The sequence below is a fragment of the Rosa chinensis genome, chromosome 6 (assembly GCF_002994745.2).
Source record: "Rosa chinensis cultivar Old Blush chromosome 6, RchiOBHm-V2, whole genome shotgun sequence".
NCBI lineage: Eukaryota > Viridiplantae > Streptophyta > Magnoliopsida > Rosales > Rosaceae > Rosa > Rosa chinensis.
Window position 1 is genome coordinate 29,169,460 of NC_037093.1, and position 70,966 is coordinate 29,240,425.

Sequence of the window (70,966 nt, forward strand, 5' to 3'; positions counted from 1 at the left end):
TCAAAGTATGCATCCAAAGATCAATTAACACATAAAAAATGGGATTGAAGTTCGAAATTAACAGTCATGTAAGAACATGTAAGAAATCGCAATTTTCAATTTAAAAACTTAAAACCTTAAACATGCTTCATAGTATTTGAAACTTACATATCTAAAATCAACACTTCATCCACCATGGAAATCGCAAATCATAGAACAATAAAACTGTTGAGACTAATATTGATTACATTTTTAGTACAATGAGAAGAAATGGAGAAATGAAGTTTTTCCAGTTCTACCAGGAAAAGGAATCCTAGTCGAAGTAGGAATCCTAACTCAACCAGAAGAGAGCTCGGAAAAATGATGTTCGGAAATGAGAAATAACAGAGTCCCAGTTGGACTAGGAAACCTGATGACACTAGGAGTCCTGATGCTGCTAGGAGACCTGGTGAGACTAGGAGATGTTGTGTCTTGAAGATGACTCAAGATTGTTCAAGAATATTCTAGAAGAAGCAAAATGGTGTTACATTTGAAGTGGGCTTTCGAACTGGATCATTTTGACAAGTCTAGCCCGAAGATTGAAGCATGTGACTTGCACATCATGAGTCTCTAGAATCATCTATGACGTCTTGAGGAATTCATGGCCCATTAATATTGCTTTTTGCAGTGATATATAGAGGAGATATTCAAGGAATTTTCGCAAAATCCATTTTGGGATAGTTTTGGATTTCCATGGAATTTTGGAGAAGAAAATAGAGAAATACATATTGAATTTTGATTCCTGATTCCATTCTACATACTTGAGGCCGAAATATGGTCTAGGTTCGAGGAAGATTTCGGCAAAATAAAGGTGACTTGTTCCCTAATTCTTAAGGAATATTTTTATTGGGCGGATAATGTCACAAGTAGATTTCAACCTTGATACCCTAGCTCTTGCCGTTCACTATATAAAAGAGGTTTGTGAAGTCATTCTACACACCACAAAATTCAGAATCAAAAGCCACAAACGCTTCCCCTTCTCTTCCAAGTTTCGGCAATTCTTCCAAGTTCCAAAGTTCAAGGCCGTGAAGCATCCTCCTCTGCATTTAAGCATCCTTGCAGTGACTCTCATCCATTCCACCACCTTTTGAAGCTTCTTGCCTCCTTGAAGATAAAAAAGTGTAACCATGAACACCTTATTTTGTTTTCGGTTTTAGATTGTAAAACTATTTCGGGTTTTAATTAAATTATGATTTGGTTTTCTATTTTGGTTTTATGTTTTGCTATTTCTTGTGATAATGAAGTGTTGATTTTAGATATGTGATTTTCAAATACTATGAAGCATGTTTTAGTTTTAGGTTTTTGAATTGAAAATTGCTATTTCTTATATGTTGAGCATGATTGTTAATTTTGAGCTTCAATCCCATCTTTTATGTGTTAATTGATCTTTGGATACATAATTAAGATGAACATGTAATCGAATCCATATTAAGGTGCTTGCGTTCTAGGCTTTAATAATGTAAGTGGAAAACCTACAATATCTTAGGTAAATTAACAATGAGTCTTGCATGCTTGATTACCATTTTAACTTGTGTTCTTGGCTTGAATTGATCAAACTTCCAATGTCCTTTATGCGTTAAAAGTGTTTTTGTTAGTGATTAGCTACCACTAGTAATTGCATGCTTAATAGGCTTAACTATGATGCTTTCATCTTTATTCTTAATTGATTCTATGCTATGAGTCATAGGGTTATATTTGACAGATATAATAATAAAAAAAAAACTATCAGTTGGTGTCGATATTACTTCGAGTCTTGATATGGATAGGATCATAGGAATGGTTGAATGGTTTAACTTTACTTGATGGGCTTATTATTAAAGATTCTATTTGTTTACAAGAGCCTCCATTCCCAAGCATCTAATTGCTGGTAGATCAATAACAAGTCTGCCTACAAGCCCAAACTGAAATTGCCCGGTCCATAATTGTTGATTACATTGCATGTATTATAATTTATTCTTATTCATATATTATAAAATAAGTCTTTATATATCTTTTAAGTCTTTATATATTTTAATTTTTAATTTTTTATGCTATATAAATTAATTAAAAATTAAAAATATAAAAACCGCCTAAGTGTCTGGGCGCTAGTCCCCTGTCCACCGCTCGACTAGCGCCTAGCGATTTTTAGAACCTTGATATATATATATATATATATATATATATATATATATTCTTTGATTTGTTTTTCTAATGTTTTATTTTTCAGGAATTAATAAGTCCTTAATCCGCAGTTGAGAACGATACCCTACTTACTCTTACTACATTGATAGAGTTTTAAATTGAGCACTAACTTTGTGCAGGTCACGCCCTCTGCACTATGCGCCTACTCCCCTGTCATGTCTCGCTCTCAAACATTCTCGTCCTCCGACTCTACCTAGGCATCTGCCACACGAGCGTCTCCCTGCTCACCCGTGCGAGCACTCCCAACCTCGCGGTCGCCGACTTGGTTCGCTCTGCACTCCACGGCAGCTGATGGCTCTTATATAACAACCCATCCCCCGCGATCACCACTTGCAGCGCTGGCTTGCGATATCATCACCTTTTTCGCCTGCATATCACAGACCATCTTGTCCTGGTCAATCCACCCAGCAGCGATACCATCGCTAATCGAATGCAGCTCCCCGTCCGAGAAGGCTTTGTTCATCTTCTCCTTAAAATTGGAAGACAGAAGATAGTGGTCCACAACCCTTGCCATGCCATCTCGCTTGTCTTTGTAGAGCTTGTCAAGATGCGTCTCGGCTGCGGCACGCAAGGGAATACAATCATCGGCAAAGGTATTACCCCAAGATCGCTGCAACTCCGCATCCCTCTCGCCAGTTTGGCTTTCAATGACCCTCAGGCGATCAACCTCTCTTTGCAAGGCACTGAATTGCCCCTCCAATTCAACAACGCGATCGGCATGAGCAAAACTCTCTAAGGTCGCCCTATGGAGCTCTAACTCGGCATTACATTCCTGCACCTGCCTCGTCAGCTCTCGCAATCGCTCCTCAGCAGTGTGAACTTCCATCCTTACCTCCTACAGGGTCTTTAAACCCACCTCGGCCCGTTGCAACTTGCTAGTCAGGTCCAAATTGGACTCCCTTAGGGGAGCAACCGCCTCCTCTGCCTCCTCTATCGTCAGCGACCGCTCTAACTCCATCCTTCTCGCAATCCTATCGTCAACTACCTGCCTCATCTCCTCACGTGTCACGCCCCTGATTTTACACACATGAAAATCGATATATATAATCCCATAATTATACATGCGTGAATGTTTAGTCATCAATACAAATACCTGGAACGTCATTCCTTTATAACAAGTACATAATGATGCCTTGAAACCATCCGAGTTAATATGCACTCGCTCCATAGAGTCATATATTACACAAATTTACGAATTAAGTTGCCATCACAAAATAAAGCGTAAATGCTCCTCAGAGCTTACTACATACCGGAAGTCATAACAATGGCAAAGCCAACAAAATTTGCTTCCTAACCGTTCAGCTGCCTGTAGCTACCTCAGCTTCAGCCACGATTTTCCTGACCTGCAGGATTAACCCCTACACCAAAAGAATGGTGCACCGGGTTTCCACATAACAAAATCCGGTAAGCTTATGAAAGCTCGTATGAGTAACTCATGAACATCAATCAACAACTCACATCAATCTACTTAAGGAAACATGCAGCCATGATTCCTTCTAACATTCCATATCCTTTCCAAAGAAAGGACAACATGAGTCACCGCTATGACCATGCTCTATTTGCTAACTTAACCATCAAGTAGCAATTCAAGTCTCATCTAGACAATTAAAGAAGAATACCATCGGAACTCTCCTTTAAACTACGTACCTATGAGTCTCAAGAAACCTCGACCGTTACTCTCATAAGCTATCATGGCAGATAACTAGAACTCTATTGAAATCGTAATCACTCGTCCAACTACAGACGTGATTACCTATTTCCTGCCTTGATCACCATCTGTGACAAGTGGTTTCAGACCCCGTCTGGTCTCAAAATTAACATTTAGGTCACCATCTGTGCTCTGTCACCATCTGTGACACATGATCTTCAGACCCCGTCTGGTCATGAAATCAACGTCAAGGTCACCGTCTGCAACCTGTCACCATCTGTACTCTGCCACCATCTGTGATATGTAATCTTCTTTGACCCTATCTGGTCTTAAAGCTAAACGTTAAATAAGTCGCAATCGACCTAAAAACGTTATAACATCTAGCTTCGGCTTTCCTAACTCCTGCTCACCATCTGTGACCCTTGGTACAAGGACCAATACATTTAAAATGAGTCACGCTTGACTCAAAAATGTAACATCAAGCTCAATACTTTTCAAACAATAGAAAACATCTTTTTCCACAATATTGTTTCCTGAAAAGCCACATTCAACAATAATATGAACATCATCATGCATATTATTATTCATCACAATCATCCACAAGGATATATATATATATATATATATATATATATATATATTTCATCTAAATATATATGAAGTCACTCGGTCAGGAATGCCTACTAATACCAAATATAGTTTGCAGATAATTAATTAACGCCAAAACAATAATGGTACTTCTGTTTATAAAGATCCTTGTGAGATTTACTCACCTCGAACTCCTGCAGCGTCTTCAACAAAACGCAAAGCCGCCAATTCACAAATAATCGTCCACTGTACTTTGTCAAGTACCTATTCACATACGTTTCCAATTTAGTGACGATTTACATATGATTTAAGTTCGAAACCCCCTGTTTTGAACTAAAACCCCCAAAGTGGCGCCGATCGAGGCAAAACCACATCCGAGACCTCCCAAAGTCTCCAGAATACGCCCACGATCGATGTGACCAAACCACAAGTCAATCGGACGCTCGAATCCTCACGGATCGAATAAATCGATCGGTATGAAACTGTAAAAATCATAACAATTTCATACGAACTCCAAAATTTGCATATTATATATCGAAACGCTCGTGTCAACGACTAGAACATATATAATACCACAAACAGTCCCATACATGGCCGGAACACCGCCGGAACGCCGCCGGCCAAAACTCAATATTTCACAAAACTTCCAACATCAAAAAGCTTCATCTAAGCATGCTTGTGACTTTCATAACTGGATCGAAGTCAGAAAACAAGCTTAAGGGATCGAAAACTACCTCACAAGCTTTGAATTATTTCTCAAACTGAGTTGAACCGATTTCCACGTAAATCGATCAAAACAAACACCATAGATCGATCAGGAAGCCCATTCTGAACTCAACCAAGGAAGCATGAAGTCGTGAAGTCGCCGGAGTTGTGTTTTCCGGCCGGGTCCGAAAACACTAACTGTACAGCCTTGCAGCGCCGCACACGGTGGATCTCGTCGCTAGAGAACACCACAGGGATGACCGGATGGAGGAGGCGACCCTGTCTGGAAAGTTTCGTCGCCGGAGACAGCTGCTGTCCGCCGGAAAAGTCGGGTCGGGTAGACCGGTTTTGGGTCGGGTCAGACAGAAATCTTCGATACCGAAGGTATCGACCGAGAGAGAAGAGAGAGAGAGAGGAAGGTTTCCGGAAAAGGAAATGAGGAAAATGAAAATAATTTCTGATTTCCCCTATTTATACTAAAACGGAAACTTCTTCTGATAGCCATAACTTTCTCATACGAACTCCGATTGACGCGTTCTGCATGTCCACGAACTCTTATCGACGCGCTCTACAACTTTAGTGAAGGAAGTTTTCCGAGAATCTCAACATATAAAAAGTCAAACTTCACACGACTCCATAAACTGTGAAATTCGAATAATTATACGCACAAAAACTATTCCACTTCACATACAACCTACGAATAAAGCACAATAACAAATATTCGTACAACTGGTCCATTATTAATTACTAAAATTAAATAACAGAAAACCAGGTCATCACAGTCTACCCTCCTTAAAGGAATTTCGCCCCGAAATTCACGCTTGCTCATCAACAAACAACTGTGGGTACTTCGCTCGCATATCCGACTCCAATTCCCAAGAAGCATCACCCTCGTCATGGTGACTCCACAATACCTTGACCAAGTCAACTTCCTTCCTTCGAAGTTGCTTTGTTGACCTATCCAGAATACGAACAGGTTCAACAACAAAGGTCGTATCCGCATGCACCTCAATCGTACCATAATCAATCACATGTGACTCATCCTGAACATACTTCCTCAACATAGACACATGGAAAACATTATGCACACCAGACATAGTAGGAGGTAAGGCAAGCCTATAAGCCAAATCTCCTACCCTTTCCAGAATTTCAAAAGGTCCAACGAACCTTGGTGATAACTTCCCGTTCTTGCCAAATCTCACCACACCCTTCATGGGTGAGACCTTCAAGAACACATGATCACCCTCTTTAAACTCAACCTGCCTCCTTTTCAAATCTGCATAACTCTTCTGTCTACTCTGTGCTGTTCGAATCCTGTCCCTGATAATTGAAATCTTGTTAGTGGTCTCCTGCACAATCTCAGGACCCAATAACACCTTATCTCCCGCCTCTGCCCAGCAGATCGGAGATCTACATGGCCTACCATACAGGGCCTCATATGGTACCATGCCAATACTAGAGTGATAACTGTTGTTGTAGGAAAATTCAATCAACGGCATATGATCTTCCCAACTTCCCTTGAAGTCCAACACACAGGCTCTCAACATATCCTCCAACACCTGATTCACTCGCTCAGTCTGCCCATCAGTCTGAGGGTAAAATGCCGTACTCATATCTAAATCAGTCCCCATGGCCTTTTGGAAACCGCTCCAAAATTTAGAAGTGAACCGAGCATCACGATCAGAAACAATTGACACAGGCACACCATGAAGTCTCACGATTACCTCGATGTAAAGCTCGCATAACGTGTCAACCGAATACGTCATTGACACCGGAAGAAAGTGCGCCGATTTCGTCAAACGATCCACGATCACCACACTGCATCGTGACTTCGTTTGGACCTAGGCAGTCCAGTGACAAAATCCATTGAGATCTGCTCCCACTTCCATACGAGAATAGGTAACGGCTTTAACATACCTGCAGGTCTCTGATGCTCAGCCTTCACACGTTGGCAAGTAAGACACTTGGAAACATACTCTGCCACATCCCTTTTCATTCTATTCCACCACAATTGCCTTCGCAAATCCCGATACATCTTAGTGCTTCCAGGGTGCACAGAATACCGCGATCGATGCCCCTCACGAAGAATCTCTCCCTTGAGGTCAACACGATCCGGAACATACAACCTATGATTCAACCACAAACCACCATCTGTTCCCACCGACCACTCCGATGGAACGCCAATTGACGAATCCGCAGCCAACTCTGCCAATTTCGCACGTGAGAACTCATCCTCTGTCTGACCTTGAATGATCCTGGAAATCAAGGTAGGCTGTACCGTGATACTTCCAAGGAAACTTCCATTCTCAACTCTTTCTTGCACAAGGTCAAACTCAGATGCAGTCTCCAACATAAGCCACTCCTGAACCATAATAGAAGCAACAATACCTCTAGGCTTCCTACTCAAAGCGTCCGCCACAACATTGGCCTTTCCTGGATGATACTCCAAGGTGAAATCATAGTCCTTTATGAGCTCCATCCACCTTCTCTGTCTCATGTTCAACTCCTTCTGAGAGAACAGATACTTCAAACTCTTATGATCCGAAAAGAGTTCGAACTTCTCCCCATACAAGTAATGCCTCCAAATCTTCAATGCAAACACAACTGCAGCCAACTCCAAATCATGAGTAGGGTAGTTACACTCATGCACCTTCAACTGTCTAGAACCATAAGCGACAACACCGCCATGCTGCATCAACACACACCCCAAACCCTGATGAGACGCATCACTATAGATGACTAAACCACCACCGCTTGTGGGAATAGTCAGCACTGGGGCCGTGGTCAATCTAGCCTTCAACTCATTGAATGCTCGCTCACATTCCTCAGTCCACACAAACTGGACATCCTTCCTGGTCAACTTGGTCAAAGCCGAAGCAATGCTAGAAAATCCCTCAATGAATCTCCGGTAATAACCTGCCAAACCCAGAAAACTACGTACCTCAGTAACAGTAGTGGGTTGGCCCCTGTTCATCACTGACTCAACTTTAGAAGGATCCACGGAGACTCCATCCTTCGAAACTACATGACCAAGGAACTTGACCTCTCTTTGCCAAAATTCGCACTTCTCGAATTTTGCAAACAACTTCTTTTCTCTCAAAATCTGTAGCACAATCCGCAGATGCTTATCATGATCCTCCAGCGTCTTGGAATAAATCAAGATATCATCCACGAACACCACCACGAACTTATCCAAGTACGGACTGAACATACGGTTCATCAAGTCCATAAAGGCAGCAGGTGCATTGGTTAGACCAAAAGGCATGACAACAAACTCAAAGTGTCCTTACCTAGTCCTAAAAGCAGTTTTAGGAACATCATCATCTTTCACCCTCAACTGGTGATATCCAGATCTCAAATAAATCTTTGAGAATACAGTAGCTTCCTTAAGCTGGTCGAACAAGTCATCAATCCTAGGTAAAGGGTACCTATTCTTGATCGTCACCTTGTTCAATTGCCGATAATCCACACACAAGCTTAGTGAACCATCCTTCTTCTTCGCAAACACCACAGGTGCACCCCAAGGAGAAGTACTAGGTCTAATGAACCCTTGTTCAAGTAAACCATCAATCTGCTCCTTCAACTCTTTAAGTTCAGTTGGTGCCATCCGAAAAGGTGCCATGGATACAGGTGCAGTACCTAGTATCACATCGATAGCAAAATCCACTACCCTCCTTGGAGGTAACCCTGGTATTTCCTGAAATACATCACTGTACTCGGAAACCACGGCAATCTCTGCCATAACCGCAGTACAACTCACCGACTCCACATGAGCTAAGAATCCTGCCCTCAAAGCAGTATCTGACCTAAGACACCGATAACGAAACACTGGCTGTCCAGGTATATGAAATGATGATGCAGCTAAAAAGCAAGCGCATAATTTAACCCTGAAATTTCATCGTTAGTATATAGTAAATAGGGATCGTTCTATTCCGGGGATTGAGGGTACACCTGTCATTGTCAAACAATTAAACAATTAAAATTAAAACAAAGTATAATATTTACAAAGATATTCACAAGTATAAACATTATTTACGAAAAAGGGGGAGATTTTGTTTTTGGGTTTTGAAAATAAATTAAGTAAACAAAAGAATTAAAATGCAAAAACATAAATACAAAGATGGAATGAGAGAACAAAGATCAAAATCGAAACATATGATTAAAATTGACTCAAACCCTAATATTGTTCATCTAAGTCATGAGAAAGGAGTTGATCATGTGAAACATTCGAAAGCAAATGAATTCCCATTTTTTACTTTTCAATGCTAATTAACCTAAGCGAAAGCACCTAGATTAATCCTATCAAACATGCAATCAAACCCTAGAAAGCTAGTCAATCATGTCATGTTTAACGCATTACACATAGAGAAAGGCTATCAACTCAAGTGTACAACTTAGTATGGAAAAGTCCACCTAATTGCAATCCTCGTTAATTAAATTCGATCTTTGTACAAAACCCTTACTACTTTGATTCAAGTTTACACAAAACGAAAAGTCGATTTCATGTTCTTAAACCTAGCACCAATTATATCGAAACCCTAAGTGTTTGCAACCACATAAGATTAAAATACAAAAGTTATCTATAACGCAAATTTAATTAAACAAACCCACATAAGCAACTCTCGAAGAACAATAATATGAATCTGAAAATTCTCAATTAATCATAAAAATTCCAGAAATTAATATTTGTTCAAACACATATGTCAACTAGTTCATAACCAACGAAATTCAAAGCAAAGGTTACAAAGGAGAATCGGATTACACCGTGAGATGGAGATGGTGATGAACGATTGATGTGGTGGTCTCTTGAATCTCGAAAGCAAGCTTCAAGGTTGGAGATGGATGATGGATGCTCACGGCTATGCTTCTTCTCCCTTGGCCTTGCTTGAACTCGTGGAGATGACTAGAGGATGGAGAAACTCACGGCTATGCTAAGAACTTTTCTGAATTTTTCTAAAGTGTAAATTGTATGGGGGAGAGGACCCCTTGACGTTGAGAAAGGGGGAGTTTTATATAGGAGCATGGCTAGGGTTCACAAAGCAATCAGAATTTTCCACATAGCTTCAACCAATGATAATTCGCCAAGTAAGCTTGTGATGTGGTCCAACCAATCATAGAATGCCAAGTAAGCATTGTGATGTGTTCCAACCAATCATAATTCTCTAAAATACCTCCCTAATATTTAATTGCCGAATTTCCTTGAAATTATTCTGATTTTCTTCATGAATTTCGGCCAACATTCCTTTAGGGAATTTGGGGATGAATCTGGACGCCTTTTGAGCTTTTCCTTGGTGCACACATATTTTCCTTCCATAAATATCTCCCTTGAATCTCTCTTTCCGTCATCTCCTTGATTATTTCTGATTTTCACGTTGGCAATCACACCAATTTACTCCTCCAACAATATTTCTTTCCATAAAAGTCTCCCAAGAAAATCTCTCCTTGAAATCCTCAATCAATCATCTTCAATTCCCACGTTGTCACCTTGTTTTTCCTTAAGTATTACACGGCAAATTTAATCCCCAAGGAAAATATATTTTCCTTTTTTAAAAATAAACTCTTCCTTGATTCTCTCCTTGCCATGTCATCTTCATGAAACTTCTCGTTCCATTTATGAACTCAATTCTGCTTATTTATTCCAAAAACCTGAAAATAGAAGCTTTCTAAAATAAGAAATGGAAACTTTCTTAAACTAAAATGGAAACTTTCTAAAAATGGAAAATAGAAACTACAAAACGGAAACTTTCTACAATTAGGAACTTTCCCATTCGAAGAATGGAAACTTTCCTAAACAGAGTTTTATTAAGGAAATAATGCAGAAAATATAGGGAAATAACAGTTAAAATGTCGCATTAAAATGCTCCTATCAAATGACACTACCATTTCAAAGCAATCAATCATAGCATGATTTGGCCTCAGCCAATCAATCCCCAAAATAACATCATACGTATGATCTGCTAACACAATCAAAGTTGCAGAAAGATCCCTACCACCGATCACAATCGGACATGCATCACAAAACATATCAAGCTCAAGGGAAACACCAAGTGGGGAAATAACACACAAGGGTCTAGCAAGAGGTCTAGGAGTCAATCCTAACATATCAACCACAGAGCTAGATATGAAAGAGTGGGACGCTCTCGTATCAAATAACACTCTAGCAAAGAAATCAAATAAGGATAAGGTACCTTCCACTCCGGTATTCTGCTGACCAATAGCAAACACCCTAGCCTGCCCCTGAGGCTATTGCCTCTGCTGGTTCCCTTGTCCCCTACCCTGCTGGGTACAATCCCATGAGAAGTGCCCCGTCTGGCCACAGGTGAAGCATGCCAAGTTCTTCGATTTTGTGCAAGCTCGAGCAACATGGCCCATCTCATTGCAATTGAAACACTTCGGGTTCGCCACCGGCCTATTAGGTGCAACCCTAGCAGGTGCAGCTACAGCCCTAGCTGGTGCCTGCTGATTTGTCCTCTGTCTCTTCTAGAATCCACCTCGATTCCCAAATGTTTTACTGCTCCCCGCAGTTGCCTTTCCCTTTCTTTGGAAATCCCTCTCAGCTGATTCCTGTTCCTGGAAAGTCAAGTTCTCCTGCTCAATGGCCATAGCCTTCACGAAAATGAGCTCCACCGTCTTCAGTTCCAGAACAGCGACATCGTGCCGGATCGAAGCATTCAGTCCCCACTGAAACTTCATAGCTAAGCTCTTAGCATCCATCTGCCTCACAAAGCGATACAACCTTGAGAACTCAGCCTCATACTCCCTCACACTCTTAGTCCCTTGGACTAACGAGATGAACTCCCTTTCCAGTTGCTCCCTCACTGAAGGCGGAAAGTACGTCTTCCTGAACAGTTCCACAAAACCGTCCCAGGTCATGGCGAACACATCCATCACTCTCTGTGTGCCATTCCACCAGACCCGTGCATCGCCTTAGAGCATAAATGTGGCAATCTTCCTCTTCTCAGTGTCGTCGCAAACGAACATCTCGAAGTAGGTCTTCATGTTCTCGATCCACTGATCTGCCAACATGTGATCCATACCTCCCTGAAATGGGACTCCTCCCAATCTCGAAATCTCCTTTGCCAACTTCGACAAATGAGTGGGATCTACAACATTTGCAGCCTCCACAACAGGTGGAACAGGCAACTCAACATTTGATGCCTCCACATCATTCTCGAACATCTCCTCAACAGGAGGAGGAATCCTGCCCATACCTCGGGCTCTACCCCTGCCTCTGGGTCTAATACATGTATAACTCTCAAACACAAGTATAAGTCAACGCTATGACTCGATCAACCACAATACTACGTCAGAGGATACATTCCGTCCCCTACGTCAATCTTGAGTTAAAACTAAAGGTCATCATTCCTTAAAAGTCTTTAACTCATAGAAGCTACATCTAGCTCCTACACATCATCCCCTGAGCCGACACTACCCTGACGACTCGCATCCTATCACTCATTACATACCCAATGACTATATCAATACCGAAGAGCATCTGATGGGAATCAGCTGCAGATGGGCCATCACTCGAGGAGTATTGATTGTCACCAAATATGTACCTTACGCTCTGATACCAATCTGTCACGCCCCTGATTTTACACACATGAAAATAGATATATATATAATCCCATAATTATACATGCATGAATGTTCAGTCATCAATACAAATACCTAGAACATCTTTCCTTTATAACAAGTACATAATGACGCCCTGAAACCATCCGAGTTAATATGCACTCGCTTCATAGAGTCATATATTACACAAATTTACGAATTAAGTTGCCATCACAAAATAAAGCGTAAATGCTCCTCAGAGCTTACTACATAGCGGAAGTCATAACAATAGCAAAGCCAACAAAATTTGCTTCCTAACCGTTCAGCTGCCTGTAGCTACCTCAGCTTCAGCCACGATTTTCCTGACCTGCGGGATTAACCCCTACACCAAAAGAATGGTGCACCGGGTTTCCACACAACAAAACCCGGTAAGCTTATGAAAGCTCGTATGAGTAACTCATGAACATCAGTCAACAACTCACATCAATCTACTTAAGGAAACATGCAGCCATGATTCCTTCTAAGTTCTAACATTCCATATCCTTTCCAAAGAAAGGACAACATGAGTCACCGCTATGACCATGCTCTATTTGCTAACTTAACCATCAAGTAGCAATTCAAGTCTCATCTAGACAATTAAAGAAGAATACCATCGGAACTCTCCTTTAAACTACGTACCTATGAGTCTCAAGCAACCTCGACCGTTACTCTCATAAGCTATCGTGGCAGATAACTAGAACTCTATTGAAATCGTAATCACCCGTCCGGCTACAGACGTGATTACCTATTTCCTGCCTTGGTCACCATCTGCGACCTGTCACCATCTGTGACATGTGGTTTCAGACCCCGTCTGGTCTCAAAATCAACATTTAGGTCACCATCTGTGCTGTATCACCATCTGTGACACATGATCTTCAGACCCCGTCTGGTCATGAAATCAACGTCAAGGTCACCGTCTGAAACCTGTCACCATCAGTGATATGTAATCTTCTTTGACCCTATCTGATCTTAAAGCTAAACGTTAAATAAGTCGCAACCGACCTAAAAACGTTATAACATCTAGCTTCGGCTTTCCTAACTCCTGCTCACCATCTGTGACCCTTGGTACAAGGACCAATACATTTAAAATGAGTCACGCTTGACTCAAAAATGTAACATCAAGCTCAATACTTTTCAAACAATAGAAAACATCTTTTTCCACAATATTGTTTCCTGAAAAGCCACATTCAACAATAATATGAACATCATCATGCATATTATTATTTATCACAATCATCCACAAGGATATATATATATATATATATATATTTCATCTAAATATATATGTAGTCACTCGGTCAGGAATGCCTACTAATACCAAATATAGTTTGCAGTTAATTAATTAACGCCAAAACAATAATGGTACTTCTGTTCATAAAGATCCTTGTGAGATTTACTCACCTCGAACTCCTGCTGCGTCTTCAACAAAACGCAAAGCCGCCAATTCACAAATAATCGTCCACTGTACTTTGTCAAGTACCTATTCACATACGTTTCCAATTTAGTGACAATTTACATATGATTTAAGTTCGAAACCCCCTGTTTTGAACTAAAACCCCCAAAGTGGAGCCAATTGAGGAAAAACCACATCCGAGACCTCCCAAAGTCTCCGGAATACGCCCACGATCGATGTGACCAAACCACAAGTCAATCGGACGCTTGAATCCTCACGGATCGAATAAATCGATCGGTATGAAACTGTAAAAATCATAACAATTTCATACGAACTCCAAAATTTGCATATTATATATCAAAACGCTCGTGTCAACGACTGGAACATATATAATACCACAAACAATCCCATACATGGCCGGAACACCGCCGGAACGCCACCACAGGCGGTGGCGCACCGCCGCTGGCCAAAACTCAATATTTCACAAAACTTCCAACATCAAAAAGCTTCATCTAAGCATGCTTGTGAACTTTCATAACTGGATCGAAGTCAGAAAACAAGCTTAAGGGATCGAAAACTACCTCACAAGCTTTGAATTATTGCTCAAACTGAGTTGAACTGATTTCCACGTAAATCGATCAAAACAAACACCATAGATCGATCAAGAAGCCCATTCTGAACTCAACCAAGGAAGCATGAAGCCATGAAGTCGCCGGAGTTGTGTTTTCTGGCCGGGTCCGAAAACACTAACTGTACAGCCTTGCAGCGCCACACACGGTGGATCTCGTCGCTAGAGAACACCACAGGGATGACCGGACGGAGGAGGCGAACCTGTTTGGAAAGTTTCGTCGCCAGAGACAGCCGCAGTCCGCCTGAAAAGTCGGGTCGGGTCGACCGGTTTCGGGTCGGGTCAGATAGAAATCTTCGATACCAAAGGTATCGACCGAGAGAGAAGAGGGAGAGAGAGGAAGGTTTCCGGAAAAGGAAATGAGGAAAATGAAAATAATTTCTGATTTCCCCTATTTATACTAAAACGGAAACTTCTTCCGATAGCCATAACTTTCTCATACGAACTCCGATTGACGCGTTCCGCATGTCCACGAACTCGTATCGACGCGTTCTACAACATTCGTGAAGGAAGTTTTCCGAGAATCTCAACATATAAAAAGTCAAACTTCACACGACCCCCTAAACTGTGAAATTCGAATAATTATACGCACAAAAACTATTCCACTTCACAAACAACCTACAAATAAAGCACAATAACAAATATTCGTACAACTGGTCCATTATTAATTACTAAAATTAAATAACAGAAAACCAGGTCATCACATCACGATCAACCTAGCCGCGGTCTAACAAACCCTAGAGCTTGCGTGCTCGCTCCCTCTCGACAATCAACTCGGCCTGGAGTCAATCGATCTCCCAATCAAAATGGGCAAGCAACTCAGCAGACGCTTGATAGTTCATGTTCACAGCCTACATCCCATGCAAGATATCAACAAAAAGGAGCAAAACAATGAAATGGAATGTGTACAACAAAAGCGATACTCACCCTCATCAACCTCTCCTGCGCATCCTGATACCCTTGACGAGGGTCCTAACTCGTCACTTCCGCTTCCCTACTATCAACGTCGATAACCTCTGGCGACCCTTGGCCCTTGATATCGGCACCAAAAACACCCTCAATTTGCTCCAGCACAACATCTTCCACCAAACAACCCCTGGCACTGGTATCGCTCTGGTGACGTTCCACTTCTTCAAACAACTCCTCCATAGAGATATCCACTTCCAGAGGTGGTGTCGGCTGCCTCGCCGTATCCCCAACACTTTGCACAATGTTAGGGTCGCTCCCCTCTATGCGAGTATCAGGGGACTACCCCTAGACACCCAGACATCAGCAGGCACACCTTCTATCTAGACTCCCACCACAGACACAGCTTCCCTGCGAACTCGGGGGGACTGCCCATCTCGCCCCACCGGAGCCCGCGACCGCCGCCTCGAGTCACCTTCTGGTTCCCGACGGTGCCGCCTCGTCTTGGCCACCGCTTCCTGGGAGCGAGACCGCGCCTCCCCCTGCTGGTTCTACAGTCCTCGGGCGGCACCACCATCCACACCCACCAACGCTTCAACATTCACAACCTGGCTGTTTAGGTATTCCAGAACGATATCGGAAAACCTCTGGTATACGTCATCGGACAGCTGCATGCTCACCCGATGCTCGGTCTCATATACCCTCTTGTTAGCCAAATCCACATTGCAACGCCTCACCACCTCCGAGTCTTTCAGTAACTCTTCGATGATGGCATCAGTATTCACGTCGGCATAGGGGGCGTCACTCTTGGTGGCAGACTCACTAGGCATGTCGACTACAAAAAGCAAAAGAGAAAAACACAATGAGCTACATTAGCAAAACGACAGAACGCAGAACAGAAATGAATGCGATACAAAAACACAACCCCTCACCAGGATGCCTCCCCAACTCAAACCTCTCGTATATCGCTGATAGAAGCACAAAGTGTGACGTTTTAAATATGTATTTTCCCTCATTTGGTTTAGTTATTCTCTTAAAATTAATAATTATAACATAGTTTCTGTTTTTAGGTACTTCAAGGACGGAAATGGAGAAAACGGGCGAAAAAGAGCAGAAATGAGCGTATATTAAGGACAAGTCATTTTAGAAACCTTCCTCTTTCATTTTAGGACATATTTCCTATTTTGTTTTAGGGAAACTTTCTTCATTTGAACTTTCACTACAAAAAAAAATTGCAACGGCCACGGCGCAATGCCGTCGCAAAAGCCTCTTTTGCCGTCGCAAAGGAGCATTGGCGACAGCTCTGCGACGGCAATTCTTCCGACGCCGTTGGTGGCGTCGCCAATGGTATTTGCCACGGCAATTCGCCGTCGCAAGACTATTAGCGACGGCAAAACGTTTGCCGTCGCAAGAATTTTGCGACTGAAAAATGCCGTCACAAATACCAATGGCGACGCCACCAACCGCTACTGAAGTTTTTTGCCATCGCCAAAAGTCATTTGCTACGGCAAAAATGCCGTCGTAAAAATAATTTTTATGAATAAAAAAAAATTGACATGCAAATATGCATGCCATTTTTTTTTTTTTATGAATAAAAACTATACAAAAGGAATGAAGCTTATATAAAAAGAAATATTACATTTTAATTTTCCTCATGAATGTTACAAAAGGAATGGAGTTTCTACCAAAATTTACAAGATTAAGCTTTACAAGTTAGTTATTTTCCTCTACTTCAAGATGAACTTTGCAGGGATCTTCCTCGATCTACTTCACATACCAATTACTCTAGTGTTGTTGCAAGCCTCCTATAACAGAAAATCAGAAATCTTCAAGCAATCATTAAAGAAATAAAAAGCTAGAAAATTAATGGGAGATGTACATGACACAAAAAATTCAAATATCACAACTTATAGGATACTAAATTATATATAAACCATTTCCGTTACCTGAGCAGCAAGAGTGTGAAGAAAAGTCCAAGTGGCTCCTCTGACCCCTTTTTTTTTCGTCACAGCAGCAACCAATTTCCCATAAAGAGGTCGTACATCATAGAGCCTACAAGGACAAGCAATTACATTGGACATTTAGCATAATCCACAGATACCCCATTATCCAACATTATACTAAAGGGCTCTGATAAACACAATTCAAACATAAAGGACCAAATTTCATCAAGAACTGAAGATTTGTTCATTCTATCTATTCGCCAATTGAAGGGTATATTCAAATTGGACAAGTTTTGAAAAGGCATGATCTAATAAAAACAAATCTTTAAACTGCTCACGTCAAAATCAAAGTTCAAATTTAGCATATTACACGCAATAACCCTCCCCACAGTCCCACCCCCACAATTGTCATTTCCAGAATTTGTTTCCGTACTCAAATCATGAAGCATAATTGAAAATACCTAGCCATTGCCTTCTCAAAACTTTCTTCACAACCAAACAAAATCAAGTAAATTGCAATAAGAACTGTCACACTAAACCCATATTAGCAAAACCCAGTTACAGAAAAACCTCAAATTTTTGGACAATTTCTAAACCCCATAATCCACAGTAACAGTGGACAATTTCTAAACCCCTATATTCAATCTTGGCTTCTACAGAGAAAGATTCAACACTAGGAACAAAGCTTGATGACAAGAGAACAAATTAGCTCATCTTTTCATCCTGATCAGTATCAATTCATCTAGGATATAGTATAGAAAAGCTTGAAGACTAAATGAAACTCGACCAGAAAATCATGAAACATTCATGTTCCATCAGCATCAGAATTTCCATGATGAATTAGGCATTGATTAACAAAAACATATAACATCTAAGTATCTATCCCACTTTTAACATGTCTCCTATATACCTTTAAACCTCTAATGGCTTCTGCTACTTATGTCCCCCATCAACAATGCAGCAAAGAACATTAGAGCAACCACATTTACTATGCTGACAACTTCTGGTAAGATGAAAATGCATGAACGTAGACAACAAATATATTACTCATAAGACGATAATAAGAAAGTGAATGTTCTTTTCTGGTCAGAAACATGTCAAGGAAACACTGTTAGAAATCAAAGTTGCAATGTTTCACTCTTGTTGATGAAAGTGAATGTTCTTTACAAATTCTACATCTTATAAACTTGGTTGGAGAAGTAATTAATTAAAGAGTTCGATTGTTTCAAAAACATACACAACATCTCAAGACTCTGACAGTATCCATCAATTGTTGCCATATCTACTACAAACAAACAAACCAAATTCTACTACATAGACTGAAAGTACATATTTTCAATTCAATTATAAGATGAGATTTTTCCAAGACAAAAGATAGCACCAACACCACCCTCCCCCCCCCCCCCCCCCCACCCCCCCGGGCGACAAGCAAGAAACCAAGACTGTAAAGTACAAATTTCATTCAAAATCATACCAGCTAGCGTATCATGACCATAACTCTGTACTACGTTAATGCGTCCACCAAAAAGAGGCTCCGGGATGGAGGCCATCACGAGATTGGTAATAGGTTCGGCCTCTGAAATACAAAAGAATGAGTTATGGTGATGAAAAAAATAAAACCAAAAATATCATTTATATTGATAGTATGTCATAAGAAGAGTGAAAAAGAATCCTTGATTAAACATATAAGTAGTGAAGCTGCATCTGCAATGACATCTATGAACCCTCAACACCAATTCACTTTACGAATTCTAAGTAAGTTATGCATCACATTGGGAAACCATCTAGGGTAGAGAAGTAGTTAACTTGATTAAAAGACCAAAATTGTTTGAAAAACTTTGACACAACAAGTCCAAATTAACTCTAAGACAGTATGCAGGCATCAATTGCGTAGATGTTATATATCTCTAGAAGAGAAACATAACAATGACATCTTTGAAACCCTTAACAATTATTCACTTTACAAATTCTACATCTTATAAACTTGGCTGGAAAAGCAATTAATTAAAGAGTTCAATTGTTTCAAAAACTTGCACAACATCTCCAGACTCTGACAGTATCCATCAATTGTTGCCATATCTACTCCAAACAAACAAACCAAATTCTACTACATAGACTGAAAGTACATACTTACAATTATAAGATGAGATTTTCCCTAGTACATACATTGGAAAATGTAATATTTAGTAGCAGATCTCCTCTCTAAGGCTGATATACACGTAAATCCTTCAAATTTGGGCATTATCATCAATAGGAATCGTCCTGAAACCAAAAGAAACAACCAAAATACAGCAAAATGAACCTCAGAACCTCAACATTGCTTCCAATCTTTTTCCCAAAAATTCACAGAAACAAACTAGCTCACATATTTGATAAAGAAGAAAACAAAGTCTAAGAGAGAGTCAAACTCATAGCTAAAGAAAAGGAACCGCAACCGTCCAAACAAGAAAACGAACCCCAAAAGTAGTAAAACCAGCGGAAAACGCCTAGGCCCAGACCACCATGCTTCACCAAACCCATACGGACAGCACCACCAACAGCAATCCCCGGCATCAGATCGCCTCCTTGGGCCACTACGCCGCCGCACCACATCCCTCCGCCGCCGCGCCGCCTCAACCCAACGAAGGCCACCCCAAAACCCGATCCACGTCCGAACCCAGATCCGAAAAGGAGCCAGGTTTGCACCAGCCTCACCTCTGGCATGGGATCAAGCATCCAGTAGCCGCACAAATCTCCGATGCAGTAGAGACACCAGATATCGCCGCCGGCAAGCCTCAATCAAGCTCCACCCCTCGTCTGCCATCGGCCACGATTCGGAGAAGACAGATTGAAAACGATCTGCCAGACCCGAGCTCGACCCTCCTAACTCCAGCCATGGAACTCGCTTCCGCCAACAACAAACGCTGCCATCCCAAACCCAAATCCTCTCTCGAATCGGAACGCAGCAGCGGGAGCGCCGGCGGCGTTCGGCCGGGAGAGAACTGACGAACTGTACTGTTTTCTCCTCTCTTTCTCGCGCGCGTGGGGCGCGTTTTTCCTCTCTCTCAGTCTGTTCCTCTCTCTCTTAGACTTTGTTTTCTCTTAGGAACCGCAAACGTAAGTTGAAAAGTAAATAAAGGCTACAACAATGGTAGCGAAGCAAGAATGAGGAAAAACTTTGCTACAGCATCTTTAATGTCGTCGCAATTGAAGCATTTTTATGCTACGGCTCTCCTTTGCCGTCACAAAATAATTTTAATTTTGCGACGCCTTGTTTCCCATAGCAAATCTATGACCAACGGCGACAGCATTTTAGCGCCGACGCTAACTGTGGTGGCCATTGCAATTTTTTTTTGTAGTGTTTCCTATTTCTGATTTTCTTGTTTTAAAGAGAGAATTTAGGAGTCCATCACATTAAGAACTCTTGACTGATAAAATCAAGGAAAACTTGCATAAATCAGGAAGAATTCAAGGAGATAAAATGGAGTGTTATATTCAATATTTATTCTAATTATCTTATTTCCTATTGATTATAACACTAATTAAATTCTGATTTTTCTTAATTGTAGGAGTTCATTATGTGCACAACTGGAAGAAGATATTAGTGCAATTCAAAGGAGAGGAATAAGGGATGTATCTGGTCACTATTTAAGGAATATACAATGAGTCATTAAGGGGAAAAAAGATTAGAAAAATCAAGACTTTGTCATGAGAAAATCAAGCAAATTCGGAGGAGAAATCATCTCTCGATGATTGACCATGATTACATCACAAGAGAAGAGAATTCCACTATAAATAGCAGTCATTCTCTACTCCAAAATCATCACTTCTTCATACAAAATTCAGCTCATTAGCTTAGCTCTCTTCTCTCCAAAACCTTCTCCAAATATTCAGAAAAAGCTCTTGTCGTGAAGAGCTTTAGGACTTCTCCAAGACTATTCGTGTTCTCTTGACATTCTCCAAGCTTCCTTGAAGATCAAAAAGTGTAATCCATGGCCCTTATTTTTGTTTTCGTACTCTTTAGTATTGAATTTCAGATTTTGATTATGAAGTTTGTTATTGGAATTGGATTTTTGTTGAGAATGAGTTTATGTTAGTAATTTTCAGATTTGTTTCTTTAAGTTCTTGATTTGTTTATGATATCTTTACAATCTGATTTTGTGTCATCCTTTATATCTTCAAGCATATGATTTTGGTTCAATAATTATGTTAATTTGCAGGTTAATAAAGCCAAATTTGTGTTCTGATTCACCTAATCGTTTTAGGGCATAAATTAAAGTGGTAAAGGCTATGTACAATGGTCGAGATTATATGCTACATGTTTGTGCGTTTGTAACTTCTTATGGATGCATACATGTTTGGATTCAGAATTCTAATTGCACTTAATGATTCATATTTAATGTTGACGGATGCTCTTCAGTATTAACGTGATGTTTTATATGAAATATTTTAAGTTATGGACTTTTCCTAACTTAGGAGATTAAAAAGAAGAATTAAAGTGGTACTCGATCTCTTCAGACTTGTACTTCGAATTCATTTCTGATATTTAGTGTTGGCACGATTTTAGGTTGTTTAGATTAAAATAATTCATTGCATGTTGATATGGTTTGGAAATTCTGATTTGAGTGTGGAGAATTCAATCACATATATATATATATTTATCTTTTTGTTTTATTTCGTAGGAACTTAGAAACCAAAAGTTGAATTCCCCCTTTTTATGGTTGTTTCTTGTGTAAATTTGTAGATTAATATTTGTTAATACGCATTTTATTAATTACTAATTTAAATTGACCTTTTTGTTTAGGTGTACCTTACAATTCCCAAATTGAACGATCCCTGCTTATCCTATACTAACAACTACATTTTGCAGGGTTAAATTGTGAGGCTATTTTAGCCGCATCAATCGCTAATCTACAAAGGCGGTAAAACCCCCTCCTCCCCTTCGGGAACTTGGCCAAAACCCTCATAATGAGCTTCTCCTCTTCCGGGGTCATCCGGGTATCTTGTTCCACTACAATACAAAGAAATGTTGTTAACGTTGTTAACTAGAAACATGAAACGCTAAAGATGCATGCGCGATATACACAAATGTAGGGTACACAAACCTGATTCGGAGCCCATGATGCAGCTGAAATAGCCTCACAATTTAACCCTGTAAAATGTAGTTGTCAGTATAGGATAAGCAAGGATCGTTCAGTCCGGGGAATATAGGGTACACCTACACAAAAAGGTCAATTAACAAATAAAAGAATAAAATGGGGGGTATTGAAATTTGGTTCCTAATCTACTTAAAATAAAAACGAAACAAATAAAACTATATACAATGATCGACTTCCCTAACCTAGACCAATACCACTCGGAAATTACTAAGTGTAAAAACAGAAAATTCATTTCAACATGCTACAAAAATGTGCCCATCTTTAATGCCTAGATAAGAGCTCAAATGAAAAGCCTCAGCGGATCAATCCACTTATCTGATTCATTCTAATGTAGTTTTGGATCGGAAAAGTCCTTATCTAGTTTTTAATATGTATTTTTCCTCATTTGGCTAAGTTATTCTCTTAAAATTAATAATTATAATATAGTTTATGTTTTTAGCTACTTCATAGTCGAAAATGGCGAAAAGAGGTAAAAAAGAGCATAAATGAGTGTAAATGAGGGATGAGTTATTTTAGAAACTTTCCTCTTTCATTTTAGGAAATATTTCCTATTTTGTTTTTGCGAACTTTCTTCTTTTAAACTTTCCAATTTCTGATTTTCTTGTTTTAAAGAGAGTCCATCCCATTAAAAACTCTTGAGTGATGAAAACAAGAAAAATTGAAGGATTAATCAGGAAGAATTTGAGGAGATAAAATGGATTGTTTTTAATCAATATTTATTCCCAATTATCTTATTTCTTATTGATTATAAACTCTAATTAAATTCTGATTTTTCTTGATTGTAGGAGTTTATTGTGTGCACAATTCTTGGAAGAAATTAGTGCAATTCAAAGGAGAGGAATAAGGGATGTATCTGGTCACTATTCAAGGCATATACAATGAGCCATTAAGGGGAAAAGAGATCAGAAAATTCATGACTTTGTCAAGAGAAAATCAAGGAAATTTGGACAAGAAATTACCTCTAAACGAATGGCCATGATTACATCACAAGATAGGAGAATTCCACTATAACTAGCAGCCATTCTCAACACCAAGAGCATCACTTCCTGACCAAGATCACTTCCTAGCTAAAAATTATTCCAGAGCTCTGCCCAATTCATTTCTCAAACCTCCATCACCTACAAGATCGTGACCACCATCATTCCATTAATCTACGGAGTTCTTAGGCGCTGAGTCAAGGACGCTCCACCACCATAGCAGAGACGAGTTCATCACCTTGTTGCTAAGCCGCTGAGGAAAGCTTCAAAAAGTGTAACTATGACTCTACTTATAATTATTGTTTCGGTTTTTTGTATTTGGATTTGTGAGTTGTGTAATTAGAGATATGAGATTTTCAGAATATTTTTATTAATATTTTTGAGATTTTCAGTTTATTATTGAGTTAATTTCGAGAATTCTTTCATGATGCATGTTATAATCTTGTGCCCTTTTACGTGTTTAGGTAATTTTCAAAGTTAGGTTAATAAGTTTGCATGCTAGCACTAGTACAAAATCGATAATAGATAACGGTTCTGCACCGTTGTCTGAAAAAATATATTTTCGTTGTCTAGGTGAGTGTTGTCTTTTTACGCTTCACTCCACAACGGTACTTCACCGTTGTTGAACATAATAAAGTACAACGGATTTTAGTTAGAAATAGTTGTAGATATAATTAGCACATACCGTTAGCACTAAATACACCGTTGTGTATTTAATTATTCAATAACGGTTTTCACTCAGATACCGATGCGGTAATATAATTAACACATCACTTTTGGCCTTCAACAACTTTCATACACAACGGTTGTTACCAAAAAAATGTTGACTTCGAGGATTGTATACATCGGTTTTTAGTTGAAAAATATTTTCCAACTTCATTAGACAACAATTTCTCGTCAAAAACGTTGGCATTGAGAGACTGTTACATCGGTTTCTAAATTGACAACGTTGTCGGTGATGATGAAGATAGTAAATTACAACGATTTCTAGAATAAATCCATTGTCTACTTGCCAGAGAGACGACGATTTTTTTTCAACCATGATCTACTGCATCAATTTAGGAAATTGAAATGAAATTGTAATAGATTAATATATAGAAGAGTACTTCAAGTAATCACATTTACTATGCTTTCTCAATTGAAATTTTTTGAGTGAATTTTGCAAAAGTAAAAGAAACATAAATAGTACTAGCTGTCATAAATGTATTTAGCTCTCATATAGAGGAAAATGTAAATTTTGCAACAAATTAAAAAAGTTTCACTAGGTACGTAGTTAAACCATAGAACTGAGGAGTCTAAAGATACTTGTCGCTAACGAATTCTGCCCACTCATCACGGACTTCATCGATTTCTTCTTGAAGATATGTGGTCTCCATAGGTCCTTCCCACTAAGGAAAAAAAAATTATTAACATTTGCCATAGTTATATAAAGACCATAGTAAAAACCATACCACCTTCCAAGAAATGATGATGATATCCAAATCCAACCTAAAGAGACACCATTGAATGCCATAGAATAGATGATAGTTGTTTCAATTTTGCACAATTCCTCACCAAAATTAAAACAAATGCATGCGCTTTGTGCAATAAGGCATTTATCAACTCATTAATATTATGTCTATTGAAAGAAAAGAAGGATTAATGTTATTGTATATATATTTATATATATGGCATTGTGGATTAATGTTACTGTAACCTGCACATGTATGTCAATTTCTGCCAAATATTCTTGGGGAAATATCATCAATGGTCACTGAGTTATGACTTATTCGACACTTAACTCACTGTATTTTCAACAATATCATTTAACTCACTCAGTTTTACATTCTTCTTTCACTTAACTCACTGCCGTTAATTCTACCGTTAAAAACCGTTAAAATTGAGGGTATATTTGTCAAAACACTTAAAAAATCATTTTTAACTTAAAAAAAAACTACATATATTATACTTTTTTTCAATTTCTAATAAAAAATGATTTTTTTTAACTTACATATAATTTGAAAAAAAAATTGTCTTTTTTTCTTTAAAAAAAAAAGGTTAGAAATGCATTTTTTTAGTGTTTAGACAAATATACCATCAATTTACATTTATTAGACTTTTTTCAATTTTTAAAATTTCTGAGATTTCTAATAAAAAATAATTTTTTAACTTAAATATAATTTGAAAAAAAAAATTGTCTTTTTTAAAAAAAAAAAAAAGTTAGAAATGCATTTTTTTAGTGTTTAGACAAATATACCCTCAAATTTAATAGCTTTTAACGGCAAAATTAATGACAGTGAGTTAAGTAAAAGATGGATGTAAAACTGAGTGAGTTATGTGATATTGTTGAAAATACAGTGAGTTAAGTGTCGAATAAGTCATAACTCAGTGACCATTGGTGATGTTTTCCCAATATTCTTTTCCTAAAGATTTTATTTTATGTTTGCAGCTCTTTAGAGCAGATATTTGTTGCTGGGAAGGTCAGAGTTCGTAAAATTTCTAAAGATGATTAATGGGGAAAAGTAATCATGATGACTATCATGTTCTTTAAGCTTTTAGCCTTTCTTCATAATCATATAGATATCTAGAGATTTAGGAAATTATCCCTATGCCAGATTTGTTACTATGCATATAATCAATTACTTATGAATATATAAATGAAACATAATTCAAATTTCTCACACAAGATGCATTAATCATGTAATAGTTACCTAAAAAACAATGAAGTCATGCCAGAAGTTACAATCTCAAACGGAAACCTTGAAGCTAAACTAAATTTCTTTTTAAGGACATAATGCAGCAAGATGGAGTACCAATCCAGGCCAAGCAACCTATTGAAGCTACCACATGATCATGCCAGCAAATGTTGAACAACTTAAACAATGAATATATATACCTTAGCTAGTACACCTTGAATATCTTCAAGGATTAGGTCCCTCATAAAGCGCATGACGTAATAGCCACATTCTTTGTTTGTCGGTTGGCTTGGAGCACCCTAGAGGATGTGTAACAAGAATCTATTATTATCCCAAAATCAACACTTCTAAATTTCATTTAATAAGAAGGCATATTCTAAATTAAAACATACCATCAGGATTTTCCATAGTGGAGATTTACGTCCTTGCTTATTCCTTTGCCGGTTGAATATATTAATGGCACTTCAAAAAAATAACAAACATGAATCACACATGCATGCTAATTTAATGAGATGCAGGATAGGAAGTTCATGAAAATTTTTAACTTAGCTAAGGCTCACAACAAGCTAAGGTCCTGATTTTCGATATGTCTTTTGACAAATCAAAACAACTAGCTCCCTAATTTCCCCTATCCGCAGTTTCAGAGCTACAATTTTTCATAATCAACTTCACTGGTCAAACAAGAAATTAATGTAAACTATTAAAGGTGGTAAGTAAGATATGTGTAGACTTCATTCTGAGTAGAACCTTTATAATCAACTACTTAGGATATAAGCTAAGCAGAGTAGTCTCTAGCTGCTATATTGTCTGGTTGCCTTGTTGCCTTGTATTATTATCAATGTATGTATGATATATAATCTTCCAATCAACTCATGTATATACCCAGGGAATAATCAGAAAACTGAATCTCAAGATTCTAAATGCGAAGTAAGAAATTACTTACTCATCCACAACATGTTTCCATTCACTTTCTGTGATGCCCCGGAAATTCATAATTATTTTCTGAGGATTTTCCAGAATTAATTTTATAACAGTTGGACGATTTCGTGGCTTGTGGACGGAGCGGAAGTGTTTCGGACGAATTTTTATTCGAAAAGTATGGTTTTAGGGGGTTTGAAAAGGTTGACTTTTTATACGTTGGGATTCTCCGAAAACTTCCTTCACGAAAGTTGTAGAGCGCGTCGATACGAGTTCGTGGATATGTGGAACGCGAGAATCGGAGTTCGTATGAGGAAGTTATGGTCATTGGAAGGAATTTCCATTTTAGTATAAATAGAAGTTTCCCGAAGGAGAAACTTACTATTTTCATTTCCTTCCATTTCCGGAAACTCATTTTTTCTCTCCCTTTTTCTCTCTCGGTCGATACCTTCAGTATCGAAGAAAACCGTCTGACCCGACCCGGACCCGGTCGATCCGACCCGACGTTTCCGACGAGCTCCGGCCATCTCCGGCGACGAAATTTTCCAGACAGGATCGTCTCCGCCGTCTGGTGGTCCCTGTGGTGTTCTCTAGCGCCGATTCTCGGTGGTAGCGGCGGTAGAAGGCGGTGCAGCCTTGTGTTTTCGGACCCGGCCGGAAAACACAACTCCGGCGACCTCATAACTTCAGGCTTCTTGGGTTGAGTTCAGAACAAGCTCCCTGGTCGATCCTTGGTGTTTGTTTCGACCGGTTTACGTGAAAATTCGATCAACTCGGATTGGATCACTGTTCACGGCTTGTGAGGTAGTTTTCGATCCCTTATGCTTGTTTTCTGACTTCGATCCAGTTATGAGAATTCACAAGCATGCTTAGATGAAGCTTTTTGATGTTGGGAGTTTTGTGAAATAATGAGTTTTTGGCCGGCGGCGGTGCACCACCGTCTGTGGTGGCGTTCCGGCGGTGTTCCGGCCACTTAAGGAACTGGTTTTGGTATTATATATGTTCTACTCGTTGATACGAGCGTTTTGATATATAATATGCAAATTTTGGAGTTCGTATGGAATTGTTATGATTTTTGCAGTTTCATACCGATCGATTTATTCGATCCTTGAGGATTTGAGCATCCGATCGACTTGTGATTTTGACATATCGATCGTATAAGTGTTCCGGAGACATTGGATGGTCTCGGATGTGGTTTCGCCTCATTTGGCGTCACCTTGGGAATTTTGGTTCGATTTAGGGTTTCGAACGTTATCCCTTGTGATTCGTTGACTGAATGAGAGCTGTAATTCCTTAGGTACGTGACGTAGTACTCCGTGGACGGCTATTTTGTGGATTGGCTGCCTTGTCCTGAATTGAAGACGCAGCGGGAGTTTCGAGGTGAGTAATCTCACAAGGTTCATTAATGAATGGAATACCTGTATCGTTTGGTGAGTAAATCTCACGATATTTGTTATGAGTAGGATCGATATTTGTTATGAGTAGGATCGATATTTGTTATGAGCAGGATCGATATTTGTTATGAGCAGGATCGATATTTGTTATGAGCAGGATCGATATTTGTTATGAGTAGGATCGATATTTGTTATGAGTATGATTACCCTATCGTCTTGGAGTTATTAGGTTAACTATGACTATAGTTGGTATTAGTGGTTTTCTGTGTGGATGGATGACTATGTGTGTATATATATATATTATGGGATGTATATATATACATATATATTCATGTATTAGTGGCTTCGTTGTGAATCTCTGTGATGATCGCTATCTATGTGATGACCAGCGAAATCTCTGTGATGATCGCTATCTATGTGATGACCAGCGAAATCTCTGTGATGATCGCTATCTATGTGATGACCAGCGAAATCTCTGTGATGATCGCTATCTATGTGATGACCAGCGAAATCTCTGTGATGATCGCTATCTATGTGATGATTGGCGATATCTTTGTGAATCTATGTGATGATCCTTGAAATCTAAGTGATGATTAGTAGGATGATGCAAATCTAGGTGATGATCGGTGGAAATCTGTGCGATGATCAGTGTGATGACTGCTCGGTAGCGGAGCTGAATTGTTATTAAGTTAACAAAGATTGAGAGGACTGCTGTGATGGTTGGGGCTACCTACAGACGTCAGAGTGTGGGACTTCGATGACTACTTTGTCTTGAATTGTTTGACTTAATGTGACCTCCTGAACTAAATTATATGCAGGGGTTACTATGAATTGTTTTGCTTGTTTTGATATGTGATTGCCTTGATTTCTCCTTGATTGTATTGATTGATGGTTTGATTTACATTAAGAGCCATAAGGGTTATGAACTGTACTCTATAGTGAGGATAGGAAGGTGATTCATTGTTCTTCACCTTTGATGTCATGTTGATGACAAAAGCTCCTAGGGGGGAAAATGGGAAATGAGTGTGATGTTGAAATTCGCCGTAGTGCGTTAGGATGGCGTTAAACATTTCTTGAGGAAGTCTTGTTTGACCGAAATTTGTGTAATTGGTTTTGAGTTACTCATACGAGCTTCATAAGCTTACCGGGTTTGTTGTGTGGAACCCGGTGCACTATTCAATGGAATGGTGTAGGGGTTAATCCTGCAGGTTGAGGAGATCGTCGCTGAAGCTGAGGTGACTCCTGTGCAGCTTTGTGGTAGGAAGCTATCTTTGTGACTTTACCGTTGATAAGGACTTCCGTTGTATAGTTACTCTGAGCTGCATTTACGTTTTATTTTGTTGTTGACAATTTATTTCGTAAGCATTGTAATATATAACTCTATGGAGCGAGTTTATATTAACTTTGAGGGTTCAGGGCATCAATATCTGTGTAAGTTAAAGGGAAAAAGATTTCCAGGTATTTTGTTTTGATGACTGGACGTTCACGCATATATAATTATGGGGTTATATATATCGATTTTCTTGTGTGTAAAAATCAGGGGCGTGACAGTTTGGTATCAGAGCGTAAGGTGCATATTTGGTGATAATCAATACTCCTCGAGTGATGGCCCGTCTGCAGCGGATCCCCATCTGATGCTCTTCGGTATTGATATAGTCATTGGGTATGCAATGAGTGTTGGAATGTGAGTCTTCAGGGTAGTGTTGGCTCAGTGAATAAGTTGTAGGAGCTTAAGGTAGCTTCTAGGAGTTATAGTAGGAATGAGGACCTTTAGATTTAACTCTTGTTTACGTAGGGGATAGAATTGTATCTTCTAACGTAGTGTTGCGGTTGATTTAGTCATAGCGATGACTTATACTTGTGTTTGAAGATTTGACAAGTATTAACCAAGGTTGCTATGCTCCTTAGGTTATGGATTCACAAGGAGGACGAGCTAGGGGTCGAGGCAGACCCAGAGGCAGGGGTAGAGCCCGAGGTAGGGGCAGGATTCCTCCTCCTGTTGAGGAGATGTTTGAGAACGATATCGAGGCATCGAATGTTGGGCTGCCTATCCCACTTGTTGTGGAGGTTGTGAATGTTGAAGATCCCACTCGTTTGTCGAAGTTGGCAAAGGAGATTTCGAGATTGGGAGGAGTTCCATTCCAGGGAGGTACGGATCACATGTTGGCAGATCAATGGATCGAAAACATGAAGACCTACTTTGAGATGGTCGTCTGCGACGACATTGAGAAGAGAAAGATTGCCACATTTATGCTCTAAGGAGATGCGCGGGTATGGTGGAATGGCACACAGAGGGTGATGGACGTGTCCACCATGACCTGGAATGAGTTTGTGGAACTGTTCAGGAAGAAGTACTTTCCGCCTTCAGTGAGGGAACAGTTGGAAAGGGAATTTGTCTCGTTAGTCCAAGGGACTAAGAGTGTGAGGGAGTATGAAGCTGAGTTCTCAAGGTTGTATCGCTTTGTGCGGCAGATGGATGCTGAGAGCTTAGCTATGAAGTTTCAGTGGGGACTGAATGCTTCAATCCGGCGCGATGTCGCTGTTCTGGAACTGAAGACTGTGGAGCTCATTTTCGTAAAGGCTATGGCCATTGAGCAGGAGAACTTGATTTTCCAGGAACAGGAGTCGGCTGACAGGGACCTTCGAAGGAAGGGAAAGGCAATTGTTGTGAACAATGAAGGGACAGATAATCAGGGAGGGTTCTGGAAGAGGCAGAGGACTCATCAGCAGGCGCCAGGTAGAGTGGCAGCTGCACCTGCTGGGGTTGCACCTAATGGGCAGGTGGCACCCTTAACATGTTATAACTGCAAGGAAGTGGGCCATATGGCGAGGCAGTGTTTGAAGCCGAAACCTAGGTCGTGCTATAATTGCGGACAAGTAGGGCATTTGGCTAATGAGTGTACCCGACCTCGGGGTATGAGACAGAGGGATCAGCAGAGGCAACATCCTCAGGGACATGCGAGGGTAGTTGCTATTGGCCAGCAGAATGCAGGGGTGCAAGGTACCTTATCTGCTTGAATTTAATCTTGTGTAGATGAAGTGCTTATCTGCTTGAATTTAATCTTGTGTAGATGAAGTGTGATAGTAGAGTACCGCATCTCTTTGTGCTAGTGTAGTGATAGGTTTGCCTGACGTTTATAGTTAGACCTTTTGGTATGGTATCTTTTGGGAAGGGGTGATCGTTGAGCATTTTGTATTGCGTGTTGCATACTTCACTTTTGTGGTAGTTGAAATTCTTTGCAACTCTGTGTGCGCGCAATACCATGTGATGATTCATGCGTGAGTTGATTTAGGCTAAACCTTATTCTAAATGTGTTTTGAGGCGGTAGGACACTGTGTGTAGCGATGCATGCACCATTACTTTTATGGTAGAATGCACCAGGGTGGCGATACTAGGAGGGCTACCCGTATCCATGTTCGAGCAAGGCAGGTGGTACTTGAGATGTGGGGACTATTCCTAAATCTACATGGATCACTCAAAGTGCGAGTGCAACCATCGTTGGTGGTTGAATTTCATTCTGTATGGTTGACTAGCTCATTGTTGTGTGGAGGCTGTATGGAGAGAGCAATTCTTGTTGGGGATCGAGAATTGGATTTGAGCTTGGTTTATGCGTACTTTTGGGAGTAGTACGTTTAAATTTCGGGACGAAATTTCTTTAAGGGGGGTAGAATGTGATGCCCCGGAAATTCATAATTATTTTCTGAGGATTTTCCAGAATTAATTTTATAACAGTTGGACGATTTCGTGGCTTGTGGACGGAGCGGAAGTGTTTCGGACGAATTTTTATTCGAAAAGTATGGTTTTAGGGGGTTTGAAAAGGTTGACTTTTTATACGTTGGGATTCTCCGAAAACTTCCTTCACGAAAGTTGTAGAGCGCGTCGATACGAGTTCGTGGATATGTGGAACGCGAGAATCGGAGTTCGTATGAGGAAGTTATGGTCATTGGAAGGAATTTCCATTTTAGTATAAATAGAAGTTTCCCGAAGGAGAAACTTACTATTTTCATTTCCTTCCATTTCCGGAAACTCATTTTTTCTCTCCCTTTTTCTCTCTCGGTCGATACCTTCAGTATCGAAGAAAACCGTCTGACCCGACCCGGACCCGGTCGATCCGACCCGACGTTTCCGACGAGCTCCGGCCATCTCCGGCGACGAAATTTTCCAGACAGGATCGTCTCCGCCGTCTGGTGGTCCCTGTGGTGTTCTCTAGCGCCGATTCTCGGTGGTAGCGGCGGTAGAAGGCGGTGCAGCCTTGTGTTTTCGGACCCGGCCGGAAAACACAACTCCGGCGACCTCATAACTTCAGGCTTCTTGGGTTGAGTTCAGAACAAGCTCCCTGGTCGATCCTTGGTGTTTGTTTCGACCGGTTTACGTGAAAATTCGATCAACTCGGATTGGATCACTGTTCACGGCTTGTGAGGTAGTTTTCGATCCCTTATGCTTGTTTTCTGACTTCGATCCAGTTATGAGAATTCACAAGCATGCTTAGATGAAGCTTTTTGATGTTGGGAGTTTTGTGAAATAATGAGTTTTTGGCCGGCGGCGGTGCACCACCGTCTGTGGTGGCGTTCCGGCGGTGTTCCGGCCACTTAAGGAACTGGTTTTGGTATTATATATGTTCTACTCGTTGATACGAGCGTTTTGATATATAATATGCAAATTTTGGAGTTCGTATGGAATTGTTATGATTTTTGCAGTTTCATACCGATCGATTTATTCGATCCTTGAGGATTTGAGCATCCGATCGACTTGTGATTTTGACATATCGATCGTATAAGTGTTCCGGAGACATTGGATGGTCTCGGATGTGGTTTCGCCTCATTTGGCGTCACCTTGGGAATTTTGGTTCGATTTAGGGTTTCGAACGTTATCCCTTGTGATTCGTTGACTGAATGAGAGCTGTAATTCCTTAGGTACGTGACGTAGTACTCCGTGGACGGCTATTTTGTGGATTGGCTGCCTTGTCCTGAATTGAAGACGCAGCGGGAGTTTCGAGGTGAGTAATCTCACAAGGTTCATTAATGAATGGAATACCTGTATCGTTTGGTGAGTAAATCTCACGATATTTGTTATGAGTAGGATCGATATTTGTTATGAGTAGGATCGATATTTGTTATGAGCAGGATCGATATTTGTTATGAGCAGGATCGATATTTGTTATGAGTAGGATCGATATTTGTTATGAGTATGATTACCCTATCGTCTTGGAGTTATTAGGTTAACTATGACTATAGTTGGTATTAGTGGTTTTCTGTGTGGATGGATGACTATGTGTGTATATATATATATTATGGGATGTATATATATACATATATATTCATGTATTAGTGGCTTCGTTGTGAATCTCTGTGATGATCGCTATCTATGTGATGACCAGCGAAATCTCTGTGATGATCGCTATCTATGTGATGACCAGCGAAATCTCTGTGATGATCGCTATCTATGTGATGACCAGCGAAATCTCTGTGATGATCGCTATCTATGTGATGACCAGCGAAATCTCTGTGATGATCGCTATCTATGTGATGACCAGCGAAATCTCTGTGATGATCGCTATCTATGTGATGATTGGCGATATCTTTGTGAATCTATGTGATGATCCTTGAAATCTAAGTGATGATTAGTAGGATGATGCAAATCTAGGTGATGATCGGTGGAAATCTGTGCGATGATCAGTGTGATGACTGCTCGGTAGCGGAGCTGAATTGTTATTAAGTTAACAAAGATTGAGAGGACTGCTGTGATGGTTGGGGCTACCTACAGACGTCAGAGTGTGGGACTTCGATGACTACTTTGTCTTGAATTGTTTGACTTAATGTGACCTCCTGAACTAAATTATATGCAGGGGTTACTATGAATTGTTTTGCTTGTTTTGATATGTGATTGCCTTGATTTCTCCTTGATTGTATTGATTGATGGTTTGATTTACATTAAGAGCCATAAGGGTTATGAACTGTACTCTATAGTGAGGATAGGAAGGTGATTCATTGTTCTTCACCTTTGATGTCATGTTGATGACAAAAGCTCCTAGGGGGGAAAATGGGAAATGAGTGTGATGTTGAAATTCGCCGTAGTGCGTTAGGATGGCGTTAAACATTTCTTGAGGAAGTCTTGTTTGACCGAAATTTGTGTAATTGGTTTTGAGTTACTCATACGAGCTTCATAAGCTTACCGGGTTTGTTGTGTGGAACCCGGTGCACTATTCAATGGAATGGTGTAGGGGTTAATCCTGCAGGTTGAGGAGATCGTGGCTGAAGCTGAGGTGACTCCTGTGCAGCTTTGTGGTAGGAAGCTATCTTTGTGACTTTACCGTTGATAAGGACTTCCGTTGTATAGTTACTCTGAGCTGCATTTACGTTTTATTTTGTTGTTGACAATTTATTTCGTAAGCATTGTAATATATAACTCTATGGAGCGAGTTTATATTAACTTTGAGGGTTCAGGGCATCAATATCTGTGTAAGTTAAAGGGAAAAAGATTTCCAGGTATTTTGTTTTGATGACTGGACGTTCACGCATATATAATTATGGGGTTATATATATCGATTTTCTTGTGTGTAAAAATCAGGGGCGTGACACTTTCATTTATGCTCTGATAAAATGAGTCAACAAAATAGATCGTCTCCTTGACTGGATAGACAATCGTTAACATCCAATGATCACTACATAACAAAACTTCTTATAGTAATGAACTTCATATATGACTAGTGATTAAAAATAGTAGTATTGTTAATAAATAAAGCACGTTTCTCTATTTCTTACCCGGAGTTGTAAGGGATAAAGAATATCTGATCATTCTGTGCTCCTTTGAATCGGTCTGCTAACTTACGGGATCTTACAAAACTTGTCCCACACCATGGAGCAGAGATTACAGCAGGATCAACAAAACTAACAGAGCCTACCATGTCTAACTCTTCAAGCACAGTATATAAGTACCTACAATGTTTCAAATTCAAATAATCTCCATAAACAAACTACAAAATAAAAGATGAAGAACAAACATGTAATTTAAATTCTACGCGCACACACACACATATATATGAATGTACAGATTACCTCATATAAATTACTATGCAAGTGGCTGATAATTTCTCCATGCCTCCAAGCTGTAAGATATCTTCATTCAAGATGTGAGTGGGTCGAGGTGACCCAAATACTCTCTCTTCCATATCAAACACAATGCAGTTCCCATTCATCTTAATCATATTTTGTGCATAACGGCATAATATTTTCAATGATTTTGGCATTCCATGAAAGTCCACGTCTGGGGCTTTAGGGAGTTTTTCAACAGTATGCTTACGCTTTCTAGGAATCTACAGTGACACCAGAAAATATATTAGGAATTCTTGGTAAATAACAAAACATGCATGTGTATATATATTCCAAAAAAAATATAACAATAATAAAACCAAACTATTTTAATCACCTCCACTCCCGTTAATATGACTAGATGTTTAGGCCAAGCCATCACATAACCTACAGTTTGGCCTACAGTGAATATGTCATCATCTTTAATAGGGAAAGGCAAAAATGCTTTAGCGTCTATAACTATATCAACTACAACCCGTTCATTGCCTTTTCCTAAAGGAACACCATGAATGGTTGGGTTGGTTGCATCAATTTCTAGTACGGTACCACGCGTAACTATATTATCAACCAAGTCGACAGCTAACTTGCATGGTTTTCCCTTCAAGAACAAAACAAATGCATTATATTACTAAAGGTCAGCTCCTACCAAGTCTTAAAACCTACTGAGTTTGAACTAATTAGAGCATTCAACACGTACCTTTGAGTTTTGGCTTTTTTCTTCTCCATTGTCTTGCTCATGAATATGGACAAACTGCTTCTCTGAATCTTCCATGCTGTTCCCCTTGGCAGATGAGCAACTAGCCCTCTCAGATGCATTCCCAGCAATCTAAGGAGTACGCTGAACTTGGGAAAGGATGGGGCCATTTAGTTGAGAGTTTGACTTTAGGGCTGCCTCTAATGCTGCAAACCTTTCCGCCCAAAACTTGTTTAGATCTGTCACAACTTTCTCTCTTTCCCCTCTCTCCTCGTCAAGTATCTTTTTAACACTCACTCTAACAGCCTCTTCAACATTCCCTCTTCGGCGTCTAGGTTGGTTAAAATAAACAGTTGGAGTCACATAACCTCCCACTCCTCTAACTCTTCCACCATGCTCGGATATTTCCAATGCCATGGTCAACACATCATTACTACCATCTACCTTCAACATCCCATCACTCACTTGTTTCTTTAATTCATCCTAAAATCAGCAACAAATCAGTAACTAATGAATATTTAAAAGAAAAAATGTTCAACTGTAGCAAAAAACTAAAAATAAGATATCACTCCTTAACTTGAAATTCATCAAAGATACGATAACTGAAATTATCCAAATATCTGGAAAGAAAAAGAAAAAGAAAAAGTTTTTCAACTTACAATTCTATCTCCCAATTGTTTGGCCTTTTCATTTGGGATATTTCTAGATTTATCCTCATGCGCTTTCTTCCACAATGTAGCACGATCGATATCCTTAGGATCCATTGTTTTCAACTTCACAGAAAATAGGTTAGTTTAATGACTTTAGTTTTTAATGATAATTATTTTGGTACACTCATTTTATTAAAAGTGTACTAACCAATTCTTTGCACAAAAAAAAAAAAAAGGGTACTAACCAACTCATCTTCTAAACCAGCATATCCTAACCGTGACATACGATGAGGATACTTGCACAATGCCCATCTCTCACTCTGTTCATTATGTAGAACCTATAAAGGGACATACAGAAAATATGCAATTAATGTGCATAGAAATTGATATAGATCAATATTCGCATTGACACTAGAAGAACAATTAACTTACCTCCCAATCCTCATATAACCTAGAAGACACAAATGCTTTCCAGTCTGCCAGCTCAATGAAGTTGTACTCCTGAGGGGGTGAGGATAAGAGTTCCCTGATTTCTTTAAAGGGAAGAATAAATTGACTCGTCAATCTAAACTTGAATTCTCTCCATTTACAAGCTGCGGATGATAACTCCATTTTTTTGCTTTCTGGACCAAGCACAAATGCTAGCTGCATTAAAATGGATCAAAAGTTAGGATACATAAATTAAATAAGTTTAGTTGTTCCAGAAAATGCTATAAATTTGTCAAATAGTAGATTGGCAAACCTCAACAGATTCCCAAAGCTTATTTTTTGACTCAGCATCCACTTTTTTCCATGTTGGAATAGTGATTGGGATCTTGGTGCGTGCTAACACTCCTATATAAGATTGCATCTCTTTCGCTGCCTTTCCGTGAGGTTGACCTTTTTCATTGTACTCCACATTCTTTCTAACACCCAAGAGTTTTTGCCTCACAATGCGATGCATTGTGTTGATACCACGCTTGCCCTTCTTTTCTTTGGTGTCAGTTGAACTTTTACATGTAATAATCTCCACTGATTCATTGGAAATAGTCTGCTTCTTTTCATGCGCACAAACCGGTGCCTTAGGAGATGTAGCAGATGGACTTTTCGATTTATTTGCAGTCAACTTTCTCTTTAGCCTAGCCATCACAAGTTTCTTCTTAAGATCAGAAGCAGGGGGTTTCCTTTTAGGAGAAGAAGACGATTGCAGCTTTGAGAAACCCATACTTTGACTCCAACTGTACTTTCAAATCTGCAAACACCTTTAAGTTAGTTACTTTTCAAATAAAAAATGCATCAAACCAAAGTTACCAAAATAAGACTTCCAATTGCTAATGCCTTAGAAAAGTAATTAATAAATAGATAGTAAACATTCAAAAAGTCATAAAGAGTACATATTATGAAATATAGATCAAGTAGCTACATCAAATTAGAACAAAAAGAACAAAGACAAATGGCAAGTCATAAAACATAACAGATCATCAAGCTTCATCAATCCATATATCCTCACAATCAGCTCGCATGAAGTTTGTATTGTTCTCATCGACTAAATCATCAAAAACTTCATTATCTGGTAAACCTCTTGAAAATGGTTGATGGTCATCCAAATTGTTTCCCAACTCTTCATCATTGTCACAGCTACGATAATCTCTATCAGGAGTCAATACTACAACAGACCATCTAGAATCTAAAGGGTCTTCAACGTAAAATACTTGTTTGTCATGAGTAGCAACAACAAACTGATCACGCTTATGACCAACCTTACTCAAATTGACCAAAGTAAATCCTAATTCATCCACTTTAATACCACTATCTGCAACCCAATCACACTTGAAAACAGGAATCCTAAACTTAGTATAGTCAAGAACCCAAATTTCCTGAATTACCCCGCATAACCACTTGCCTGAAACAAAGGGGTTCTTGTCTTTTGCACTTGCTACTTGCATCGTTTTAGCAAATAGTCTCACTCCACTGTTCTGAACAGATCGCACATTGTCACGTGCCTTCGTGTAAAAATGAACCCCATTGATCTTTTATGCATGATACTTTAGTACATCTTTGTTTGATTTGTCTGCCAACCATCTTAAGGTGTCTGATATGCCATGATTCTCACGTGTAAGATTATACGCAATCTTCCAGTTGTACCAAAAGAAAACAAAAAACAAAACAAAACAAAAAAATTAGTAACTGAACAGTATGCTTATCTTGAATCCATGTAAAACAAATCATAATTTATTTGAAAAAAAGAAATATAGAAAGACAAACCAACTTTGAAACAGTCGTTACTTGCTCTTGGAACCATTTAACAAAAGTCGCCATATGCTTATCCTGCAGCCACCTATCTTGCTTTTTAAATCTTGGATAAGTCATCTTCAAATAATCCATATGTTCACTGTAATGAAGTTGTTCAAACCACATATTACAATTGGAATTATAATAGAGAAAACCATCAGAGAAGGAATAATTAAAATCCGAGTGATGTACCACTTACTCAATATAAGGTTGGACTTCATCTGTATTCACCAATACAGTGAGATGAGCTTGGTTAAATAACACATCAGTTACTGATTCTATAAAGGCTGCTGAAGTAGGCTCTGATCTGCCATTATTCTCCGTTGAAGGGATTCCAACTGTATTGAGGTTAGACGAATGTTTTGAGCAGTACTCTAAAGCTTCTTCAGCAACATAGCACTCTGCCATACAACCTTCTGGTCTATTGCGATTCCGTACATAGTCCTTTAGCACTTTCATAAACCTTTCGAATGGATACATCCATCGAAAGCAAACTGGTCCGCAAAGTCGAACTTCTCTAACAAGATGTACAACAAGATGTACCATAATATCAAAGAAACTTGGTGGAAAGTACATCTCAAGTTGACATAATGTAAGCACCACATCCTCTTGTAACTTATCCAATGTAGAAACATCCACCACCTTATCACATATGGCATTAAAGAAGAAACACAATCTGGTTATTGCATACCTCACTTGTTTAGGCAAAACTGAACGTATAGCAATAGGAAGCAATTCTTGCGTTAAGGTATGACAATCGTGTGATTTCAGGCCAAGAAGTCGCAAATCTTGTAAGGAAACCAGATTTTTTATGTTTGAACAATAACCTTCAGGAACCTTCATGCCAAAGAAACTAAGGCATATAACTCTCTTCTCATCCTTTGTTAAATTCCACCAAGCTAGAGGCAGTTTCTTTTCCCCGTCCTTGGGTTTTAAATTAAGCTTTATACCCATGTCAACGAGATCTAAACGGGCTGCCACTCCATCTTTCGTCTTCCCAGGTATGTTTAGTAATGTACCAAGTATACTATCACAAATGTTCTTCTCCATGTGCATAACATCAAGACAGTGTCTCACATAAAGTTTGTCCCAATACTCAAGCTCAAAGAAAATTGATTTTTTCTTCCAGCAGCGTTTAACACTATCATTTACATGTTCATGATCAGCAGTTTTCTTTCCCTAATTAGGTCTAAATCCTTCAACCTTTCGCAATACCTGCTGTCCAGTCAAAGGCACAGGAGCTGATCTCAATTCCACTTTTCCATTTGTTGTAAGCTGTTTCCGATATGGATGATGATGAGACAAGAATCTTCGATGATTAATATAACAAATTTTCTGACTATGCACCAATGGCCATTTGTTTCTTCACCACAAATGGGACATGCATTATAACCTTTTACAATGCATCCAGACAAATTACCGTAAGCCGGAAAGTCATTGATCGTCCATAATAAAACAGCCCTGAGTTTGAAGTACTCCGCTCTATATGCATCATACACTTCTTCTATTCCAACCCAAAGAGATTTCAGATCATCAATAAGAGGTGCTAAGTACACATCTATATTATTTCCAGGTTGTTTAGGACCTGAAATAAGCAAGGTTAACATCATGAACTTTCTTTTCATACATAACCAAGGAGGAAGATTGTAGGTAACCAATATAACAGGCCAGTAGCTATATCCACTACTTACTGAACGGTGGGGATTAAAACCATCTGTTGAAAGACCAAGTCTCAAGTTTCTTGCTTCTTCACCGAATTCAGGCCACTTATGGTTTACTAGTTTCCACTGTGGAGAATCAGCAGGATGCCTCATGTGGCCGTCATTCTCCCTATCACTTGCATGCCAAGTGAAATTCTCAGCTATCTCACTGGTTTCGAACATCCTTTTAAACCTGGGAATGGGTGGAAAATACCACAACACCTTCGCAGGAACCCCCTCCTTCACTCTTTTATCCTTGCCTAACTTTCACCTAGAAGCACCACATGTAGGGCAAGTTGTTGCATCTTTAAAATCATTTCTGAACAAGATATAATCATTGCAACATGCATGAATTTTCTCATAATCCATGCCCAAAGCGCTCAAAGCCTTCTTTGCTTGATACATAGAAGAAGGTATCCCATGACCTTCAGATAGAAATTTCCCAACCATAATTAACATTGAAGCAAAACAAGTATCACTCATCCCAAATTTTGCTTTCAAGTTATAGCATTCAACAAGAGCAGATAGGTTGGTAAAGTTTCTACAGTCAGGATACAAGGGCTGGTCTGCATTCTCAAAGAAATTGGTAAACTCATTGGGGTGTATTTCAGAATCATCATGCATATTATCATCCATATGCACTGAGTCTGAGTCAATCACAGGTTCATGTTCATCTACACTATTAGCTTCAGGTTCATGTGTATTACCAGGACCACGTTTACATGTACTATCAGCACGGAGTCCAAGTTTGAAGCTGACTTTGAAGGTTCTCCATGCCATATCCAATTCTGATAGTTTGGTGTAATACCATAGCTAAACAAATGACCTTTGATAATTCCAATGCCAAAGTCTTTTGTATTTCCACAATCCCAGCAAGGACAAGGAATCCTATTCTCACATCTAGCATTTTCTATTGCAAACTTTAAGAACGCTTCAACCCCTATTTCATACGCCCGTGATCTTCTATCCTCAAGCATCCATGACTTATCCATCTTAAGATTATTACACAGGAACAAGAGGTCCATTTACAAAACAATACTTTATCTTAAGCAAAAATAAACAACTAAATAAATAGACAGAAAAGTGTTACTCCTAACAGATATAGATTAGCATGTAGAGAAATCACATCATTAGTTTCTTTAATGATTTATGTCAATAAAGCAGAAGAGTCACATATTTGGACAACATACATATCAGGCATAATTAAACAAACATATCGGGATAATTAAACATATATCAACATACATATCGACAAACATATCAGGCAAACAAACATGTCGGGATAATTAAACACATATCAACAAACATATCAGGCATATTTAAACACAGCTTTCACTACACAAACAAAAGGAAAAAGTCAACATAAAGGGTAATTACCTTAAGCAGAATCAAAGTAATCCAAATCCTTTTACCAACCAAGTAGCATCCCCAAATAGCAAACCCAGCAGATTAAGAAATTGTACCTGCCCATGATGAAGTGAACTGATCAATTCCAAGAAAAAAAACAAATAATCTATTTTAATCCATGAAAACATCAAAGAAGAGTTTGCAGGTTGGTCATTAGAATTATTAGAGCGATATTTGATGCTTGCATTGCTATAGAAGTGTATTGAGAAAATAAAGGATTGGAATTAGAAGGAGCATTGAAAACAATCAAAGTAACACAAAGCTCTAGCTAGCTACTGCAGATTTAATATTATGCAGCAGCTGCAAAATAATTAAAAGGGTATGTTGATGGGATGGCTGACATTAACTCTAAAAATAAAGCTGTTCTTATGGCTGACATTTCATCTGATATTTGAAAACAAACTCCATTATACACCCCAAGGCAAAAACAAATAGAAGAACCTTAACTAACCAATTGCTAGAAACTGATCTATACCCAAACTCAACAAATTCAGACCAGTATAAACACATGAATTCCATCAAACAAGATCAACACGATGATCAAACAAATTTTCCTGAAGGCAATAAGCTGCCACTGAAATTGAGGCTTTCACAAATGAATCAAATACTCAATGACCAGTCTACTACAAATTCTCTGAAGGATAAAACTTTAAAGAATGAACAGAAAAAATACAGCTTTACAGAAACAACCGACTACAAAAGAAGAAGCACCAAAAGCATATCTAAGTTTTCAAAAGTAAAATCCCCAAGAAAAATAAATTGTACATGATTAAGGACTACGAGAACTACTAACATGAGATTCATAGCTAGAAACCTTGAAAACAAAATGAAACCAAAACAAAATGAGCAAATCGGATAGATAACAATACCAATGCAGGTAATTTATAGAATTTGTCAATAGCTTATAAATGTTCAAAATCAGCGGATAGAGAAATAAATCAAGGATATAGAGCTTAAGTAAAAGAATAGCAATACAAGTGTACAACAACTCAAGTGAAAAGTCATTAACACACAAATGAAAATTTTGGGCGTCCTTGGTACAATAAAAGTCAGAAACAAAATGAAAATAACTCCAGCACCCCAGAAACAATGACGTGTCCACTGGTCTTTACAGCTAAGATAAACTAGTTTTGTAGGGACTTAATTATTTGAGTTACATTGATATTTTGTAAGCATAGTGAGATTATGCATACATAAAACAAGTCTCACACACTAGGCTCTTCCAGATGTGCAGAATTCAAGTACATAGGTATAGGTTATACAATATCCCAAAGTCCCAACACATAAGGTGAGGTCGAAGTTAAATGATCACACCAGTCAACGCCGATATTATAGTAAGCCTCACATTATTATCATGCAAAATATATAAAGGAGCTTTATGGTTGTTTTTTTTATTGAGTTTTCAATTGATGATGAAGAATATATAAAACTAAACAAGTTAAGGAGTAAAATCTATCCTAAACTTCGCAATCTGTGAGCACAATTATTTGTCAATTGTCTGGTTTTGTTTAGTGATAGTTGCGTCATTATAGGTCTAAATCTTAACTATATATATGCATTAGAGTATATATAATATGTTGTATTAAGGACATAAACCTGAGGATTCATCAGAACCACTAAATGTTTAAGAATCTTTAGATTAATTTTCATTGAAAACTTTCTTCTACTGCCCTCATTAGTCTTCAGGGGTTGAACATAGTTGTAATGACTTGGGAGGAAAGTAAATGTTTATGGTAAAAATTGAATCTAAAAGTACGACTTCTAACCATTCCAGAAACCTAAAAGCAATGATGGGAAGAGACATATACCCGTATGCCCATAATCTAAGCACATTCAATTATAGCTTGATAACTGGCCTGCAGTAGGGTTCACTCAGGAAAAATGAGTAGCTGGAATGGAATAGGAAAACTACATGCATAAGCTTTGTTTCCTAGAAAAGATAGTCATATCAATGCGTTATTACTTAGCTCACCTTCACAATTGTAGACGACAAGTGAGAATGAAATTGTAGAAAAGAAGGGTTTTCTTGTTGCTGGTGCCTTTAGCCTTTCATAAAGTCATATTAGACAAAATGAGGAAAACCAATCCTGTGTGCTATGATTAGCCACAAATATTTTGACTAAACAAATCAATTTTCACAAAGTCCTTGAAAAATACTCATCATCATTTAAAAAAGACTTATTTTCATTTTTGAAGGTGCTCTCAAAAGTGCATAACCATACGTGCATGTTAACTTCTTAGCAAATCCATCTTCCTAAGTCACCATTTGAATAAGTTCTTTTCAATTTTTAGGTAAAAATTAGAAATGTTCTTTAAAACCTCGAAAACATGGCCCCTTAAAATGGATCCTCGTGGGAAAGTAAATTCTTATCTCTAACTATAATGTCGAATATGACATTACACAATACACATCCACATGATCCATTTTCCAGGAAAGAAATTACTGATATGATACAAAACTGTACTCGAATCTCCAAAGCAGGTTACCTAAAGGATGAACAAGAAAACAAAACACATATGATATAATTTTACAAAATCAAAATACATAATATGACTTCTCAATTAGTTTCACTGGGATTTGAATAGATCGAAAACATAGGATTGATCAGGCATATCAGTTTTACATCAAGCATTTAAGTTAATCAGTATCAAACAATTCAGTCTCAAGTAGGTCATCCATTGCATGCCCACACATACTCATTTCTTCTTCATTGTCTAATTTGGGATCCCTCTTTGTTTTATCAAGACTGGTACACTATTACTACCAAGATGTAAAGGTTAAGTCATCATGTCCAGAATACATTGGTACTCATAAGTGACTACAGAAGCCCTGAACTACCGGCTTCTTCGAAGAGCAATGGAGAAACATAAATCAATAGAACCTACCACCTCTTTGATAATTTGGTTTAATTAAACTGCAGTACGCATATAACACTAAATCATGGAATGCAACTAGCATAGCCAGAAGAAAGATGAAAATTGGAGATTTAACTGTCCAGGACCTACACTATCCAGTAAAATCCCTTTCTTGACCTACGATAGGGTTCATAATAACAAGAAGCAGCTTGCGCAACAAGATGAAAATGTGTACACGACAAAAAAGAAATCTTGTTGTGTCTACAATAATATGCAGTGAAGATTAAGAAGTGGACAGACCCTCTTCTTATGAAATTCACTAAATCTAAACTGAGCAATCAAACTAGCACCCTAAAGAAAGAAAACAGAAATTAGAAGTTAAGTAATAACAAAAGCCATAATCATGCAGGGTCAGTAAAATTAGTCTGGTCTCGAAACCATACTAAGTTACTAACAAGAAGCCTACATGAAAAAATCTCAATCTTTTCCATCATAATAAAAGGGAAGGCCTACCAAGCATAAGACAATGCAAAATGCTATAGATATGAGGAATCCGATTCACAAAAACATAGTTTGGAGTTTAGAACAACTACTTTTCAGATTTACTGACCTTGAACTGATGATTCAAATTATTCCCAATCCTCTCAGAAAACTAGCTAGTTAACTGGTGCAACAACCATGCTGAAATCAAAATTGAAGTGGTTATAGAGGGACACAAGCTAGCACTTTTGTTTCACGAGAACCACAATTCAATAATACAACCACCCCCTCCCTGCTTTCATCATCACTCAATCCAAACAAAAAATCTCAGCACACAAATTGAAAAGAAAAGAGCATTTTTGAAGCCAAGTATACAGAAACCAGACTAGTTTTTAGGCCTCAAATTCCCCTAAGAGAATTCCTTTGTACAGTCATGAGATCCTATCCATGGAGCCAGTACAGTGTCTGAAAACAAATTCTCCATAGTTATGCTTTTCAATACCACCCTTGTAATCAAAGTTTCAGAAAAGCTGAATGTTTGAATAACACTCCAAATACGGTATTACTACCTAGTACTACTATACATCATAACTGATATGCTAATCTATAAAGCCAAATAACAAAAGTCAAGCACAAAACGTCGAGCGAGAAGAGATTGCCAATTCTAACTCTAAACTAAAGCTGAGTCGACAACTGTACAAAACTTAAACTCAGATTTCCAAACTCCTTAAACACAGTGAACTAGATGACTCTATACTTGGTCCAGCTCTATACTTTACTAAATCAAGTTGGAAAAAGGTAAAGAACAACCACATATTGGTAAAGAAAGAAGTACCCTCTCCTAAGCCCATCGTCCGGCTTTTAAACTAGAGACTTTTAGTCCAACCAGAAGTCTCATTGTAGAGCCTTTTAGATAAATAAAGCATTATTGAAGGCTTGGTATCTCTTCTACCCTTACCTGTCTCTTCTTTTAACATTCCAACTACACTAAACGCAATCGATTTCTTAATATTTTATCACTCTAATCCCAACCTAGCTATCCGTACTCATATTCTTACAATTCCATATCTATCCACCCGTTTTTTCAGCCACCACAAGTAAATTTCCCTAAGATTCTAATCCCTGCTCTAATACCATATTACCAACTAAGGTTCCTCAACTAAAGTATAACCCGAGTTCATATTATCAAGTGGCCATTTAAGCATTGGCATCATCCCTTCCAGATCTTTTTCTTTTTTCTTCTGTCGTTTTCATCTACTTTAGGGATGATGTGAACCCGTAAGCTTACAAGCTATTACCAATCTTAGTGACAGGACCCGCCCCGAATTTCACCCTGAAACCCGAGGTGGCCCTGTGGGGCCCACCTTAGGGATAACTCTACCAAAAATTCGGCAGAGTCACCTCTAAAATGGACTACCCGAAAACCTGTAAAACACACAAAACTCAAATATACAAATCCCAAAGGTTATGCAGAGCAATACTACTATACACAGGGATATAACAGAGGAGTAAAGGATCAAGTGATCCTACACTGCGGAAGTAGTGACAACTATGCCTCAAATGTCATGTACGCCCGACCTCCACTAATTCGCCTGCAAACTGGGCATTAGAAACCGAAAGGCCCAGGGGAAAGTAGACGAAAAACGTTAGCGTGAGTGGACAAAAATAAACAATTTAAAGGAAAAAGGATTTCATACTTTCCCACATTTATTCTCTTTAATAACCGATGCATGCAACAATTAGAAAAATACATTTAGCTTTAAATCCAAGAATTCCAAAACGATAAATCGACTAGCCTCGCTAGTCACCACATTCGAAAACTATATCGTAAAACCGAAATCTCATTTCTCAAGAAATTACGACCAGCCCCGCTGGCTACAGTGAAAATCGGACTAGCCCCGCTAGTCAAGCAACGATAAAATATGGGGAAGAAGTTTCACCATACAAAAGAAGGGAGCCTTATTGGCTCGGGTCGGAGTGTCCCACACTCTAGAGCATCCCATGCTCTCCTCTACTCGCCTACGAACACATAGTAAGTAGGGAGGAGTACTAATAGGCTAGCCAGTAATATAATATATATATATAACGACCCTGGGTATGGTGGTTAAAAACCGATAAATCAATAAAGCTTCCCCATGTCCACGTATAAAGCCAACACGGGTACGATTCCCAACCGCACCCGGAAATTCTCGTAAAGTCGTATAAATTAACAGCGTGTCCCACACGCTAAAGGAATAAATAGGTTGTCAATGAGGCATTCCCAATGCCAAAACCAATGATCAAATAAATAAACAAGAAAATAATTCCATCGAAATCCCATTTCGAAAATCTTTCCAAAAATCTCAAATCCACGAATAGGAATATAATATAAATAGCATAATTCCGGAAATCACCTCGGAAATAATTCGTCGAAAATCAACATCAATTATAATTTCGAATCCGAGCATAACATCTTCATAACCAAAACTCACAACCGGTATAAAACATAAATACTTCATGAGAATCATTAATTAAAAGTAAATCCATGAGGTAATTCGCAATCAACTTTATATGCTCGGAAAATAGGTTAATAAAATAAAACAAGCTTTAATAAATAAATGCATGCATCACTTATTTAAAACAAACGTCCACTCACAGTACTATTGGGCAACCACGCAGACGAGTTCCTTCATCTAACCGTAGCTCGCGACATTGCCCTGTACACAATTATATTTCCATAAACGGTAATCCGATATAATAATTACGAACTTAAACGAAATCCGAAAATCCCTATCTCCAATACTTCTCAAATTCAACCCAAATCTCTTCCACAATTCTAATTCCTCAATTTACATATTCCATAATGAAAACGAGGGAAATCCGACCGTCGGATTTCCTATAATTCCACCACAAAACTCCAAACTTCAACAATTCACAAACAATTCCAAACTCCTCCAAAATTCACCAAACTTCACATATATGCTCTATGATAATTATAGAATTTAACTAGCCAGAATTTGAAATTAAAAAGCTACCCTAGCCGCCGCTACCGCCGCCCACAGTGGCGGCGCCGCCGCCACCATCTCCGATGGCCACCAAAATTTGACAGTAGCACCTTCTCAACACACTGATTCAACTTCATAACTACAACAATTCCAAATAACAATTAAAAACGGCCGAAATCGATCAATGAACAAAAACCCAGAAATCCTCAAGAACCCTAGAATTTCAATTCGTCGATTCGGCATCTACACAACAAATCGTGATACAAGGCCATAGGGGAAATGATCAGTGATGAAAACCGAACCTTCGACGGCGAGATGGGGACCGGAGGTGGCCGGAATCGCCGGAAATCGGCAAAAGTACCCAACTGCCACCGCAGCTTCCTCCGCTCCAAATCGAGGTTCTCCGGCCAAATTGTCGTGAAATACCTCCACAGACGTGACAAGGGGAAGAAACCGAGCTTGGGGGTGGCCGGATTGTGTCCTGGGTCGGCCGGAGGAGGAAGAAACCGGAGGAAGAAGCAATCGGGCCGAAGAGGAAGGAATCGGGGGAGAGGAGAGAGAAACAGCCGGGTAAGTTTCCAAAAATGGAAACTTACCACAGTAACTCGGCTATTTATAGAAACTTACCATGAACAGTAACCGTGAACAGTAATTTTGTATTTCGCTTATAACTTTTGCATACGAGCTCCGATTTTAGCGTACCACATATCCACGCGCTCGGTTTAACGTCCCCTACAACTTCCATGAAGAACATTTTCTCAAATTTTGACCCGAACAAAAAGTCAACTTTTAGGGCCACTAAAAGTACTAAACCGAAAGTAAAAGTGAAAGTAAAGGTCGTTTACCGTCCCAATGACTAGTAAACCGGTGAATTTAGGTTCGGGACGTTACAATCTCCCCTCCTTATAATAATTTCGTCCTCGAAATTTCATACTGTTAAAGTAGAGGTAGCACACACGTACTAATCTGCAATACAACATCCTCAACGAAGGTAGTACTCGGATCATAACTAAGTGGGGATGATATCGCACGATCGATATGCAAGTCTGCTAAACTCATGTAGAAACTAACTTTAGATCTAGTCCAAGAGGTGGTCAAATACAATAAGGGAATCGACATTTAAAAAGTAACAGTCCTCAAGCAGAAATATGACCAGTCACTGTAATCTTGAATACCGCAAGGAATAATCGTCTCGCCCATCAAGAAAACCAAGATGTGGAAATAACGATATAACCCACAACCAGAATGAACTTCTTTTCTTAGTCCCCAAAAGACTAATCAAAACAATATCTCATCCAATGTTTCCAAAACCTTGAAGCTTGTCGACTTATCCTTGGTCAAATTTTTCTCTTACAATCACAAGTCAACTACTTTGACAACCCCAAAGATTTTCCTACAATTCCAACTACTCAAGCAAATCAAAACATGCTTATAGTTCAGATAGCACGAGGTATTGACATTACAAACCATTCGATCGAAATAGTAGCATTCGTAACCTCTTCAATTACGTCACACAGTGAAGATCCACCCCGTTCTCCAATAATATTGTGATAGTATATCAATTCCATACTTAATACCTTTCCCTTCGTACGTGCGTTCATGGGGGTAACCCAACCGCTACTAATATGCCACAAAATAGTCACTGTTAACCAACAAGTCCAAAACAATTAATTTAGCTACCCCAAAACAACACTTCCTCTTTTGCCTGTTGTGCACAGATTATTGATCAAATATCATTCACATAAAGATCCCACAATTGTCAAATATAACAAAGGTAGCTTCGAACAACCTATAAGTTCTTAATCATGTAGTTATGGGGCCACTACACATCCACTGCGTTACCCTGATACCTGACTAAAAATCATTGATCCAGCCTTGAATTTATGTTCCAAGTCGACTACGAAAACTCAATTGATAGTTGCTCTGCTGGCCACACCTATAGTATCTCAAACTGGTTAACTAACATTGTCTCTTGAAAACTTCTTATAAAAATAATGTGGTGGAAAACTTTTCTGACTCAATGTGTTTCAAGGAATCTACTAATTACCAACGTCCCCAATCAAAACTGCTAAAATTCCTCACATGATAGTACTTACGGTACGCAACGAGTACCCAGTCGTTCGAAACTCGGTGCAAAGCAAAAACCATTACTACTCACTCTACTCCAGCCCAAAAACTCAAATCCAGGAGGAGATGCATCACTAAAATTGTTCTTAACAAAGGCTACACTTCTTTAATAATCATAAGTCAGAAATCTGGTTAAATTCATGTCGTTCTCGCTGTCCTCTAATGCCACAATTGATAATTCTACTTCATATACCAATGTAATTCTCACAACCAAAACACCACAATCTGTATTATAAGATACTTGACTGGAATTCTGATCAAACTTAAATAAAATAGCATCCTTAAATAACTAGAAAAACTCTCTCTCATAACTGCTCCACCTGTTCCAAGTAGAACATTTCCAACCATCTGTCCGACATCACCTCATAACAATTCTACTACAGGTATGACATTATAGAAAAGTTCTAAATTCTGTATGTGTCAAATCCTCTAATGGACACATACCTCTAATGGACTATCCAACAACACTAGAAATTTCTCCAAATCTGATCCAAATCTTGACCAACAGGAAAAGAAATTCAACATTTAAAAAGGAAAAATCCTCAGGCTGGAATCTAGTCAGAGGCAACAATCCCAACAAAATTCACAGCATCCCTTGTTGACTCAATAGTTTTAAAGTATAGATAAGCCCTCAAGCATTACCAAAAACTCTTAGCCACTGCTAAACAAAAATTCGTAAAAACTCTTTTGCTCAAAACAACCTGGACAGAAGGTCGAATAAGAGCCCAAATAGAAAAACTCAAAGTCACTTAATTAAACAAATAACACTTTGTATACCACAGAAACGGAGTCTACTTCCCAAGATAGGAAAATATGATATCGAAGAGGTTCATTGTCTGATGTTACAAGAATCAATGGAAATCAGTTATGTCAAACCACGTTGAACTTGCAAGTACTAGAATATAGCCAACTCCTTTTATTTAACTTAAGGCCAAAACTGATAAACAACAATTGCCCTTACCAAAAAGAGGATAAGATAACCACAAATCCACTCCTCAATCGACGCTTAACTTATAAAATTTCAGCTACAACAAGAATTCCTATGACTTCCCTGTGCTAACCAAAATTGCACCAAAAACTTTCCAAATCTTCTCACCAAGAATTATTCCAATAACATAACTCAATCAATTTATTTCAACTCAACTCCTACTTCCTCTTCAAGTCATCTTACCTTTAGACAAGTGGTGACCGGATCTCACTCGTACCAACAACTCCCTATACATTTTCAATTAAGGGTCACCAAAGTGGCAAAACTCGCTTAATCCCTCCAAAGGAATCCATTACATATAATCGATTCAAGCAATAATCAATCCCCCCAAGGTAGCTAACACAATTCAACCTTCCAGGCTCGGTGATTCAAAACTCGAATCAGATTCCATATCACAAAGTAATTCCGTTTGAACTTCTAAGAACACCCAACTATATCACTATCACTATTCCCCAAATTTACGTACAACCGTTTCACTCATAAATGGATAAACAAAGGAATCCATTTGAATAATACCACATACGAAGAGTTGATTCCAACTCTCCCAATTATTTACCGACCAAAGTTGTAACTCTATTATAAAACCTTAAGCATTCTTCCGATTCTTGCACTTCAAGCACATATCAACTGTAAAAGCCCATTCTTGTTAATCTCCCTACTCGCTACCATCCAAGACTCAGGTAGACAAAACTATAAGTCATGGTATCAAAAATCAATCTCTTTTATTTCGAGCAAAACTATGCTCATACACCTTGGTTAGGTCAACGACCCAAATCGACAATTTCTAAAAATCTCGTCCTACTTATATCTCTCAATTACTATCATCACTTCTCACTTGCCATCATCAGTGACCAAAGTCACTTGAAAACAAATACTCTAGCCATAACAACCCAGAATAATTATTCAATTTTCTCTGTAAATGGTTTCCAACAATGAGGTTCTCAAAGAACCACCAAAAACTTCCAATAATATTTCAAATGTTACTTAACAACCAATCACATCACAAAACACCTTTCCCGAAACTTGGTTCAAAGTCAAAACCACCATTATTACCAAGTCCATTTCCACCCACAATCCTGATTCCCGAAGCAATCATATCATCTAGAGACAGCCCAAAGCTATTGTCGCTCGTCTCAGACACTCAAACACAACTCGAACTCTGGTTTCCGCACCTTAATCCCTGCCCCAACAAACTTGTTGGCATCAAGGAAAAGACAACCACAACATTTTCCTCGAATCACATTTCGTAGCACAATTCGAAACTGTAGAGTAGTTTTACTCTACCATCACCAGGGATAGGCGCAAGACAGTTAACCAATCGAATACGCAAAGAAAGTCCTAGGAGGTCGGCGTACAAGAGGCATAGCACCAGAAGAAAACCAACTGACTTTGTACCTTACACACTTGATGAATACCACAGCACCGAAGAGTACACGATGGGGAACCGCTGCAGTCGGGCCATCACTCGAGAGGTACTGGGCAACACCAAGTATATAAGGTAACAGAATAGAAACGAGTCTACAGAACCTAACAACCTAATGCTCTGATACCAAATTGACAGGACCCGCCCCGAATTTCACCCTGAAACCCGAGGTGGCCCTGTGGGGCCCACCTTAGGGATAACTCTACCAAAAATTCGGCAGAGTCACCTCTAAAATGGACTACCCGAAAACCTGTAAAACACACAAAACTCAAATATACAAATCCCAAAGGTTATGCAGAGCAATACTACTATACACAGGGATATAACAGAGGAGTAAAGGATCAAGTGATCCTACACTGCGGAAGTAGTGACAACTATGCCTCAAATGTCATGTACGCCCGACCTCCACTAATTCGCCTGCAAACTGGGCATTAGAAACCGAAAGGCCCAGGGGAAAGTAGACGAAAAACGTTAGCGTGAGTGGACAAAAATAAACAATTTAAAGGAAAAAGGATTTCATACTTTCCCACATTTATTCTCTTTAATAACCGATGCATGCAACAATTAGAAAAATACATTTAGCTTTAAATCCAAGAATTCCAAAACGATAAATCGACTAGCCTCGCTAGTCACCACATTCGAAAACTATATCGTAAAACCGAAATCTCATTTCTCAAGAAATTACGACCAGCCCCGCTGGCTACAGTGAAAATCGGACTAGCCCCGCTAGTCAAGCAACGATAAAATATGGGGAAGAAGTTTCACCATACAAAAGAAGGGAGCCTTATTGGCTCGGGTCGGAGTGTCCCACACTCTAGAGCATCCCATGCTCTCCTCTACTCGCCTACGAACACATAGTAAGTAGGGAGGAGTACTAATAGGCTAGCCAGTAATATAATATATATATATAACGACCCTGGGTATGGTGGTTAAAAACCGATAAATCAATAAAGCTTCCCCATGTCCACGTATAAAGCCAACACGGGTACGATTCCCAACCGCACCCGGAAATTCTCGTAAAGTCGTATAAATTAACAGCGTGTCCCACACGCTAAAGGAATAAATAGGTTGTCAATGAGGCATTCCCAATGCCAAAACCAATGATCAAATAAATAAACAAGAAAATAATTCCATCGAAATCCCATTTCGAAAATCTTTCCAAAAATCTCAAATCCACGAATAGGAATATAATATAAATAGCATAATTCCGGAAATCACCTCGGAAATAATTCGTCGAAAATCAACATCAATTATAATTTCGAATCCGAGCATAACATCTTCATAACCAAAACTCACAACCGGTATAAAACATAAATACTTCATGAGAATCATTAATTAAAAGTAAATCCATGAGGTAATTCGCAATCAACTTTATATGCTCGGAAAATAGGTTAATAAAATAAAACAAGCTTTAATAAATAAATGCATGCATCACTTATTTAAAACAAACGTCCACTCACAGTACTATTGGGCAACCACGCAGACGAGTTCCTTCATCTAACCGTAGCTCGCGACATTGCCCTGTACACAATTATATTTCCATAAACGGTAATCCGATATAATAATTACGAACTTAAACGAAATCCGAAAATCCCTATCTCCAATACTTCTCAAATTCAACCCAAATCTCTTCCACAATTCTAATTCCTCAATTTACATATTCCATAATGAAAACGAGGGAAATCCGACCGTCGGATTTCCTATAATTCCACCACAAAACTCCAAACTTCAACAATTCACAAACAATTCCAAACTCCTCCAAAATTCACCAAACTTCACATATATGCTCTATGATAATTATAGAATTTAACTAGCCAGAATTTGAAATTAAAAAGCTACCCTAGCCGCCGCTACCGCCGCCCACAGTGGCGGCGCCGCCGCCACCATCTCCGATGGCCACCAAAATTTGACAGTAGCACCTTCTCAACACACTGATTCAACTTCATAACTACAACAATTCCAAATAACAATTAAAAACGGCCGAAATCGATCAATGAACAAAAACCCAGAAATCCTCAAGAACCCTAGAATTTCAATTCGTTGATTCGGCATCTACACAACAAATCGTGATACAAGGCCATAGGGGAAATGATCAGTGATGAAAACCGAACCTTCGACGGCGAGATGGGGACCGGAGGTGGCCGGAATCGCCGGAAATCGGCAAAAGTACCCAACTGCCACCGCAGCTTCCTCCGCTCCAAATCGAGGTTCTCCGGCCAAATTGTCGTGAAATACCTCCACAGACGTGACAAGGGGAAGAAACCGAGCTTGGGGGTGGCCGGATTGTGTCCTGGGTCGGCCGGAGGAGGAAGAAACCGGAGGAAGAAGCAATCGGGCCGAAGAGGAAGGAATCGGGGGAGAGGAGAGAGAAACAGCCGGGTAAGTTTCCAAAAATGGAAACTTACCACAGTAACTCGGCTATTTATAGAAACTTACCATGAACAGTAACCGTGAACAGTAATTTTGTATTTCGCTTATAACTTTTGCATACGAGCTCCGATTTTAGCGTACCACATATCCACGCGCTCGGTTTAACGTCCCCTACAACTTCCATGAAGAACATTTTCTCAAATTTTGACCCGAACAAAAAGTCAACTTTTAGGGCCACTAAAAGTACTAAACCGAAAGTAAAAGTGAAAGTAAAGGTCGTTTACCGTCCCAATGACTAGTAAACCGGTGAATTTAGGTTCGGGACGTTACACTTAGTCCCCCAAAGTTTGAATTACAATGAAGCTTCTCATTATCAACATCATTAATAGAAACAGAGAACAAACAAAACATAAAACCAGAAAATCATACCTGAAGCAAAATCCAAATAAGCGATTCCAGAATCCTAAACTAATCCATTGGCATCCTCAAATAGTAAACCCCACAAAGAACATATTGTACCTGCAAAAGAAACTTTGAATTAATTCATAGCAACAAAGAAACTTTAAATATATTCATAGAAACAAATAATGTCAATCAAATAAAGTGGCAGAGAACTAGTAAACCCTAAACCATACTATCTAATAGTTTAGCCAACATTATTCACTCCAAATTGAAAACCAAACTCTAAACATACATACCTAATCCCAGATTAGCCTTCAATTGAAACACAATTACTCAGGAGAACTTTTTGATTCAGACGAGAGGAATTTTTTTTTTCTTAACTGATAGGCAAGAGGAGCATAAAGAGTAGTGTGTTTGATCGTGTATAGAAACAGGGAATGGAAAAAAGGGAGGGAACTAAACAGATGTGGAGGGAAAATTTCATTATATATATTCGATCAAAACAGGTTTATATTTATAAGTATTACCTCCCATTTCATCAGAAAGCAATTGACCAAAAAAAAAATTGAGAAAGCAAAAATTCTTACCTCAATTAGGGAGGTCTTGCAGGCCGGTGGCTGACCTTCCATGGCAATTCTTCGCACATTAGATAAGGAATGGTGACATCCAACTGCGAAATCTCGTAGTTCCTCTGATCCATCTGCTCCATAGTTTCGTTCCTAGACTTGGCAGTGGCCTCAATTTATCTAACTTCCACAATCATTCGTCCTCTACCCCATAAGCCACCGCCGACAATCCCCCATAAGACAACCCCCATATATGATGCGTGCAAAAGCATTCGCCAATTTAAACCCTGAAAATGTCGAGCGTTAGTATAGGATAAGCAGGGATCGTTCTAAACCGGGGATTGAGGGTACTTACATGTGACACAAAAATAAGAGAAAGAATTTACAAAACAAACGAAAATAACAAGTATATATAAACAACAATTCAAAATTTACAAAGAATCCAAGTTATAGTTAAATTAGGAATCCTACTCCTACTAGAATACATTTTACAAGTCATAGTTATATTAGAAATCCACACACACCAAGGATTACTAGTCATACTCTAATTAGGATTACTTAATCTACAAGAAAACATATTAAAGACCAAGTCAAACAAGGAATACAAGTTTAAAACTAACTCTAACTATTTTTCCTAAAAATTAGGAACCAATCCCTAAAAAATAGGAGCACACCCTAAAAAGTAGGAAAACATCCCTAAAAATTAGGAAACACATAACAAACACATATACACAATACTATTCACGGAGACACTATTCAAGAATTTAATTAATTATTTTCAGATTATTTATTTTATTATTTATGTGAACATGCTATCTAAAAATCCTAAAATTAATTTTATTTATTTACAAATATACAAAAACATCAAGAAACATAAACAAGGGGGATTTTGAGGATTGAAATCATAGATTTTCAGAAAACAAATAAAGATTAAAAATCGTTTCTATACAAAGGTGGGAAAAGAAGAATTTTTGGAAAACAATTCATCAAGAACCTTTCAAGATCAATCCATTCATGCATCCCTTAATCTTTTAGTTACCATGGAAAGCTATCAACCAAGAACACAAAGATCCAAGCAACCATTGTCCCCTTTTAACTTTCTTTCTTAAGTCAAATTGAAATAGCAAAGCACCAAATCAATTTTATTTTGAAAAGTTCGATATCACACACTCAAAGCAACTATGTTGAAAAATCCCGTTTTCAAATCATTAAGTTCAAGAAAGAATCAATAGACATGCAAATTTAAGCGTGTCAAAACTTATCATCACATGCATAATCTGATTTCGACTCAAAGCAAGCCTTTACTACTTATTTGAATTAGGTTTCACCAAGCATCAAACCTAATTACTAGCAAGTTACATGCAAGTCTTCCCATGTTTCGAACTACAAGAACGTTCCATGTACTGAAGCATAAAAATCAGATTATCATTCCATATTCGGCAATTAATCAAGACAAAAGACACACAAACACATCAAACATAGAAAAGAACATCAAAATTGCATCCAAAAATCAGTTTGTCACATCATAGTTTTGGTTCACACAACAGAAATTCCAAAGCAGAAATTCTAACTACAAGAAAGCCAAAACCGTGAAAACACATGAAAAGATGATGGTATGAACAACCCTTAATCACGTCCCAAGGTCCAAAGAAGCTCCAAGGTGTCGCACAAGTGTTGATCACAGCTAGGAAGATGGATGGTCACGGCTTTGCTCCTTGAAGATTGCGAAAACCTGAAAACTAGAGAGAACAAGTGAGAATACGAAATTGTGGAGAAAATTGTTCCCCTTTGGATGTCAAATACACTAGGTATATATAGAAGGACGTCCAAAGCACTCCCAATTCGTTTCTACTTGGTTTCTCCAAAGTTGTGTTGATCTAGGACTTCTTTGACACAAGACAGATTTCCGGCAGAATTGACCTCAGTATACTAAAATGATCATAACTTCTTCTAGAAAATAGATATCGACAAGCTGTAAAAAGTTCTGAAAACTAGACATCTGTATCTTTACAATCATATAAAGATCATATTTTCTGAGCTCCGAACGATTTATGAAACTCCGTTGAAGTTGACTGATCTACACAGGGAGATTTCTGAATCTGTAATGGATTTGACTTTTAAAGCATAACTTGTGTCCAATTAGGTTTTCCTTCCATCACATGCCTTTCACATGCCCTTCACGCCACTTCTAGATGCTTCATGAACGTTCCAAGGCTCTCCTAGTATTATAGAACTCCATATGCAAGTAGGTTTCCTAGTTAAATACAAACTTCTTTTCTGCGATTCTTCTACACTCTTCCGGAACCTTCTTGAATAATCCTTATCCAACAGGGACTCCTTGTCACACTAGTATTCCTTATCTGAGTAGAATTGGGTCTCCTCATCTAAGTAGAACTTCTAATTTTCGCGACTTAAGAGTTTGAATCCAAGTCAGCTTCTGATTCCTACTCCAACTAGGATTCCTTTTCCTAGTCAAACTGGGAGAACTTCCATTTCTTCATTTCTTTCCATTTCTGCGCCACTTGTGCATTCCTTAGCCATTTTTAAACTTTGAGACTCCATTTTCACCTGAAAAACACTAAGTAAGTTAAATTGATCAAGATAAAGGAAATAACTTAGCAAAAATATAGGAATTAAACATTATAAACATGGCATTTATGCTCCTATCAATATACTTATTCGACCTCTGGCAATCCCCGGGTAGCCAAATTCTTAAAATTATTAACTTCACCTAAAATCTTAACAATCCCAGACATGACCATATGCGTGGAATTCCCAATCTCAGCCTTGAACCCATCCTTCTCCAGAACGAAGTCATCCAATGGATTCTTAATCTCATCATTCTACTGCAAAGCCTTGTCTTTTGCTCTATTAGCTTCGGCCATTTTCGCCACGATCCCATCTCGATATATCATTGGCTCTGGAAAGTTGTTCCTTCTTACACCTCATAACTTGTGCAACTGTTTGCTATATGTATCACGCCTACGCTACGGCTGCTAGCGGCCGCTAAAGCATAATAATTATGCTTTTTTTTTTTGGGTCTGAAGCCTTATCTTTTGTTCTTTAGTGAATGAATTCAGGCCTAGCTAATTAAACTTTTCTTTTTAATTTTTTTAACCAAAAGCCTAGCTAAAGCATAATTAAACGCAATAGCTTGGGATCTTCTTTTTTTTTTTTTTTAATGACAGCTTTTGATTTTGTGGGGATCTTGTTTCTCACTTCCTAGATTTGATGAATTAGAATAAAATCCTTTAAATAAACAAATTTTTAATCATAGATCAACACTTTTAATATTTACAAATTAATAACGGTTTTGGCCATACCGTTGTATATTAAATTTACAAATTTCTAACCAAGGGATCAACACTTTTAATATTTGTAGATCGATAACGGTTTTGATCATACTGTTGTATAAGTTAAATTTACAAATTTCTAACCAAGGGACCAACACTTTTAATATTTTTAGATCGATAACAGTTTTGACAGTACCGTTGTATAAGTTCAATTCACAAATTTCTACCAAGGGGCCAACACTTTGTTACTATCTATAGATAACGGTTTCGACCACACCATTGTTCAAATAAAATGAGAAAATTTTTAACCAAGGGACCAACACTTTTTTAATATCTATAGATAACGGTTTTGACTATACTGTTGTAAAAAAAAAAAACCACAACGTTTTTTATTAAACTGTTATCTAGGTAACATTGTCTATTTTTGATTTTGTACTAGGGTAGAATCACGCTGAGTATTCATGTTGTGTTTGCTTAATTTGCTAAGAGTAATTATTATTTGTTAAGACGCTGAGTTAAACAAGAAGTAATTAGTTCTAAAGAGTGGTAAAAATCATGCTTTAATGATTAAATGATTCTGGAAATTACGTGTTAATTGCTATGAGTAATGGATTGGATCGTGACAGCTTTTTATTTGGGCTCTTATCTAGCATTTAAGATGGGCACGTTTTGTTGCATGTTTAAATGAATTTTCTGTTTTTACACTTAATAATTTCCGAATGGTAGTGGTCTAGGTTACGGAAGTCGATCATTGTATATAATTTTATTTGTTTTGTTTTTATTTTAAGTAGATTAGAACCAAATTTCAAAACCCCCCATTTTATTCTTTTAATTGTTAATTGACCTTTTAGTGTAGGTGTACCCTCCAATCCCCGGACTGAACGATCCCTGCTTATCCTATACTGACAACTACATTTTGCAGGGGTAAATTGCGAGGTTATTTCAGCCGCATCAACCAAGCCTAATACTACTAATTTTAGAAAACACTCATCGTAATTCTCTTAACTAGTAGTATTATTTAACCCTCGAATCAACTCACACATGCAAATTAACCATTACACATAGAATTTAACATGTAATTTCCAGAATCATTTAACTATTGAACATGGTTTTTACCACTTTTTAGAACTAATTGCTACTTGTTTAACTCAGCGTCTTAACAAATAACAATTACTCTTGGCAAATTAAGCAAACACACAAGAACTCTCACCGTTATTCTAGCATGCAAACTTACTAACCTATAACTCTGCAAATTACCTAAACACATAAAAGGGCACAATATTGTAACATGCATCATAAAAGAATTCTTGAAATTAACTCAATAATAAACTGAAATCTCAAAAATATTAATAAAAATATTCTGAAAATTTCATGTCTCCAATTACACAACTCGCAAATTGAAACACACAAAACCGAAACAAAATTAATAAGTAGAGTCATAGTTACACTTTGAAGCTTTCCTCAGCGGCGTGGCAACAAGGTGATGAACTCGTCTCTGCTATGGTGGTGGAGCGTCCTTGACTCAGCATCTTAGAGCTTTGTAGATTGATGGATGTTTGGTGTCACGGTCTTGTAGGTGATGGAAGTTTAAGGAGTGAATTGGGCAGAGTTTCGGAAAAGTTTTTGGCTAGGAAGTGATGCAAATTCATTTCTGGACGTTGCCTATTTATAAGGGAGCATTGGTTGGCTTTTGTCTATCATACCCTTCATCATTGGACGGATGAGATTGCATCGTAATTCTTTTAATTTTCCAACTGAAGCATCTCCTTTAAGGCCTTAACTCCTCTCATAATGGGGCAATTCCTTTAATTTCCAAGCTGAAACGTCTTTCTCTTATTTATTTTCCAGTTGAAACATCTTTCTCTTTTATTCCTCAACTGAAAACGTCTTTCTCCTTTATTTCCCTTCTTCATTGCTTGGTCAAATATCTTAATGCTTTATTTTATGACTCCATCATTGCTGTTTCCAAGAGTTCAACCAGGCAAGGTTTCCTACAATAAGCAGGAGAATATCAGAATTTTCTAGAGAAAATTGTGAGCCCCTGAAAATTTTAGTCAATTTCCGAAAGTAATTTTTTGCCAATAATATTTTTCCGCAAGATAATTTAAGTGAAGGAATTTATTTTGGAAATTATTTTGGAATTGAGACCACCTATTGGGCTGATAATTTAAGTTTGGGCCGAGATTCTTCCATTTGGGCCTAGAAGGTTATCGAAGTTTAGTGAGGCGACCGTTTGTTAAAGTTTCGAAGACGATAAATTGAGTTGTAACAAAGTTTTGGATTTTGGGTTTTTACGAGATCAAGTTTTGGGCCTATGACGAAGTTGAGAAACAGCTTAGAAAGTTTCCGACGAAAGACGAATAAAAGAAACGTCACGAGCCCAAAACCGAAAGCAATCAGCTAGGAGAAATGTGTAATTAGTCGAAGGGGCAAATTTGACATTTCTCGTACGTGAGTATAAATAGAATACTTGGACACCCTAACACCCTAAAAACCATTTCTCCCTCACTCTCGGCCGCACACTCTCTCTCTCCCCGACCTCACTCTCTCGTCCTCTCCCTCTGCCATCGCCGGAACCACATCGTCCGGTCACCGCCTCACATCACCGCTACCACCAATCGAAGCACCACCTCAATCCGACCTAAACCCATAAGAGATCGAAGCCATGCATCGACCCGGCCTCTCTCTTCCGCTATCCTTCTCTCTGCCACCACCGGAGACTCCATCTCCAGCCACCATCTCCCCACACCGTCTTCACCAATCGACGAAGAATCCAAAACCAACCCAGGCCCGAGCCTTACCGTCGAAATACATCGTCGGCAGCCTCTGCGCATGACAACCCAAGGCTGCAACGCCAGTGCTGCTCGACCCTCGCCGGTTCCCGGCCATCCCTTCACTACACTGCCGTCTCAAGTGAGCTCAGAGAGCGCCGAACATCAAGCCCCCAACATCCCATCACTAGAAGACGTCGAACGCACATCGCCGGAAATCGAGCTCTGCATGCCTTCATTCTCCAACCTCCAGTCCAAATCGAGCTGGACTACCTCCCTAGATGTGATCAGCACCTCACTACCCACCTGTTCCCGAGACGCCGACTTCCGATTCTGACTAGGGCCACCGTACGCGCTACACGTGCCGCCGCTGGCGCGTCAACCACCGTAGCTCCGCCGCTCACGGTCGCTAGATCATCTCTGTTAGGTAATTTACGTCATCTTATTCTCGGTTGAATCCCCCAATTCGATTTGGACCCAAGAGCTCTAATTTATGTGTCTAAATTGGCTTGTATGAGGTTTGTGGAATCTGGAAAATTGAAGCTTTGGAGAAGAAATGAGCTACTGGGTCTGTTTCGATTGAAATCGAAATAAGGTAAGAATCTCGACCTGTGTTTGGATGGAATATTGGTTGAGGGTTGTTCATTGATTGTGTATTGTCTGCTAGGAATTCAGATGGTTAATGGATGTGGATTTCTGTGTTTTTGGAATGTTGGAGGAGAGGAAGTTGCTGGGTTAATTTCAATTGAACCTGGAAAAGGTAAGAACCATGTACAGGTTCTGTTTTTGGATGCCGAAATAGTCAAGGGTTGGTTATTAATGCTCTGGTATTTGATAGGTGTTTACATGATTGTTGATGGTGGTGAAGTGTAGCTTCCACGATTTGGCTTCTAATTTGGAAAAGAAGAATGGTAAGAGAACTGTGCATTCTGGAATCTATATGGTCGTGTGCAGTTTGTATTAATAGAAGTTATGGTATTACTGAGTAAACAGAATGAGATATGGTTATGTTGCTTGTGTATTGAGAAGCTTGGCTTTATTAATTAAAGTGGTGAATCTGTTATCTGGATATATCATATTGCAAGGTGGACAAAAGATGATTGATTTGGTTTAGTTATGTAGAGAAGTTGATAATTGAAATAAGTCAAAATCTCGATTAACGTACTCAAAAGCTATCATATCCCGAAATGAAATTAAGAAACGAAATTGTTCGGGAATGATAACCACTATTAGTTTGCTTAAGTTTTAAAGACTAAGTAAGAATGTCAGCTTGGTTGACCTGAATTACATTAAGGAAAGAAGTACGATCACCATATCCCGAATGAGCTTATTATGTTTAGTGGAATGTTCGGGAATGGAAATTGTCATTTGTTTTCTTAAAGTAAAAAGGGTAAAGAAATAAAGGCCAAAGTGCTAAGCATGATCACCATATCCCAAATGGTTTAAATGCAATATCATTTGGATTATTTGGGAATGGATAGTAGATTTTTATGTTAAAGGTTAATTCAATGGACTTCAAGGAAATTAAGTGAATGCCTTAGGTGCTCGATTGATTAAGTTAATGACGTCAAGTTACTTACTGGTTTACTTTTATTATAAAGGACTCGAGCGTGTGCACGTCAAGTTGGAAGAAGTATCGAAAGTTCGAAACGCAGCTAATTGTGTACGAGCACTCCAATTCCAGGTAGGGTGAGTTGTCCCTTCCTTATTAGAGGCTTTCCGATATATGTGGAATGCTCTAGTACAATATTATGTTGCCTGCAAGTATTTTTGGTTGTTCATTAGTCGATGCCTCGTGATACATTTGTTTTCAGAACTGATAATTGTTGATTGCGAAAACCGAGGCTACACTTGCATGTTGAGATACTGTACCCTTTGTATGTTTGTGTTTGTGACCTGAAAGTGAATGGGACCTAGACGCGTAGATTCCTAGGGATCCCACGGTGTCGATAACCGTGAACCTCCGGAGGGGGCTGTGCTCCTATGTTTGTCGAGGAAAGGTGAGTACAGACAGTGAACCAGTCATAGGAGACTCAGGGCCAGGAAATGGACACTTTCGCTATTGGTAGTCACGGGGACTACAGAGTAGTTGGCCGGTTCTCGAAGGATGACGAACTAGGTCGATCACCGATTTGTTTGAGTTTAGCTGGCAGGTAAGTATCTCGGAGCTCCAAATTGTGTGATGCATACTGCATATGCTTTATAAAAGAAATAAATGTTTGTGGTTGCCTCTTTTTAAAGTATTTTCGATAAACGTGCACAATATTATGTAGTAAATATTTTCAAGTATATTATTATTTCCAAACCTAGCATGGTTGGGTCGGCCCCTACTGGGCATGCGAGAACGAAAGCTCACCCCTATAACAGTGTGCAAGTTTTGAGCATGTGGTCGGGAAGCGTATAGGAGAGGCACATGGCCCGGATTGGCGTATTCCTCTTTGTCTTTACTAAAGTACGGTTTTGGGTCCATTATTGGATTTCGAAGTAACTTATTTATTTACTTTCTTACTAATTTATTTATTTATTTCTTACTCGCTTACAAAAATTCTGGGAGACTCGTAACCCTGGGGCGCGTCTCCCATGCTTGTAGTTACTTAGTGATTTGTTTTATTTTCCAAATTAGGCTCCAATTGCAAGCCCAAAACTCTTAGCCCATTTCAAATTCCGCTTTTGAAAATGTGTTGCTTGGTTGCTAGAACAACTTGTTCAAGAAAGTGTTTTGTAAACCAACAGTTTGAACCCAAAAGGCCTTGCGATTTCGGGTTGATGAGTTATCGGGATGTCATTCGTGACATGTCGGTTTCTCATTGGCTCGAGGTCGCGGCGCTGTGGGACCCCTCTCTCGGGTCACCACAAAACTAAAATGTAAAAACCTCAAAAACAGTCGACAGTGAGGAATCTTGATCCAACTAGGATTTTTCATGAATTTTACTTTTTCCGCTTATTTCACTCCAAACACTCATCAAGACTCTAAAAATGACTCAATGACTCAAAACACTAAACTTAAGGGAGAAACAAGGCTAAAAAGGGGCACATATTCAATAATATCGTCACACTTTTTGCTCCTATCAGTGCACCATATCAGGATTCTATCACAGACCACCTATGGGACACAGCTTCCTCTTCCATCGGCTGTAAATATTGGACGGTAAATCCTCAATAACCTGGCTCCCACGTGACCTGAAGTTCACTCACCCACTATTACCTGTCTTTGTCGAATAGTGCATTTTGAACATCGAGCTGAACTCGTTGATGCTCGGGCACTACTGCCTACTAAGCTTCCATAACACCAATACCCCCATCATCTACCTCAAGGTGTTGGGCGATAGCTGCTCCACAGAGATGTTCAGACACGAAAACATATACTACATCTCCTCCGGTATCGGAAACGACAACCCCCACCTTAGTTGATACACGTAGAAGCACACCCAACCCATCTCAGGATGACTAAACATCTCATTACCCTCAGGGGCCGCAATAGCACAGTGTCCAGAATGCCCCACACCGCCCTCATATCAGCAATCTGCTCTTACGTCATGCTCGGCCCTGGCTGATCAATAGATGTATTGGGAGCAACACACAACTGGCCCCTCGGAACCCACGACCTCAGTAGGAGGCTCAGAACCCTCGCCACCTTCGCAAGAGGAACCCTCGCAGCCACAACTCCGAGTAGAGCCCTCTCACCTACCGCGATCATGATGCTCCCGTGACAAGCTGTGAACGATACCCAAGATAAGTCAATCAACTCCTGCCTATCGTCTTCCCTGACCCGCCCCACAAAATTTCAAAATCTAACAGACCAGCTAGGAGCCACCACACAGAATCCGACCAAACCCTAAAATTCACCCTCCCTAAAGCCTAGCCCGGACCCACAACGACCCAAAATTTACCGGCCACTCTCAACTCCGAGGAACGAACCCTCAGCAAACTCACATTTCATCACAAATTTTACCAGAAAGAAACCTAGAAAAATCATGAGCAACGTACTTGTTTACTCCTCCAGATGAAAACCACAAATGACAAAGCCAAACACTAGGAATTCCGACCACCAAACGAAAAACTGAAACTTTCCAGACACTAAACACTCCAACTTTACCCACTTCTCCTTAAGGTTTTAGCCAAAACACAGGAATAGTAGCCGCCCCTATCTCCCTCCTCTGTCTATAAATAGCGACCTCAAGAGCACAAGGACCGTTGGACGTGCAAGGACGACGACACTAGATCCTACCACGTGTTCAACATCTCTGAACATTACAGAGGTCATGCGCCGTCGCCTCGACTGCTTACCACTACGCCATTATTACATGTTACGGACTCCAGTACACCGGACTTCCCGCACAAGAAAAACCAATGGCAACAACACACGTGTCACCAAGGTATAGCATATGCGCGAAAAGACACATGAAACCCTACCACAGATACATGATAGCGATACAATGACAACAGCAGGAATAGTCCCTTCACTCTAGCCAATACCCCTCTTAGGTAGGGACTTGGGGGACTTAGGGGGGGGGGGGGGTAGTGGTCATACGGAAGCCGCGTGGCCAGCAACTCACCTTACACTTCTGATACTTCTACCAAGGACAATCTCCCCACCCAAGAGAACTCTTGACCAAGGACTTGGGGGACTTGTTGGTATACACATACCTCCCAAGCACAAGTACCGGAAGTACAAGACTAGTTTAGCCACCACAAAGCAAGGAAATAGCTCCCAGCCAGGGGTCCCGATACCCCACGGGCTATAGCGAGAACCCCAAATGTTCGACATCGAAGGAAACGAAACCAAGCTCCCATGAACCTACTACATTAAGGTAATCTCCAACGACTGAAAGAGGTAACTATTTACTATCGCTTTCCATTATCATTATCTTATAACAGTACTGACTTAGGCATCGGAGAGTTGAAGGCTGGCACACTCGATCTTCCCTCTAACCTTTGTTTGTGTTACAGATAAGCGAGACAGATAGCGATATTGGTAGGCCGAGACATCCCATGATTTAGCTGGATCGGACCCTTTGATAGGAGCATTTTTATGCGACGTTTTAATAATTATTTCCTCATATTTTTCTTAGTTATTTCCTTTATTTAATCATTTTTAATTTAGTTTTTATTTTATAGGTACATTGAAATAAATGGAGAAGAAATGAGCTGAAATGAAGAAATGGAGTTTTCCTGGTCCGACTAGGAATCCTAGTCAACGCATGAATCCTGATGAGGCTAGGAAACCTGAAGGCATTAGGAGACCACATGATGACGTGGGAGATATTATGGGGAATTAAAGCTGATTTTGCCATGGGAAATTATGGAGTTAATGTCAAAAATCAAGAGATGATCAAGGATAATGATGCCATGGAGAGATTTAAGGGAGAAAAAGTCCAAAACAAGTCCAGATTCATTCCTATTTTCACTCAAGAGTATTTTGGCCGAAAATTAAGAGAAAAATCAGATTAAATTTTGGGAAAATCAGCAATAATGTATTTGGAAAGATTATGGATTTATTTTGGAGCTTTTTGATTGGTTGAGTGACATGGCAGAGCTGACATGGCATTCTGTGATTGGTCGAAGCTGTGTGGCATGATTGGATAGTTATTTGAGGAGATAAATCAGAAAATAATCATGCAATTAATTCAAAAATAATCTCCCTAAATCAAGGTGTTAAATTGGAGGTTTCTTATTGGTTGGATGACATAGCAGAGCTGACGTGGCGTTCTCTGATTGGCTAATGCTGTGTGGATCAATCTTGAAGACTTGGAGACTAAGTTGTCATCCTCCTATAAATAGGAGCATTCTCTACACAATTCTAAACACCAACACACCATCAAACAGAAGAACAACACCCCCATAATTCAGAAAATTCTCTCTACGCGAAAGCTCTCTCCATCCTCTAGTGCATTCAACGTTTCAAGCAAGGAAGAAGAAGAAGAAGAAGAAGAAGGAGCCGTGAGCATCATCATCCATCCTCCACCTTGAAGCTTGCTTTCGAGATTCAAGAATCCATAGCGTTTTATCCTTCATCCCCATCTCATCTCACGGTGTAATTCAACCTCTTTCTTTGTAACCTTGTTTGATTTCTTTGGAATTGTTCTAGTTGACATTGATGTTTGAACAAAGTTTTAATTCTGAAATTTTATGATTGATTAAGGATTTTCGATTTCTATGTTGTGATTCCAAAGTTGCTTATGTGTGATCGTTCGATTGAATTTGTTTTACAGAAAACTTTTATATGTTTATGTTCTTTGGTGGCCAACTTAGGATATATGCATGTAATTGGTGCTAGATTTAAGAACATGAATCAACTTTTTGTTTTGTGTAACTTAAATCAAAAGTAGTAAAGGTTTTGGACAAAAATCGAGTTCAATTGAAGAGGATTGCAATTAGGTGAACTTATTCATACTAAGTTGTACACTTGAGTTGATAGCCTTTCTATGTGTTTCATGCGTTAAACATGTCATGATTGACTAGCTTTCTAGGGCTTGATTACATGTTTGATAGGATTAGTCTTGGTGCTTTCACTTAGATTAATTAGCATTGAAAAGTAAAATATGGGAAATCGTTTGCTTTCGAATGTTTCACATGATCAATTCCTTTCACATGACTTGGAAGAACAATGTAGAGTTAATTCGAATTCAATTGTAAAGTTGGTTTTAATCTTTGTTTCTTACATTTCATTCTTGTATTTGTGTTTTTGTTTATACTTAGTTTTAATTTCTTGTTTTTAATTTTCGAAAAACCAAAAACCTAAAACCCCCCTAAATTCGTGAATAGTGTTTATGTGTGAATAGTATACTTTGTTTTTATTTTAATTGTTTAAATTGTCTTACATTGACAGGTGTACCCTCAATCCCCGGAATAGAACGATCCCTATTTACTATATACTAACGATGACATTTCAGGGTTAAATTATGCGCTTCCTTTCTAGCGCTACCAATTTTTGGCGCCGCTGCCGGGGATTGAAAAATCACTTGTTTTTTTTTATAATTGTTGTATATAAATTGTTTGAAATTTAGTTTAAATTAACTAAGATCTTTTTTTTATATTGTTGAAAACGAGTTTTTAATTGTAAGTTGTAAATTGAGAGGAATAGGTGAAGTCTCTTTTGTTAATATTGGCCTAAACCCCTTATTGGTACCTAGTTCAGGTCCCTTAAGGTTAACACTTGTTGAACTGTCTTCACACTTAGGACTTTTTTCATCTCAGTAAGTATAGCCTATGTGGGATGGTGTCTAGGAAGGAGACAACGTTCATGACGGGTTTTTGAATCCAGAAGTGCTTCCAAATGGGCCTAAACCACTATGTGGGAGTAGCTCATGCCAAAATGGATTTTTCCTCTCGTGTTCGTCCTCCCCCACCTGGCCATTTCAGTAAGGTTGCCCAAAGGATGTAAGAGGGACTTTGTGTCTAGACGACTATACTTGGGCCGCATGTCCAACTTGATTTACCGCTTGGAATTAGATTTGATATCAATAATATTTATGACAAAAGAAAATGTAACAAAATGTTGTGATACACTAAGGGAAAAAAAAAAAAAAACATTTGTGTAAATATTTTTCATGTTTTTTTTTACTCACTTGTGTACCTAACTTGTGTCTTGTGTACAATGTACTTGTTAATTATATTTGTAGTTTGTAATTCTTTGTTACTTGTTTATATTTTTTTGTATTTCTTTGTTAATTATAGTGACTAACTTTATTTAATGGAGGTACTGTCTAGCTGAAAGACGTTAAACTCAAGCGCTGCTTGGGAGGCAACCCAATTCAGAAGTAGCTGTGGAGGAGAGCCTTCAACGCAGATTTGTTTTTTTTTCTTCCCTACTTCTTTACTTTGTAACTTTTGTTTTTCTTTGAACTTTATTTTCGTAAATTCCATCTCTATATGCTTAAGTGTTTCATTGCATGCTTTTAATTGATTACATTGAGGACAATGCAATATTTAAGTGTGGGGGAAGGGATTTATACTTTTGTTTTTTATTTTGAGTCATATATATTGGAAAATACAAAAAAATCAAAAAATGTCAAAAAAAAAAAAAAATTGTTGCTTTTATTGAGTCTTAGTCATTTGTTTTTATTTTTGAGTCATAGGATGCCTTTCAACTGTCTAGGATGATTCTATATCTCTGAAATCATGATTAAAAGAGGATCACAAGATTGAGATGATTTTTAAATGGTATTCTTTGGTTAATTGAGATATATG

The 70,966-nt window shown here is 38.8% G+C and overlaps 1 long non-coding RNA gene across 1 annotated transcript; it reads right to left on the bottom strand.

Moving 5' to 3' along the window:
• Positions 1-24,824: 24,824 nt before the first annotated feature.
• LOC112169465 lies at positions 24,825-56,960 on the bottom strand. Its single transcript, XR_005801224.1, has 5 exons — positions 56,734-56,960; positions 56,174-56,263; positions 26,786-26,855; positions 26,594-26,692; positions 24,825-25,106 (listed from the first exon to the last, which is right to left on the bottom strand). It is a non-coding gene; the product is annotated as an uncharacterized LOC112169465 (long non-coding RNA).
• Between the last annotated feature and the right edge of the window lie 14,006 nt (positions 56,961-70,966).